Below are 72,089 nucleotides of genomic sequence, written 5' to 3'. Positions count from 1 at the left end.
GAGTTATACAAGGTTAGGTATGTATTCGTCTTTCTAGCATTTGCCGACTTTGGGTAACATATTGCAATATTAATTTGCTTTAAAAAATAGGAAGATAAAATTGTAAATGCACATTGCTATCGGCATTCACTAGGGCTGTCCGATAAGTACTTTGGACTAACCTGTTGAAAAAGGTGGTGATTTATTTTTTTAACATAGTCTCCTTTTAGCTCGATACACTTGACCCAGCGATGCTCCAACTTTTTTAACCCTTCTGAAGAATAAGTTTTCTCTAGGTCTGCAAAGTGACTACTGTGACGGGCATGACCTCTTCATTCGACGTAAATTTCTGCCAGCGAGTGACTTTTTCAAGTTTAGAAACAAAAAGAAGTCGCATGGGGCCAAATCCTTAGAAAAACTACAGAGGAATAAGCGTAATATCATCAATAGGAAGATTATATGGGAAGATACTGTAAGAAAAGATAGAGCAAGCGATAAATGGCAAAATCGGGGAGGATCAGGCAGGCTTCACGGCAGGAAGATCATGCATAGACCACATATACACACTGTAACAACTGTTGGAAAAGAAAAAAGCAAAAAATAGAGATATACATTTGGCATTTGTGGACCTGAGAAAAGCGTATGACTCTGTACGAAGGTCAGAACTATGGGAGGCAATGTACAAATTAGAAATACAGACGAAACTCATAGAAGCTACAAAAGCTCTGTATAAAGAAAATAAAGTGTCCATTAAAATGGGAACAAGAATCATAGGAGACTTCACCACAACAAAAGGGCTCCTGCAGGGTTGTCCACATCTCCAATCCTATTCAAAATATACTTAGAGAAAGCCTTGACTACATGGAAAAGAAAATGCGAAGGCATGGTAGTACCGGTACGAAACGAATACCTATATACGTTAAGCTTTGCAGACGATCAAATAGTGATTGCACAAGACCAAGACGACCTCAGCTACATGATGAAGAAACTACAAGAATATACCAAGGCTGGCCTAGATATTAACCTCGCGAAAACAGAGTACCTATCTACAAGTGAAGAAGACATAGAAGATCTACAGATTGATTACAACGTAACAATCAAAGGAAAGGATAAATTCAAATACTTGGGGTTTATAATCACGAAAAAAAGGCAACAACAGAGGAAGAGAGTACACAAAGATTAGGACAAACAAGAACAGCAATCCGACAACTTAAATCAGTATGGTGGGATAGACACCTACAAAAACACAGATTTATAAAACATTAGTGCGAAGTATTATGACATATGGGGCTGAAAACTGGATCATAAACAAGAAAAACAGCAGTAAGATAGTAGCAACAGAGATGGAATGCCTGCGAAGATGCTGCAGAGTAACAAAAAATGCATAAGAGAAGTAATGACGAAATAAAGCAAAGAACATCAATAGAAACAGACATACTAACATATATAGACATAACCTCGTACCAGTCCCCTCAAGATATAGGCGTGTTATGAGTTCCGGGGACTGCCGGTTGATTCGAATTGGTATTAAAACATCCGTTGTGACTCAGGAGAATTGTTGTGTTTGGTAGTGTTGATCATATTCTGTTTAGATGAAGATCGTCTATATGATCACAATTAATAAAACGGTTTTAAATTCTGATAATCCTCCCGAACATACGTGGGTAGTAAGGTGATGTTATATATTAAGCACCTGTGTTTCTTTGAATAAAATATTGTCTTGTATGACAGTTTCCTATCATGGATAATTGTTGGAAGTGACCAAAGCGACAATATATATTGTATGTTCAGTCAAACGAGTGCTCACACTTGGCTTCTTGACCTATCTTAGACTTTTTTCTATATGTTTAAAGCTAAACTTTTGCCGATTCGATCTATAATATTTTTAGTATACAGTGAAAAAGCTTTAACTTTGGTTGTCATTGTTAATTGATATTGTGATTGACTGCTTTCGGATGTATAGTTCGTTTGATGTCTCTTTTAATATAACCGTTGTTTCCCAATGCCTTTTCGAAATGTTTCAATTAACCTAAATATTCAGATTGACATACCTGCTCGAGTAGCAAGATCCATTGAAGTTTTTATCACTTCTTTCTTTGGTCTAGGACGGTTGTCCGAATTATTGTTTATTTAACAGTTTGTGTGAGTTGGCTTTCGGTATACTTTGTGTCTGTCTGTGGTGTACTGTCAAAGTTTTTATTTGATTTTTGATATATGAAAACATCTAGAAAGAAATTTATCACGTTGTCCTAACTCCCTCTTGTGTTTTTCTCTATTTACAGTGTGAACTAGATCTTAAAGTTTAGAAATTTGATAAAATATAATAGTGCAGATCACAAATGTATCAATCACATTACGGAACTAACACAATCTTGTTATCTGCTTTTCACAAGAGTTTGTAGAAACTGGGTTTAACGGACTTCCCTTTGCTACCCTATAATGAATGGTGTAAACATTGCTTTAAATTGCCAACCCTCACACCATATACTATAGAATAAAATCACTCTAAGGCAATTCTGAAAACTGCATTAGAAACCAAATGGGCTCGGTCATGATAAATCACATATTTAGAAAACAGTATAAAAAACCTAAAAACTTATCCTGGCGCTGATGTTTCCTCTAATCACAACTTACTAGTACCCAAGTTTATGTGTTCTCTGAAAAATGCCTAGAAATGTTAGAATGCAGATTGTAATATCACAGATGACACTCACATCATCACTCTAATAGCACGAATGACCTTCACAGTAAAATATACTGTTGTTCTTCTAATTTAAAGATTGTTCCTTTAGTATGTAATGTATACATTCTTCCCCGTAGATCTACCATATCCAAATCATCTCTTTTTTTCATCCTGATAAGTACTATATTTAAACATTCTGCCTATAATGTTTAAGTGTACCTACTACAATAAATTGAGCAGCTGTAGCTCAACAGCCAACATATTGGCCTTCTAAGCCAGAGCGCATGAGTTCGATTTTCGGCACTAGTAACGGTATTTTCATTTCTAAAAATGATAACGAGCCGCCCCGTACTTCGGAGGGCACCGTAAGCCGTCGGTCCCTCTGGGCTAGTATGCATCGACAGGATTCAAGATGTAATTAGCACCGGATTCTGTCCGCAACGATTTCTTCTGCAAAAATGACATGCGATATTACAATAAATATACTACAAAGAAAAAGTAATTATGAATACCTCGTTAGGCTTGGAATGTGGAATGCTGAATATTTGCAAATTTATACAATATTAAAGAATATAATTTAGACATATATAATATCTTGGTGGGCAATAAACACCGATGAGATCATCACATTGTTCAACATGAGTTGATATTTTGAGTTTAACAGCAGGTGTTATAACGGCCGTCGAATAAAGCTAAGGTTTTATTTTACGGAGTTGTTTGACGTTTATATTGTTTAGTATACTTATATAATAGATTATATAAATCAAAAATAATCCAAATAAAATTAGCAATTTTTAATTCGTTCGCGTTCGTGTTTGCTTTATAAGTCAATACAAATACTTTATTATAAATATCAAAAAATACACCAGCAATATACACTGTATTCATCTTTTTTCTTATAAGTATCGTATAAGTTTCGTTAAAGATATTCCTTTATATTAAAATAATATTCGTCCCCTTTCAATTTAATTGGGTAAAAAAGTCACTCACTAGTGGTTACCTAATTTAACTTGCCTCTTATTTTACATCTTATTTCAATGAAGTACCTACTTATCCAATAACTGTCGGTCTAAGGAGATAATTAAATTAGTGCTTCACTGTAATATTTAGGTCTTTATGAATGTAATTATTTCAAACCATCATGTATTTCCATAATACCCCAGGATTTGGCTACACCCGCTATATGTCATAGATCCAGTTAGATTCAGGTATCTAAAAAGAGTCACTGAGTGTGGGTACACGTAAAATCATCACCAATTAGCATAAATGCACTCGTAAATAGTACAAACTCATCACCGCAATAAAAGCAGGATTTTCAAAATAGACTCGAAGAGATCTGCAAACTAATCACTGACCTACCTGCACCCAGTGGAATGTAAACACCATAAAATACTTGCAAACCGCTAAGGTTTGATAAGTTAAAAGAATAGTCCAAGTCCAGATGTATTAAATGCAAATGCAGTACATATACGGAAATGCGAATATGTGGGAATTCTACTAATTCTATTGATAGACACCTAAAACTATACAAAAAAAAATTTCTCTTCATTTGCCTTTGCTCCTTCAACATGGATAGTGAATTGCTTATTGATTTAACATATCTAATAGGACACTCACCGAGAGACACCCGATATAAAGTTAAATTTCAAGGCAACTTGCTTAAAATAATTTCTGAATTTAATAGATTACCACGTAAACAAGAAGTATAACAGGTAACAGACAATCTTCCGCATTAGAAACCAGCGCCTTCTGGCAAAAATGCTGGTGATGAGTTTTTAACAAACTTCGGCGATGAATTTACTTTGTTATCCTAACTGATTACGGCTATCCAAAGGATATTCGTGATCAGTTCGCTATATCTCAAAGGAGCTAATCATTTGATGGGTGGCTATAAAGTGACTAGTTATTTTGCCCGTCACCATACGACGGGAGATCCAATCAATTGCCGTCTAAAGTCACGTCACTCAATTTTTTCTGACTTTCTTCTATTTAAGACTAGGAAGACAACAAAATATTTTAGTCTGTCTAGAACTATAAGTATCAGCTATAGAACTCTGTCTTGTGGTATGTTTGTTGTGCATAACATTATTCCTTAAAGTCGTTTTCTTGTTTAACCTTATAAACTTTCTTTATAAAAATATAATACGGAGATAACAACACATTATTGAGCAAGCACTTTTCATAACATATTAATTGTAAAAAATGAAAATATATCAAACGCCGAATTACAAATATAATATTAGTTGTTCTATACCAACGATGAAAATTCTTTCCAGGTGTATACCAATCATTTTATCATAAATATTCAATTTGTATTCGGCAACAGCCTTTTAGAATCATCCGACGTGAGAAAATGTTCTCTTGGTATCTAATTAGGACGATACGAAAGGGTAGAGGCAGAAACCTCTGGTAAAAGTATCTAAGAAGGTATTAACTTTACATTTTTGTTTACTTCATTGGCCCCGGGGGTGATTTAAATAAAGGGTTCGATTTGCAATTCATGAACCGCCGGCCGATATTAACTCCAGGTGTTGCTAATTTTTTATCGTCGGGCAAAAACAGGGAGATTCCGGCCAACACAATGGATATCATAAAAGATCTATAATATTTTTATTACCTGAATTTAGTATTAATTTTAAGATCACTTTTATATAATATCAACATATTATAGTAACAAATTATGGTAACTTAGATGAAGCCCAACCAATATCTTTCATAATCTGTCACAGAAAAATATGTAAATGTAATGAGTTAATTCAGGCTAGACTGAAAAAAGGATAAGAACTTAGATCAAAATGTTTGTATTTTGAGAACGATTTCCGAAGTGGAAATTGAAACGTCAATAAACGTATTTTAACCTTTAATTGTGGCTTATTCCCATTTACATAGTAATTAATTTAAAATGCCACAAGAAAATAGCTTCAAAACAAGCTTAATAAATACCCATAAAATGATTGAATTAAAGAAAAGGGTAAGTTATATTATAACTTTTGGCAACCTTTTATATTTACAAAATGAAGTACACTTAATTGAGACAGATAAAGTCAATCCTCTTCAAATTTTCTTGTGATAGATCTCTAATAATATAAGAAACTGTAGCAAGTATGATATCTCTCTTCTACTCATCTAATTTCCTTTACTTTTTGTAAACAAATCTTAGTCAACTAATCCATTAAGTTTTTTCCTCTCTCATTCTAAACAGTTCAAAAAAATAATCTAGTTTTAATATCAGGGCTGGTTTTTATTACAAAGTTTTATAATTAGAAGATATGATATGTTATTTTAATCCGCAAATATAGAAAAGTTAAAAAGACACAGAGAAAATGAAGAATAACCAAAAATTATAACAATTGGCTATTTCTACATGTAGATTAAAATAGAGAAATGAACTATATTGACATAAGGTTTTTTTGTATGTATTGAAGTGTAATAAAGTATTGTTTGTAAGTGATATGAACTGATTATGGACTTACATATATGGTTTTATTTTAAAAAATATAATATAATAAACAATTTTGTTTCGTTAGCAAAAACCATGAGAAAAACCGCTTACCTGTCATTCACGGTTTAATTAACAAAATATAAGCGATGGACGGTTGTTATTGTTCTATTGTGCCACGTATCGATTTTAAAATTTTTTGGAAATTTTGTAGAAAGCTAATTATGAAGCTCCATTGTTAGTTTGTTTACCGAAAACAATGGAAAAGTTGAAAGTCAATTTTGAGAATTCGGTAGTTTGGGTGATTTTAAAAGACTTTAAAGATTTAAAGATCATTCGTTAAAAATATGAGAGTGGCAGCAGAATTTTGATTTTGATAGATTTATGGTAGAGAAATGGAGTATATCCTGAGACCTGAACTAATGTCGGCAGTTTTTTAAACGGTGTAAAAGTACTTTTGTAAGTAGGATTTTAAAAAGCGGTAGCAACTTCTGGACTAGGATTACTAGTTGGACGAAGATTGCAGTATTTGAGTTTTGCAGTAATTCTAAGTACAAATAAATTTATAATTAATCGGGAAAACCATAACTAAGGATTTTTGGGCAGCCCAAACAGCCCAAAAAGAGATGGGAAGAAATGTTATAATGAATACAGGAAGGAGTTTTTGCTAGAAAGTTCTGACAGAAGATCCTCAGGGACATTTTAGAATTGAAATAATGGAAAGTTGACGGCTTTTCGAGAAAAATATTGCAGAAGCATAAAGTTTTTAAACAAAACAGAAAATAAAATTAATTTGTATAGTTTTTCTTTGTTAATTTTCTGTATAATTATTTGCTAAAGCTAATTTAATTTTACTGGGCTGCGCAGTTTAATTTCTCTGAGTAGGAAAACGTTGATATGTCTAATTGATTTAGGTATACGTGTAATAATTTTCCAAGGTATGTTAACATTACATTTAATTGTAGTGAACCAATTTGAATTTTATTTATATATTTGCAGCACTTAAAAATAACGTACAGGTCAAAGATAGGGAATTTTTCTTTAGGCATGTGTATGTTATTTACTATCTTAAATTGAAATTAATCACAATTTAAATTGAAAATACGTTTATTTTGATGTATAGATTTACACTTCAGATTTTCGAGATACTTGAGGATACTACTAAGGAGAAATTAACTTAAGGCTGTGTATTGTGTAGGATCAATATTCTGCTTAACTCTACACTACCAGTAATGTTTCTAACCTTGACCAAGTCATTACTGGAACTTTTGCTGACAGTACTACCGCTCTAGTCGTTGGAAAAGACCATAAAGAAGTTACTAGAAAGTTGTAAGCATTTATAGAACTAGTGGAGCGTCTAAAAATTTGCCATGAGAGACAAATCACATGCTACGATTTTTCTAACGGATATTCTTAAGTTAAAGTTGATTTCATGTAAACGAATAGACTATCTTTAAATAAAGTCGTCCCAGGAACACAACTCAAAAACATTGGCAGTATCATTTTAAAGGTATATACTTTAAAATGTATAATATGTGCCTGAATTGTCAATATAAATGAGACAGATAAAATTAAATTATCAGAAGATTTTTTTTACCAAAGCAACAAAAGAAATTTTGTTTCATTTATCAATGTTTTGTATTTTGAGAACAAAAATAGTAAATTGCATTAATATGCCATAAGAAAATAGCTTCACAACAATACCTAATAAATGAGACGTAAGTTTCCTTAATCCTGTCCTGTTCAAGCCTAAAGAATTTTTACCCAGATACTATCCGCAGGTACCCGAAAAGATCAACAAAAAAAGGACAAAGCCCATTGAACAGTTCAATAAGATTAGTCACTTTTACTATTCTGATTCAATTTTTGAATAAAATTGCGGTTTTGTTGGGAGAGACTTGATTTTCTTCTGCAATAGAGAAATAAGGTAGGACACAATAGATACAGTTAGGTACTCAATATAATTAGGTACAAAAGCGGCACGAGTACGGTTGTGTCCCATTAAATCTTATTATGGTTTTATAATAGATTTGTAATTTTGAGAGGTTTTTGAATGAATGTCTTTGAATGAATAGGTTGTTGTGTAAACATTGTCGTCACGAGAAATAGGCATTGTAGATGTATTTCAAAAGATCGAGAACTTTTTAACAAAGTATCACACAAAATAGTACACTTCTATTTGAAATTTTGGAAGAATATATTGTTTGCTCTTTATGTTCTATAAGCTCTATAAGAGAAAAACATAATAAAAAAAGTCTTGATAGTGAATGATAAAAATAGCTAAAAAATTAGTCAACTTAAACTAAATAAGACATAAAAGAAGAAAAACTAAGTTTTGAATAACGTAGCTTATCATTTTGAAACTAAAAACATTTTGAAAATAATGAAGCAAAAATTGTCCATATTAATTTAAGACTTAAAAGATGCAAAGTATATGTATGCAGTACTTAGTTGCTCTCCAATAAAAATAAATAGATAAAAGATCTTTAAATATGCATGTGAGAAACAAATTATGAGCAATGTTGCTTAAATATTAAAGAGAAAGAGCTAATAATAGTGGAACTTTGTAAAACGCAATATGAGAAACAAATAATGAAGATAACAGCATTATCTATTATGTGTAAATATAAACGGAGAAGTCTCAAGGATAATAGATAAGCGATGTTCCGTAAAATATATGTGGCCTATGTTTTAGTGATGTTTGCAACCACATTGATCCATTTTATTCTATTCACAGCAGCTTGAAATAGATCAGTTGACGTTAGACCTACGACTGGCCAACCAGGATAAATGTCTACGTCCAGGACCTTCTCTTGTCGTCAATCTTGTCTTGTAGAATCAAGTGGCAACAGAAATATTTTTTATGCAAAACTTAACAGAATCCTCATAGATCCATTGGGAACTCCAAACATACATTTGGTACTATTTTCGTCCTCCTCAGTCCTAATTTCTTTTGGGATGTGGTGACACCATCAGGCTTTTACAGTTTTTTCACGATTTCCCTCCATCCTTCCCTGTCCTGGGCTAGTTGTTCGGCTTTATATATTTCGGCGTGTTTATCAGTTTTTCCATCGTACCTGTTCTTCTAGCAATGTGTCCAAAATACTGCAAATATCTCTGTTGTATTTGTTTAAGCAATCTATCCTTTACTTTAAGTTGTTCTAATATCGACACGTTAGTGCGATGATCAATCCAGGATATTTTTAACATGCGGCGGTATACCCACATTTCAAAAGCGTCTAGTTTATTTTTATATGCATATTATATTATGCATATGTGGCTATGGGAAAAATAAGTGCCCTTACCAGCCTTAGCTTTGTGTGTTAGAATTTTGCTATGCTAGAATTTTTTCAAATTGTTACCAGTTTCATCATAGCTGTTCTAGCAATAGTCAACCTTCTACGTATCTCTCTGTCACACCCTCCGTCATTTGTTATTAGGGACCCCAGGTATATGAAACTATTTACTACTTCAAAGCCCCCAATTTCTTTAATGTGTTGAAGATTATTCCGAGCTCTGTCTACTACCATGATCTTTGTCTTACTCCTATTTAGCTTTAGTCCATATGTTTTGCTTTTCTCCTCCAGACATCTCATTATGTCTTCCATTTCTTCTTGATTTGCCGCGATTATTAAAGTGTCACCAGTATATCTCAAGTTACTGATTTTTAGACCTCCTACTGATGTTCCACCCTTCCATCCGTCTAGTACCTTTCGCATAATGTGTTCGCTGTAGATATTAAACAGAGTTGGCGAGATTATGCATCCCTGCCTGACACCTGCCTCTGTTCTGAAATGATCGGAATGGGTGTCGTTTATTTTTACTGTGCACTTATTATTTTCATATAGACTTCTAATTAGTTGAATTAAGTGGTGGGCTGTTCCCATTTCTGCTAGTATGGACCATAGCTGCTGCCATTTGACTTTATCGAAGGCCTTTGTGTAATCCACAAAGCACATAAGCATGGGAGTATTGAATTCACAAGTTCTTTCGATTAGCTGTCTGACATTAAGGATGTGTTCTCTGGTGTCTTTTCCTGGGACAAATCCCGCTTGTTCTTCTGATATCTGAGGCAATAGAAAAGCTTTTAGTCTTTCATGTATTCCATGAAGTAGAACCTTGCTTGCATGGGATATTAGTGTTACCGTTCTGTAGTTGCTGCAATCTAGCGGAGTTCCTTTTTTGAATATAGGGATGAAAGTCGTTGGGCCACTCACCGGTTTCCCAAATCTTTTTGCAGATCATATGCATAACATTTACTCCAACATCTCCAGTCTCCTTTAAAACTTCTGCGGTGATCTGGTCTGCTCCATTAAGTTTTCTATTTTTTAACTTTTTGATTGCTTTTTCTACCTCTGACTTTAGAATGTTTGGTTCTCTCTCTACAGTGAACTCGTCGTGATTTGCATTCTGGAAATCATCTGCATATAGACTTTGACAATATTTTTTCCATACCTCCGCAATCCCTTTCTCGTCATTTATACCTTGGTTTTGATCCATTATATTATATTCGTTTGTGTGATTGGTCTAAATTCCCTGAATAGTACTATTTTAATAAACCTAAAATACGTCTTAGCGTTATCCAATAGATCTCGTATTTGATACGATATAATCATAATAAATATATATTTTTCGGTCCAAGCTGAAAACTGCTTCTTAAACACTATATTCACTCATGTAGATATATGTATATGTTATCATTTTTTTTCTTTTCTTTCTTCGATATAGAGCTTACTCATACTCATAGTACTTGTCTTCAAATTCTTCTTCTAGTACTTTAATTACAGATTAACTAACATCGGATAGACGGAAGAGGTATCTGTAAAAATACTGAAGCAAAAAAAAAATAGCAATATTTCCAAATATAACCCACATAATAAATAGCTCAAGCCGTGTTGAAAAAAGTTTTTCGTTGTATATTACCATTTCTACATCGATTTATACTTATATTTGATGTTAAAAGATGCAAAGTTACTTTCTAGAACAAAATTATTTGAAAAAGAAGGGAAAATACACGTAAAACTCATTGTGGCCATTGTGTTGTCAATGATTACTATACTTTAATACTGCTATATAGTTTGTTTTACCCAACACGATCTAAAGATCGATAATTTAACCAGAAAATTCATTATATATATTTATTATACGATGTGGGTGGTGTCAGCCCTACTAAAGTTCCCAAAATCATGCCAGAATAGCTCCAAATCATTCACATTTGTATCAGAGTAAAATGTGGTGACAGCTAAGCTATTTTTAGTATTTACTTAATATTCCTATTTAGATATTACATGCTGCTATACTACATTATAAATGGCCCATTATCCCCCACAACGTTTAACGCGTTTATTTCTATTTCTAGAGACAATCTTTTATAGATACTTGATACATGGGTTTGAAGGTCACAAAATCTACTAAAAGATGACAAGGCAAACTATTAAAAGTTTCTCTTTACTTCTTGGAAAAGAATAACGACTGATGTAGACAAAAAAATTAGCTAAATTAAAGATAAGGTTTTGATTAGTTATACATTATGATGTAAGAATATAACGATAACAAAACAGATTTGTAATTAATTTAGATTTATTTGGTTAATAAAAATACTAGCCAATTACATAAAAACTAAATATTTATCAAATCTGGCGATTCGTGAAGAACAATTTTCCTACCCACGATTATTACTCAAAACATTATCAACTACTTTGGAAATCAGTGAAGCACTATGGAAAATAGACTAGATTTTAAATAAATGATCTTTACACTAGACTATCAATAATACTCGTAACAATTCTTCTTCTTACGATGCCTATCCGTTCCGGATGTTGGCGATCAACATGGCTATCCTAACTTTGCTTGCTGCTATTCTGAATAGTCCGGTTGTCGATGTATTAAACCACTTTCTCAGGTTTTGAAGCCAAGATACTCTTCTTCTCCCTGGTCCTATCTTTCCAAATACCTTGCCCTGAAAAATGAGTTGCAACAAGCCGTATCTCTGTTTATTCATCATAACATGGCCAATATATTCTAGTTTGCGCTCTTTGATGGTGTTAATAATCTCGCATTCCTTGCCTATTCTACGTGGACCTTAATATTAGTCACACGATCCACCCATGAAATTCTTAAAACGCCTGTAACACCACATCTCGAATGCCTTGAGTTTTCTTAAAGAAGCTTCGGAAAGTGTCCAGGCCTCTACTCCGTATAATAACGTAGAAAATACATAGCATCTAATGAGAGAGATTTTGGTAGCAAGTGGTAAATCGTGACTTCTGAAAAGACACTTCATCATTATGAACGCCGATCTCGCTTTTTCTATGCGTTGTTTTATTTCACTGGAGTGGTCCCATTGGCTGTTAATGTTGGTACCAAGGTATGTCTAGCTGTCCACTCTGTCAATTGGATGTTGGTTAACCAAAAGCTGTGTACACACACCGTATTTCAGAGTATATAGTACTCGTAACACACCTACAGTATTTCAAGGGGAATTGCTAACCATAGATAGGCGAAGTGGTCAGAGGCTCAGAGCAAAATCCAGATTCTGTGAAAATGCGAAGAAAACGGCCGTATTGCCTGCAAATGCAGAGTTATTGCTCGCTAACACGATAAATAGCCTGAACATACGGTTTTAAAACCTGATTAGGTAACAAATATAACTGCGAAAAAGATAACAGGCTTTCTTAGAAGTATAAATATTTTGGACTAAAACATAGACGTGCGGAATACACAAAACATTTTGCCTATCGCAGTGTGGAAAGGTCTACGAGGTTATTAAACAATAGAAATTTTAGAAAAGACCTTAAAATGCGGTTAGCAGAAGTGTGTACCTAAAGTCTAATTAACAAGGTATTAGAAAGTGCAGCATATTTTTATTTTGCTGCTTTTTTTTCATTTTCATGTTCAAAGTGTGTCCAATATGGGTGCCTATAGAAGAATTCTAAGGAAACCAACTAGAAGACTCGTTAGCAAAATTATGTTCTAGATAAAGGCGGATACACGGGAGGTGACAAGAGGGAAATCCCCCCCCCCCAAGAAGGTCCAAAATTAAAGAAAACCTATTATTTATGACTCTTTGAGTAGTTTGGGTTTATCTTTTTTATGTTTCTTGGTTGGTATTTCATTGATATCTAAATCTACCACTGGTTCTAGAACAATCTTAGAAAAGCCCAGCGACATTACGAAAGATGTCGTTGGTGCATAAATTCAAATGGCCCTAGAAAAATTCATAACCACAAACAGAAAGTGCTACAGGGAAAACTCACATAAAGATAAACATTAGCAACATTGACAGGAGGCTTTTTTAGAGTCTAATAGATATTAGATGACGAGTGTTAAAGACAGCCATAAAGATAATGACTGGACACTGTAAAGTGGGGAAACACCTCTAAAATATAGGTAAGGTGGATTAACCATGGTGCTTGGAGCATAAGAAAGATGCTGGCTTTTCCTAGAGAGCCTAGAAGAGAATAGAACTTCCTGCTGGTTTTTAACCAAATAATTGAGTTTGGTACAAAGATCACACGACTAAATGCAAGAGATAACTAATGTTTTACCTGATTTAAGACAAACAAAATCTGAAACTACCTAACTTATACTAACCAAAAACATAAATAAAATAGAGAAAGGCAATTTGCGATTGTAATAAAACTTAGGGACATAAATATTTAGAAGACACTTATTTAAATATCAGTTTAAATTAACGTTGCTAGCTAGTAACTGGTAAGATCAACGGAAACGGCTAATGGAAGACTTAAAGTCATCGTTATTAAAGATCAAGTGCCTTTAAACTTATTGAATATTAAACAAAACCAGTTATCAACCTCGCACATGTCGTACCAGTAGACGTAGAGGAATCTGTGATGGTGTAAAAAATAAACAACCCCTATTATTGCCTACCGTTCTTGTATAATCAATTAATTTTATCGATTTGAAGAAGGTGGTCACAATTTATACTTAATCATATATTTTGCGTTACAGGCCACTATTTGAATAAATTAAAGTTTGTCTAAAAATAGTCGCGCAGCTAGCGACAGCTTTGTACAATTTACGGCGTTTTGATTTGCTGCGATTAGTATGTGATGAAACAAAGACTTATATTCTATAGTCAAGCTCTGATACTTCAAACAAATTGATGTGGATTCGTTTGCGATTGCAGATGATTAATTGTAAAATTAAAAAGAAAATTTTTTTTTAAGTAGTTGGCCCAGATGATATTGGATAGTCCACGTTGGTGAAGTGTGGATAGCTTTAGGAGAGACCGGTACAAGTTTGCTAACAGGTTTGTTTTATAGAATTATAAAAGTGGGACAAATTTCAAACACAAGGGAGATAGATATTATAGTACCTGTATACAACAACAAGGGAGATATAACAATGCAAAAACTACAGGTGATAAAACTATTTAGTCATACCATGAAAATATGTGAGAGAGTAATTGATACACGGATACGTGAAGAAACCGAAATATCCAATAATCAGTTTGATTTGATGCCAGACAGATCAACAACAGATGCAATTTTAATTATAAGCCAGATGATGGAAAAATACAGGAATATGGTATTCATTGATCTTGACAAAGCATGTAATAGAGCCACTCCAGAAATTCTGTGGTGTGCGCTCAATAAAAAGGAGTTCTCTATCAATATAAGTGAAGAATATGAGAGACATATATGCTGAGAGGGAGTAACAACTAGTGTTAGGACAGGTGTGGGAGAGACTAATAAATTTTATGTAAAAGTAGGATTGCATCTGCGCTCGATGGTGGGTTCGTATTTATTTTCATTAGCGTTGGAGCAGATATGATCAGATTGGTCAAAAGAGCAGACCCTGCAATAGTGCTAGTTAGGAGGAAGAACTAAAACAATTTTAAAACAAAAACTAGGCCAATCGAGATAAGCTCTTGAGAAAAAAGGTTTAAAAATGAGTAGGACAAAAATAGATGTTTTTGGATTGTTCGTTTAAAGATGGAATTATATTACAAATACAAGTTTGGATGATCAAATGATTGTGCAAGTTAATAGTTTTAATTACATAGGATCTTGTGTGATAGAAAGATAAATGAATGAAACAGGAACGAAAATACTATAAGACAGCATTAGGACCAGCTATTATGTACGGAAATGAATGTTGGGCAGTCAAAAAGAAAGAGGAACAACAAATGTATCCGGAGGAAATGAAAATACTTGGATGGATGAGTGGAGTGACACAGGAAAGCGTAATGAGTAAATTAGTGGAAGTCTAGAGGTGGCACCAATTATTAATGCCAAAATGAGAAAACATAACTGGGGATGGTTTGAGAATGTTCAACCTTGAGATGTTAATCACCCAATACAAATAGTTTCTGATCTGCAAGTTTAACAGATGAGTTCACCTATGGGTACTAACTAACTTCGGCACGTGCTGCTGAAATTAAAGAAGAAATAGGAGTCAAAGATAAAGTAATGCTTTAAAAGAGATAAGTTCTGGAAAAATCAATCAATCACAAAAATTGCTAAGAATAGTATTGCAACTTTAGTAGTGATTATACTGTACACATCTTCATCTGGTACTTATTTAAGTAAATCTATAAACATAGTACACTTAAAATGTGATGCAAATGCTTCCCACAGAAACCGCATTTAGCTACTGAACTATAAAACTTTTGTGGAATTAACAATATAAAAAGCAGTTTATGTTAGAGCAGCCTATAATTGATTTTTCATTATATATCCTTCAGATTAGACATTAACAACATTTACACGGCGTGTTTTACAAAGGCTGGGTACAAAGTAAGCCGTAAATTTTATAAACTATTTATTGCCTTGCAGAAGGTCGTATCTACCTTTTAAGAAACTGACACCCATGCCAACAGTTTGTAAACTGCTCAGGTGTTGATTACCATGTGAGATATTTAATTAATTATCAGTAACCAGACGGGAGTCGACAACGAGGAGGCGGAAAGAGAAAGAAATACGAAAGCGATTTCCCGATTAAAAAATGAAACGTCAAAAATAAATACCTATGTAAGTTTTATCACAATTCATTGTAATTTATCCCCATGTATATTATACATTATTCAGAGATATATGTCACATATCAAAAGAGAATTCTTAAATCGGAAAATACAAAAACTTGGGTTACTAATGGAATTAGAATTTCCGGCAAAAACTTAGAATCGTTAAATTACATTGAAAAATATATAATATGAAATAATCAATTTTTGATACATTTCTCTAAATATAGGTCCATCTATAGGAAGATTACTAAATTAGCTAAATGTATATCTTTTAAATCTAGAATGATGAAAATGCCAAACAAAAGGAATTTTGGCGTACAGTAAATAATCTTAGAACTAAAGTTCCTCAAACTACTTATAGCCTTAGACCCTAGTGACATGAATAAATATTACTGCTCGGTAGGTCCAGAACTCGCTGGAAAAATTAATTTTTCTTCTGATCCAATGCATTTTTTAAATGAAATAAACATTACAAATTCCTTTTGTTTTCTTCCTACTAACTCAGCTGAAATAAAAAATATTATATAAATTAAAAATCATATGGCTAAATGCTGGGATGATATCCCATCTAAAGTTTTATCCCATCTTCCTGATAATGTTCTGGGAGTTTTAGCGGATGCAATTTTTTTTCAACAGGTCACTTTAGTGATTGTTTAAAATTTGCTAAGGCTATTCCTCTGTATAAATGTGATGACCACGATTTACCTGCTAATTATCGTCCTTTCTCTTTGTTAACGTCGCTTTCAAAGGTTGTAGAAAAATTGGTAAGAATCCGAATAATGACTGTGTTACAAAAACACAATTTGCTTTCTTCTTTCTAATTCCGTTTCCAGTCATTAAAAAGTATGTCATCTTCGAATTTATTTACAAACTATACTTGGAGTTAAATTAAGATGATGTTGTTGCTGCGGTTTTCTGTGATCTATCTAAAGACTTTGACTATGTCAATCTTTGACTTTGTTTTAGAGTCACTTCTCTAAAGTGGTTTAGTTCTTACTTGGAAGATGCCAGCCTGTATCAATCAATAAACGCTACTCTAGTAATATCTTTATTAGTTGTGGCGTATCTCAAGTCTGTCTTGGTTCCACCTTCGATATGTTAAACTATACACGCATTTTTAAAGGATGAAATCTCCATTCCCCAGATCTTCGTCTACCATCTATCTTGCGTTGTAATATTAAGTGAGGCAGACTGTATCTTTGAAAGTTTCTTATGAGTGTAACCGAGATATTCCAGTTTGGATATTTTTTTTATCAAAAATTATTTTTCTTTGTTTAATCTTATCAGCACATCCCGATCTATCACGTGATCATGCGATATTTTGATGAGGTGCATCTGCACACATAACTCAAAATCATCGATCTTCTCGTAAATAGCATTAGTGGGAGTCCTAACATTTGTCTCTATGAAGAAACACTGGGAAAACATATTATATCAACAGTAACGGAATGCATATGTGCTGGCCGTAGAAATTTAAAAAAGCTACGCTGAAGCAACCAACCACAGATAGTCAACACACTACCAAAGAAGACAATTACATCAGCAAGTGAACAAAAATGCCTCTAGAAATAATAGTGCAACAAATGGGTCAATTCTAAGAAATGATGACTCACATGAATCTGATACTAATCAACCATATAAATGGATAAAGCTAATTTATTAAGGGATCTTATACCGATAGAGTTATGGAATTCCGGAGGACTGAAAATACACATCAACATCCTTGATGAATTTATCAATAGCCAATACAAAAAATAAAATTGGATGATACTAAGAATGAAAATTCCAGGATATGACATCTACAGAAATGATCAGAGTATGAACTCAGAAAGCAGCGCTAGTTTTGTCTACAGAACATTCGCTTAGAACTACAGGCCGATAAGACTGCTATCATCAATAAGTAAGATTGCAGAAAGGGTAATTCTAGCTAGGCTAAAGGAAGAGAAATAATAGTAATAATGCCAGAAGCACTATTTGAATTCAGATCGAAACTAAGGTTATATACATCACAGAGAAATTCAAACAGCACGGTTGAGGCATGAGGCACCTAACCCACAAAATGAGCCGATGGGTGCAGTAAGGCTATGGCTTGCCTTTTCTGATGCTTTCTTCTTCATGTGCCTTGTCCGTTCCGAACGTTGGCAATCAACATGGCTATTCTGACTTTGTTTACGGCAGATCTGAATAGTTCAGCAGATGACAATCCGAACCATTGCCGCAAGTTTTGGAGCCACGAGTGTCTTCTCCTCCCTGGACCTCTTCTGCTGTCTATTTTCCCTTGAACGATCAGTTGTAGTACTCTATATTTATTATGTCTCATTACGTGACCCAAGTATTCCAACTTTATTTTCTTTATACTTATTCCTACCTCTCTCTCTCTTTACCTATCCGGCGTAGTACCTCTTCGTTGGTCACGTGCTCAGTCCAGGATATACGTAATATACGTCGGTAAGCCCACATTTCGAAGGCCTCTACTTTTTTCATCAATGTTGCGGTCATTGTCCACGCCTCCATTCCATATAACAAAACCGGGAATACATAACATTTCAGAAGTCGAATTTTGAGGGGTAGGGTGAGGCTTTTAGAGGTGAAAATTTGCTTCATGCTAGTGAACGATGCTCTTGCCTTTTCTACTCTTATACGTATTTCCTTCGCTTGATCCCAATTTGAGTTCACTGTTGTTCCCAAGTAGATGTACGAATCCACGTATGCTTAGCTTAGCCAACAGAAAGGCCAGAGTTCAGATAAGACATATCCTGTTTGAAGTTGGGACAACGGAACGTCCATGGGGGAATGCCGATGCCGCCGCAATAGCAACGAGAAATCTGGATGGAATCTAGCGACAAAATATTTACAAAATATACAAATCACCTGGAAGATACACATACAGACCAGATACAATGGAAAATTACCGTAAACCCAGACAAATCACAGGCTGGCCAGTTCCAAAAAAAATTCGAAAGACCAGATCACCACGTGAGAATGTTTAATACAGAAATAGACTGATTCGACCAAGCCAAATACTTAGGAGTGATAATGAATAAAAGATAACATATACTCCGAAAATTAATAGCATTATCAATAAAAGTAAGGCATTAAGAAGCACGCTGTGTCTCTGATAGTCTGAAGTCCTCTGATAGGAAGAAACAGCAAGTTAAGGCTAAAACAAACCCAAGAATGGCAAATAGTATCATTATACCAGTTTTCACAAAGGCCAAACTTACAAACCAAAAGGAAGAAGCTACAAATAGCCCAAAATCGCATCATAATAGAGGCCCTTAACATGTTAGGAATGAAAGCTACAAGGCCTTGTTAGGAATACCTGTATTCCGACAATACATTAGTATTGTGATAAGTAAAATCTTATCAATTAAAGAAATATTTCAGTTACTTCGAAAACCCAATATTCTAAGTAAAAAACACCTCGTATATTTACGCTTTTTTATTAGTACTTGCTTTCCATTAGTCCTTACTAATCATACATAATCCCGAAAGCAGTTTAAATAAACAATTTAATTTATAGATTCCGCTGCCTACAAATATCAAAGATTCTATCTGATAAGATGTTCAGCCATTTCGCAGATTACTGCAGTGGCTGTGGTCTGCGTCTCAAAGGTATAAAGAAAGAACAGAATCCAATGCCGGCAATGCGTTTGTAGAAAGTACGCTGGCATTTAAATTAAATCTTAATTGTTTCTGGGTAGGTAATTCGAGAGACCAATCAAGTTTGTAAAGCCCTATCTCGTTTTCTGGATCTGTAGAAAAACTATATCATAAATTTCGAGATGGGAAGAATGCCGTTTGATGAGAATATTCTCGTCTCTCGGCATTATCTAAACGAGATACAGCAATGAGAAGTAAGTCGTCGCTTATGTTAATATATGTATATTTTGAAGACGAGGCAAATGGTCAAGGATGAGCTTCAGAATCTTCGTTTTAACTTTTTCTTTTATATACCAGGTGTAAATCACTAGTGCTCCGTAATTTGTCTAAAGAGCATTCATATAATATATAAATTTTTGATGGTTCATTGGAACTAATTTTGAATAATTGAACAAATTTGTTCAAACTTCCTTCTATCTTTTAATATGAAATCAACACCATTTGGGTAAAGAATAATTTTATATTATTATCTAATATGTTTTGTTCTATTATGACTAATAAATAATTGGTTGTTTCACAGAAATGTGTAAGTAACGTATGGTACATAGGCTTTGTGAAACACTTGCTCCAAATTTTTAACCGATATTATAATGTATCATGAGATACCATAAACGGAAATCATAAAGAAATGGAGGATTTATGTCTAGTTGTACTAATAATAACCTTCAAAATCATCCCCTCAAAAACATGAGTTTCGCACGAATAAGTACAACTTAATTGAACGGATACACAAATATGAAATTGTAAACTCTTTTAAAAATCAAGATGGTAACCAGATAATTATTAAAAGCATAATAAGAGACTGTAAAAAGGGTATTATATACAAGGTCTGTTTAACTGAAACCCATCTTTGGTCCAGAAAAAATAATTGACAAATATATCTACAAACAATTACCACTACAATTAATACACATTCATTGTTTTACCAACTGATATATACCCTGCTTAAAAAATTCGTATGGCAGTTGCTCGAAGAATTCTTTAATGGCATTTGGTACTTCTTCGTCCAACTGACAACGATTACCTTATAATGACCCTTTTCAGTAGCCCAAAGATGTGAAAATCGCAAGACGATAAATCGGGACTCTTGGATGGATATAGGTAGATTTTCTTTTATTACTTTTCCAACATCAGTCCGAGCTCTGTCGTAAAGAAGAATGACAGAACGTGAGAGCTTTACGGATATTTTTATCTTATTGCGATTGCTTGATGGAGCTTATTCAAAGTTTCAGTATACAGGTTTGCGTCGGTATGCACCCTGTATTCTGTAAACTCTATGAGCAAAGGTCCTTCATGATAAAAAAATGTTAACAGGACCTTACCTGCAGAAGGTTGAACTTTAGTCCTTTATTGGTAGAGAACTTGCGTGTTTCGATTTCATCAGTGACAGTTAGTACTGGATGGTTTAAAATAATGACACCAAGATTTGTTGCCAGCAATTATTGACGAAAAAAAGTCATTAACGTTTTGCGTAAAAACGACATTTTCATTTCTAAAAATGATACGAGCCGTCGCCGTGTGTATCGACAATAGTTACCCGAAACAGGGATAAAGATGTAACTGGCGGCGCAACAATCCGAAAAAATTTTCCCGATAAAAATGCCAAACGTATTATTATTATACCATTATGCCTGTCTTCCGTGAGATATTGCAAAGATAAACCTATTGGAAACTTTTTTAGTCCTTTTACAAAAGGCGAGGAACCCATTGAGCACAAACTTTGCTGTAGTTTATTTACGATATTATGGACAGATTCTACACTCACACCAACACTTTCTGAAATTGCTTTAATTGAAATTCAATGATTTTCTCTAATCAAGCCTTCTACACATGCCACATTCCTGTCTATTGATGCAATACTCAATGCATGGTCGCGGCATCATTCGTCTCCTCTCTTCCACTCTTAAATTTTCGACACCATTCCTTGACATTTGGATATACCAAACATGCGTTTCCATACACTGCTTGAATTCGCGTATGAATTTGAAATATTTGAAAAACCTTCAGCAAGCAACTGCAAAGCAAAAATACCTAAAATCGCAGTCCAATACAAATAAAGGAACTGATCAGTGTGACGTTAATAAACATAACTAACATTGCAGAGCATCCGTTGAGTGAATACAATTGTTTTGATTTTGGGATTTTAGTTTTAGATATTTTTGGCAAAACTTTTGTTACATACAGTTATTAGGAGACATATGTTAGAATAACCTTACCATTCAGATGGTGGAGCTTTGGGTTCACTTGTTGAGTAAATCTAGAAATAAAAAATATTTAATTATTAGTTATGTCACTCTGATGATACCTAACGAGGTTAAAATGCGTATAAACGGCTGGCGAATGCCCTGCATTGAAATTAAATCTAATACCGTCTTTCTGTTTTAGTTCTTTGCTCGGTTTCGAGTACCAGAACCTAAATTCACTAAGAATTTTTGCCGTGATGAACGGCATTTGAAATGCAAATTACTTATTTCCTTGTCGACTAATTTATATATCCATCTGTTTTGCAAGTTGTAGAAAGCACAGTGGTAAAAATTTGAATTTACTTTAGCTAAGTAAGGTAAAATTATTGTTCTATGACGAGAGAGATTTAATTTCGATTCAGAGCATCTGCATATGTCGCTCTGATGATACCTAATGAGGATGAAATACGTATAAGCGACTGGCGGATGCCCTGCATTGAAAGTAAATCTAATACGGTCTTTCTGTTCTGTATTATTTATCTATTGTATTTATTAGATCTTTTGGTTATAAATATTTTGATAACAAATTGTTATCAACAAAATGTTTTTGACAGTTTTTTTGTAAAACAGAACATTTATGTGTGTGTATGTGTGTGTGTGTGTGTGTGTGTGTGTTTACGTGCGCGCGCATTTGTAATTGGGATATTGACTGTCAAAGCTATGGCTTTATTCGCATAACTATATAGGAAATTTTTAAACATACATACTTATTCAATGATTAAACATTTTAAAGCTTTAAATAGAGATATATTAATGTTAACCGTATGTGTGGATAGGGTACACCATACCGACTAAGTGCATTTAAGGTTTGCACATTTGCTTTCACAGTTAAAATACATAATTAACACCAACGTGTCTTTTGATGTTACAACACTGACAAAATATATGGAACTCTAGTTCTTTTGACATATAGCTAGACCTTTTTATAAATTTCAGTCACACGTTTTTGTCGTGTCAACTAGAAGTCGTAGAGGAAAAAGCATGACATACAATAGTCATGTGTGTCACAGGAGAAGTCGCGCGATTTAGCAATTTCTACATCGATATACATGAGACCAACAAACATGACCGTTGCGACACTTTCCGCACGATTTTCGTTACCGTTTGTAAACTTTGTAAAGACAGCCGGCATGAGCGTCGAGGTCGTGCTGATTCGGTATCAATATCTTGTGAAACATCAAAGAACAAATGCATACACGCTTTTACAAAGAATATGCGCCCTTATTTACCATAACAATAATTAAACTAAGAAATATTGGCTATAAGGAATAAGTTAATATTTATTCAAGAGATTTGCCGCGTCCCATACCTAAGTTCAGACCGTTAATTAAAGGAGACGAAAAATAAAACATATTTTTCTATTACTTAATGAAAACTTAACAATAAATTTAATTTTCGATGGATGCTTAGAAAATAAATATTGATATTGAACTAGAAAGAACAGTTCCATGGGGAGCATACTAAGAACATAACCAGAAAATTTTTCGTAAAATAGAAACGAAACCAGAATTCAGAGTTAACTTTGTTAAAACAAGATGTAGACCGTGGGGGATTTCCTCACGTTCGAGCTTGTTTTCGACTTTTTTCCAGTTCTACGAAATGAGCTTGAGAAAACACTTGGCGGAAATGGGAAATGAATGAAAAAGTCCATCCGTAGATCATTGTTGACCACAAAAAGAGCTTTAACGAATAGAATATTTGCTATTAACAAATCTGAAACTTAGGTTTCATATAAGTTGAAATCAATTAAGGTAGTTCTGAGCTTATCTACATTGCAACATGATGACAGTATACATAAATCAACAGAGAATAATGTCAAATAAATAGGAAATTATTGCTTTATATAATCGAGTACAGTACGCCAAGATGATGATGCAAATACTAAAAGAAACAGGAAATAACAACCAAGACCTGAAATAATTAGAAATCTTTACTGGAATCAGCCAGGAAATCTTAGAGTTGAAGGTGAACACACTAACTATGTGAAAATCATGCGTCGAGTGAGGCAAGGCTGTATTTTGTCTCCTCTAATCTTCAATCTGTACTCTGAAAGAATATTTATCGAAGCTTTGCACGAAACTGAAAAAAGTATTCTACTAAATGGTTACCGGCTAAACAACATCAGATATGCAGATGACACCATAGTATTTGCGGACAACACACCTGCAAGTTCTTATGAACAAAATCACTTATTACAGTCAACAATATGGACCTAATATAAGCGTTAAGAACACAAAGCTTATGATTATTAGTAAGAAAAGGATAATAGAAGGTTAACTCTACTTCAACCAATCCCCTGCAGAAAGAATGAGGCACTACAACTACCTTGGCACCATAATAAATGAAGAATGGACTAACAACCAGGAGATTAGAGCACGCATCGGAAAAGCTAGATCCACCTTCAATCGGATGGGGGCATTCTTCAAGAGTCACAACCTCTCTCTTGATACAAAAGTAAGAATGCTGCGATGCTACGTCTTCTCTGTCCTTTTTTATGGTGTTGAATCGTGGACCTTGAATGAAGATATGTGCAGAAAACTGGAAGCATTTGAGATGTGGCTATATCGGATAATGCTTAAGATCCCGTGGGCTGACCGAATCACAAATGAGGAGGTCCTCAGAAGAATTAATAAAAACCGAGAGGTACTGACCACCATCAAATCTTAAAAGTTACAGTTCTTCGGACATATTATGCGAAATGAATCCAGATATGCTCTTCTTCAAGCCATCCTGCAATGAAAAATATTTGGAAAACGTGCCCAGGAAGAAGAAGAACATCATGGTTAAAGAACCTCAGAATCTAGTTCAATACAACATCTGTGCAGCTTTTCCGCGCTACTGCAGATAAGATAAAGATTGCCATGATGATCGCCAACATTCGTAACGGATAGGCACATCAAGAAGAAGATATAACCTCACTAAAAGAACAGTTATGTGGATAGAACCTGTAGCGTTATAACTGCTACATTGCCTGCTTTCTTTCTTATGTTAATATATTTCGTTAATTCTATTCTCCAATTTCCATATCTTCTGTCATAATTCATATTCTTCTATATCCTCCATTTTATCTCTTATTTTTCTATATATTTTCTCAGATATAGATTGTATCAGAATTATGTCGTTACTTAATTGATTTATTATTCTCTTTTCATTTTTACTGGTATTTGGTATAAAAACCAGTTGGCGTCCAAATCTATCTTCTTTACACATATATATATATATATTTCAGTATCTACCTTTCCTATTTTCTTAATAATCATCATTTTTATCTTTTACTCAAGTTTCTAAAGAATGAATTTTATTTTCATCTCTATTTCTGTTACTTTGGAACGAGAGGTGCCATCTTTATTCTCTGTTTAGTTTAATGCTAGTGACAAAGACTCCTTTTTGTTGACATTTCCCCCTTCCCGTTCGATACAAAAGTCGATATAATGGCTTTTATTTCTAAAAATGTCGATTTTCTTCATGACTTTAGTATAATAACCAATTGTTGTGTCGTCTCCTGAATTAGGAGTCAACCTCCGGGATACATTTCTCAGGTGCGGGTCAATTATATTAACATCCAGAAGACCAACCGGCCTGAGAATGGCACTATCATTCCAATAGGAGAGTTGACTCCAGGGGAAGAAAATCCACAACTAACAACATGGCTTGCTAACAACCATAGCAGAAAAGACCAGGATAAAACCTAGGATTTGGTGACAAGCATTTTTCCTTACTATAATGTAACACTGTAGCAAGAAGTCAAATAATTTTTATTTAAATTCAATATATTTAAACATGTATTTTTCTCTCATTTTTTTTTAATATTTTAATAAACATGTGTTAATTTAACTGTGTATTGTTTCTTCTTTTTACTTGTTTGCGTGTGTTGCTCCAGAGTAGGCCATATTCACGTCCTGAGTGAGCTAGCCAGGGAGTGTTTCGTATAACGTCTAATGTAACAATTTTGCAATTGATACATTAGGGGTTATGACGTTAAAAATTGGTCCCAACGGGAAGCGATTTGTCACTCCAACGTTGTTAGTGATGTTAGTCGGATTGTAGCAGCAAACTAAGGTTTGCGGTTACAAGTTGACAACAGCAGCTCAACTTTGGGATGTTACAAATTGAGCCTCGAAGGATTACAAATTGGCACCCAATGAATGTTCGTTGGAACGTAACAAACCAAATCTCTATATTCAGTAGTGAAAATATGTGGCGCGTGGAATTACCTGTTATATAAATTATAAACCTAAGACTGAATACTCGATTAAAAAGCAGATATCAAAAGATAAAATAAAAGAACATTTAGTAATGTGTTGTTCAATATCTATTATCCCAGTTAAAATGAGAAAAAGTGCAAAAAGCATCGCTGGTGTTAATGAACAAGTCTTCTTAATTAGTTTCTTCTCATGCACGAAAAGTAAAAAACGGTAGAAGTGCAGAAATAGATTATAGGTGTAGTCCAGTCGTCAGAGATTTTACTTCTAAAGAGCATATGAACAAGCTGAATTTTACTGAGAATGTAAATCGATTTACCAAGAATCTGAATGCCGTAGAAAAAAATGTTTCAAATAAAAAATGTAGCTGGGATAATTTTAAACAATAATGTATATTACCTCTTTTTGTGTAGAATGAATCTTGCTCTCAGAAACAAAGTTTGAAGCAACCCGCGATTTTAAATGTCAGTTACGCGCCCGAAATCAATTTCAAATAAAATTTGTAGTAAGTCGACGGTAAAAATTCGATATCTTTTGATAAGAGACAAAAATTGCACTTGCATTGACCGGTTTTAGTTAAATTTAGATTGTTAGAGCCTAATCTTGTACATAACATATATAACATATTTCGATTTTGATTTTTATCACCAATTATGAGGTATCTGAAATATGCCTAAAAACGCAGAATTTCAACTTGTATTGTACAAACGATCACACGTCACAGGAAATACTGTCGACTTTGTAGCTGAAGCTGTAGTAGTTTCGAAAATTAAACTTATGCAATTAAAAAGAACAGTTTTAAACGATTTACATCAACCAATTGTGATTTAATACCATATAAATACAATATTTAACATAAAGTACTTCTGTCTGATTAAAACAAGACAAAAAAGAGCCAACACATGTAAAATTTGAGAAAGTCTGCTATAGTATTTCTTTTCGCGAATTTTATTTTCATGTCTTAACTAGGTTAAGTCTTACTATGCTTTTGGGGAGCTTTTTCACCAGTTTTTTTTATTATAGTGCTTGATAGTTACAATAATTTACATGGCCGAATTTGTTCTTTTCTACTATTAAAATAATTAAGTTTGGCACTTGATTAACTATTAAAATTTATGATTTGCAGGAAAAAATATTCATAAACCGATTTCCGCGCTTGTTTCTTATTAAATATTTATAGGCTTCAAGTCTGCTTTACGAATTCTCTGATTTGTCAACTGCTTAATACCGCAAAGCCATATGTGGATTTATTCTGTCTTCCAACTCAACTGGCTTTTAATTATTGCTATGTTTAATAAAAACCAGTCTCTGAAAGAACTGTCAGTATATCAAGCATGTTGGCCAAGGTGCTTGACTTGGGAGAGAGAAAAAAATTAAATCTCTGTGGAACTAAGTTGTGACAAAATGTAATAAATTGGAATTTAAAGGAATTGATATCCTATAGATTGAATAACAAAAACTAGTTTTTTAATGCAGTATCGAATGTATTTGGCAATAATACTATGTGTATAAATAATTAGACAGCGTATATGAAGTACAAGACAAGATAGCGTTAAAACAAAATTAGAATATAATTTAAACGAGCGGTTCTAAGAAATATATTTCTATAAATGCTATATGTTATATTTCTGTTTCATAGCCCAAGTAAATAAATAAAGAAGACAACTTAGTCGGATACTGAAAAAAACAAGAAATTTCATAGGTAATATAAATACTTTTATTTATTTTTGGTATAATTATTGCCAATATATAGTCTTTTAAAACTATTAGATACACGTCTAGCCAATTTTGTGGACGACTAGATATGCGCAGAAACTTTCAAAATAATGCAAATCTCCACAGAAGTCACAAGAGGAACCGATGTACGCGCAGCACTTTTCAATGGCTTGCGCCAAAAGGCTTTGGTACAATGTGCATTTGTGCAGGAAGTATTGGAGGAACTGATACATACGCGGAAGCTTACACCTGTGAATATGATACTATTCCACCGGGATATCCATATGGATACCCTACCCAGGATATCCCACTTTTTTTAAGGAAACCATTAAGAAATGTCATTTCGATACCGTGTTAGTTATTATTGAGATTCAGATGCCGTATATTAAATGTGTGGGACGGTACATTTAAAAATTCATGATTTTGCAAAATGGACTAAAAACCAACACGTTGAAGCTCTATTACATTAGAAACAATTGATTTCTGGGTCTTGGAGAATCGAGAGCATTTGATCAGCATGACAAAGGTACATATCTACAAAGTTTTAGTCAATTTAACTAAAACCACTTTTATATAAGTAAGTAAGAAATACATCAGGAATACGACAACCAATGAGGCTAAAAATGTATTCTTATGTCACGGTTTAGGGAGGTCATTTTGAACATTTTTTTTAGCTCTGTGGCTATTTAAAATTGTATTAGTCGCACTTGCTGTTAGTGTTTGGTTTAATACTATTGTATTGTATTAAAGATAGTTCTGAGAATGTATTAAACAAATGAAAAATGTGCGTTAAGACGATTTATTTGTTTGCATAAAAACGACACCTAGGAATTCAAAAATTATTTCTAATTTAAAATATCTCAGTCGCATACCATTTTTCTTTAAAAAATTTTAGACCATCATTGCCCGTATGTGCGACAAAGATGAATTTAAAATTCTCAGTTTTATGGCAAAAATGCCTACTTCTTAAAACCCACCAAATTTCATTTGCATGTCTCAACCGGTTACAAAGCAATAAATTTTATTACCCTGTATCTCACAAAACGAAGTATTTGCCGACATACGATTACACAACAAACTGTCATTATTTTTTCGTACAGAATCACTCCCTGAAGTTTGTTGCTCTTATTTACTAACAAACTGTATATGATACAAATATGTACTATCCCAAAGGACTAAAAAAAATAGACACTTTGAACTTCTGTAACTCAAAAACAAATGATTTCTGAGTCTTTATAACTTCAAACTGGAACTATAACTGAGACTTCATAATTTGAGATTTGGTAGCCAAAGGGTTGATGTTTATTCAACCTATCTACAGCTAAAGGAAAAAATCAAGTCTTGCAAGGATAAAACTATTGAAGCTTCATTAATGACAGAAGAGCGTGTCCCAAAAATGAAATCAGCAGCATTGTCTAATCATTTAAAAGGTAATACTGAGGACAAACTAATTCTTTCATTCGACTGCCAAAAAATCTTCCAGTACCAAATTTACCGGATCAATCAACCTACTATAGTAGACAGCTATACTTATATAACTTTCCTGTTGTGAGAGGGCACTCTAAATCCCCTCTTACTAAGGAAAATGTAATCGCCTATGGTTGGATGGAAAATGAATTTAACAAGGGCTCCAATATAATAGCATCATGCACTTTTATTACTTTAAATGAAATAAGTATGGAGTCTTATAAGTGACGGATGTGGGGGGGGGGGCAGAACAAAAAGTCAGCATTGAGGAGCAGTATGGTAGCGTATTGATTTCAAATGCTTCCCCTAATATCACAGAAATTCAACTTATCTTTTCAATGAGTGAAGTGGTCACAGCATGCACCAGACAGGGTATTTGGCAATATTAAGAAGGAGATCAGACGGCTTAAAGTCCAGAGGAATACATTGACATAATTAGCAACTTTGCAACTGTCAAACGCTTGGGGCAAGATGTTACTATCAAAGATTGGAGGAAAACTGTACATAAAAATGTAAAAACAACTGCTACCTAGCACTTTGGAATTCAAGCAAGCCAACGGATTTATTTTACTAAATCACAAATTGGAAACAGAACTGATATTTTAATTCAAGGAGATACGTATAACAAACTGAGGTGACGAACAGATACATGCTAGAATATCCGTCTCCAAAGATATCTGTCCCGTGGCATTTCTGTTAACTCATGCATAGGTTTGCATCATTTTGTTACAAAGCAAGTGAAGCAATAATATTCCGACTTCTTCTGTAGCTGTGAGCATTTCTGTTGTTATCATATCTGGACCTGGTGCTTTGTTATACTTAAGTTTACTGATCGCCAGTCTTATTTCATTCTCGAGTATTTTAAGTTGCTAACTATTCCTAAAGGAAACAATGTGACAAAGCCACAAAAAAAGGATGATGTAGACTCTCTCTTAAAAAACAATATGGAGACAACTGGAGACATAATGAGGAGTTGAGTTTATTTAGACATGTTTTCGATGAGACACAAGTAGTGAAAACAGAAGAATGTGATAAGGATGAATGTCATGTAGCTCAGGAAGCACCTACCTTTTAAATTTGAAACAATTTTGTTCTCTAAAAATAACAGTAAAATTTAAGTTTTAGTATTTTGTAAAATTAAAGTATTTTTACGTCAATATTATCTTTTTATTTGAATACCTCTTGTTAAAAAGTCTACATTAAGGTAATTCAACTCTATTTTTTGTCTGATAGACTCAAGAACTACATACCAAAACTAACATTCTTCAATTTAATGTATTGCATAACTAACATTCTCCAACTAGAATAAACAAAACTCACATTCTCAATATTTAATCTGGGCATTAGTGTAAAATAAACACGAACTTTATTTCTGCAACGCTTCTTCGAAGTTTTAGCTATTGGGTATAAAACAAAATTCATTAATATTATTATACATAATACAAAAACATTAAAAAAATTAAATATATATAGCAAACTGTTACTTCTTGAAAACTGTCCGGAAATCAAACATTACGAATATAAAAAGCTGTGAACCGATTACGTTACCACACAATAATATCGTCAAATTGTGGTATACATAACATGTTGACACCTGATTTATCGATATTGGGGTGTATTTTGTTGATGTGTGTCGATTGCATGATGAACGACACATTTTGTATAAATTACCCACGAGCGCAACATTTGTTCCGTCTTCGAAACCAACTGTTTGTACCCTTACAGTTCTATTGTTTAATGTATCAATAATATCTTTAATACTCTGCTTTTCTTCTGAAAACGCTGGCATTTGATTACAAATACGTTAGCGGCCAGAGTTTAATATGATACAAGTGCTAACAATATTATTGTTTTCGAAAATAAGATTTTAAAGGTTTTTGGTAAGTATTGGATAACTGTTGTATTTTTTGTTCGAAACTAATATCTTTTACGAATAAATTACTTACAGAGAATATTCGTTATGAATAATAAATTTTACTTTACGATTTTTAGAAAAAAAAGATGACACTTGTGGGTAAGATGACGAATAACTCGTCATCTTACCCGAATTAACTAAAATTAACAGTAAGTCATACCTATTTTCAATTTCAGATTTAAATATGGGCAAAATATACAAAAGAAAGACAGAGAGACAATCTTGGTCGAAAGAAAATATGAAAAGAGCAATGGCTGAAGTAACTGCTCAACAGTTGTGTCAATGCAGCCTCAAAAGCATATCATATTCCAGAACCTACTTTCAGAAGATATGTTAAAAAATATCCTGATGAGGTAACTTGTGTATGCTAGTTATTTTCATTTTTAAAAGTCAACTTTTATATTTCAGAATTTTCCTGAAAATGCTGGCCGCTTTAAAGCAATATTTAATGAAGAACAACTAAATCAACTTCAAGAATATGTAATAGATATAGATAAACGGGCATTTGGATTAACCACGGATCAGTTTAGAAAAATTGCTTTCGACTTTGCCGTTTATTGTGGTGTTGCTGATAGATTTAACAATACAAAAAAAATGGTTGGTAAAGACTTTCCACAATCCTTTATGAAGAAATTTAATTTATCATACGTAAACCAGAAGCAACTTCCGCTGCTAGATTAATGGCTTTTAATAAAGTTAATGTGGAAACTTTCCTTAAGGTATACAAAGAATTGCATCAAAAATATTCATATTCTGCTAATCAAATTACAATATTGATGAAACCGGTTTTTCTTCAGTACCTACCAAGGATCCTAAAATATTAACCCTAAGAGGCAACCGTCGAGTTGTGAAAATTTCTTTGGTAGAAAGAGGAGTTAACGTGACTGCTGTTTGTGGCATGAATGCCGTTGGAAATTTTATACCACCGTTCTTAATATTTCCAAGAGTAAAAATGTAACCAGCTCTTAAAAATGGAGAGCTCGAAGGTACCATGGCAGTAGCTTATCCTTCTGGATGAATGACTTCTGAAAATGTTGTTAAATATTTGGAACATTTCATTCAACACGCTTGTCCAAGCGAAAACAAACCTGTGTTAGTGTTAATGGATAATCACACCAGTCACGTTTCTTTTCAAGTCGTTACACTATGCCGAAAAAATCACATTACTCTACTTGGTTTCCCATCGCATATCAGTCATCGTATGCAACCATTGGATGTGTCAATATATGGACCTTTGAAAACAGCATACTCACGAGCTTGCGAGGATTTTTTGATCAGTAATCTGGGTCGTCTTATAACATTGTATGACATTGCAACCCTATTTGGGAAACCGTACTTAAAAGCAGCAACTATTTCAAATACTCTTAGTAGTTTTAGAGCCTCTGGCACATATCCTGTTGATAGCCAGGTGTTTGATATACTTGATTTTGCGGCATCTTTAAAACAAATAAAGACAAACCAATTTGAACGGAAGTTCTAACTACCTTTGCTTTGGAAAATGTATAGGTCGAAGATGAAATGCCAGATATTCAACGAATGTCACCGATATCTGTTTTAAAAGAAACAGTACCTTAAGAATCTGTTCAAATATCTGACGAAATTTCAGATATTTCTATTCCAAATATGCCAGGCCCATCTAAATCAGGAATAGCTGGTCAGACACCCCCTCATGTAACACATCATATATTGAATAATGGTCTACCTAAATTACCTGTTGCTAAAGTGAGAGAAAAACGACCCAGAAAGAAATTACCGTCTCTCGTTATTTCCAGTACACCAATAGTAAAGAGTTTAGAAGAAAATGAAGCTGCAAAATTAGCAAAAGAGAGGAAAAGGGATATAAAAGAACAGCAGAATATTGAAAAACAAAATAGAAGCAAAGACTTTAATTTTCAGAAAAAAAATTGGAAATTAACTCTCGATAAAGTCAAAGGAAAAATGATAAGAGAAAAATAAAATTTGATGACTCGTCTAACTCGTCAGTAGATATAACGCTCTTAGCGTTAATTCCAACATCGAGCACTCTATAGTTGGAGTGTTAGTGTCTGTACCATAAGTCAATATTGAGAGCAGACATTGTTTAAAAATTTTCCTTTTTACAAAAATCGGTATATTGATTATACAACATGGAAACACCAATTGATTATAGAAAAAACCTTTTACTATTTAGTAAATTGCAAAAGTTGTTTTCAGCTCAATATAACAATATTATTATAGATAATCATAACATGGAACACGCTAACCGACACTTTACCAACATTAGATGAGTAAAAATCTGTATAGATGTAGTCCGTTCCTGAGCAATGTTGTAACTGTTCGTTTTATTTTTAAAGGAGGTACCTAGATATTAACTACAATTCCAACTGTTAAACCGTTTTATTATTACAGGGTAGATGATTAATAGCTAAATTAATTTTGTGTTTCACACTTCAGATTACAAATGTAATATAGAGTACAAATTGATGACTACCACTAATTGAAAATTATATCTGTATGTCGGGGCGTGGCAAACTAGAGCACTTTGTTACTAGTTTTCAATGAAAAATTATGGAACAAACTGGCATAAAATAATAACTTAGTGTCAGTAGCAGTAAGTAATATATTTACCAATAACGGAAAATTGTTATTATTATAATAAATTAATAACTAAAAAAGTTACAAGAAAACATACTATTATATATATTATTGTGATATTTAAAGTCTTGGTGCGCCAAGCAATAATTAGCTAATTAATTTTTTTGATTAATTAAAATTATTTAAATGATATGATTATGACTCTATCACAATTTTTAATTCTTTTATCTCAGGGTTAAATTCGTGCTTCAATATCTATGCTATTACATGTGAAAGGTAAGGTCCAGAGAATACCGGAATAATAAAAAACACATATGATCTAACACTATATATTGAAATAAAAATAATGAAATAATTCACACTCAAAAGTTTTCAATAAACAAATCTCATATAAGGATTCTCAAAATTTTGTTCTCCGTACGTGAACAATCAAAATTTATGGTACAAACAATATTAATTGAAATCTCAAAATTCCGAACTATTCTAACTCTCCTAATCAAAATATTTATATCCTTTCTAAATTAAGTGTAAAAATTGTGTTATCAATAAAAGAAAAAACTGCAGAAAACAAAATATCTCTCTCTGATGATGAGTGGTCCAAATCCTTGTTCCTTGTAGACTATATTATCTCCTCTCAACCGCTCCCTATGTAATCAGCACTCTTACACAGATTGTTGCAAGTATATCGTCCTTAATGATCTCCTTCAAAAGCACAAATCATTCAAATTATGATAGCCTTTCTCCTCTCGATAAACTGAATCTCTCGTTGGCCCGAGTGAAAAATGACTCTTGGAATATCTTCTCTTTACGATAAACTGAATCTCTCGTTGGCCTGAACAGTGACTCTTGGAATATAAGTAGAGAAATATGACTTACAATATTTTGCTGCTTCAGCCACTGCCAGATACACTAACTCCACAAAAACTCACTAACATTCAACACTACTGCTTGCTACATTTCAGGAACCGCCAGAGAACAATCACTGTTCCTCTCACAGACTTGGAAACCAACTGCTTCTCTCCTCTCTCTACTGAATCTAGCCAAACTCTCATACTTATCCCACCTTTTTCACTCTCCGCCAATCAAAACTCGTCACAATTCCCCCATTTTTTCATTTCGATAACAAACAAATTTTTACCTATAATTATAAAATTTCCTAAAACTTATTTACAAATAATATTTTCTATAATTCTTAAAAACTAACAAAAACCTCTTTCTAAAATCTCTTCTATTTGTCTCTAATCACTGCATTAATGTATTTTGGAAAACCCCGTTCAATTGTCTTTTTGTTTTCACTTAAAATTATGCGGGTCACTCAAGTATAACAAAGAAATAATTTATGCAAAGCTTTACATTTTGTTTAGTACAGGTAATTCAAGACTTTAATAACTTTCCTTCTCCGAAATGTTTGTTGGATATTATCCTACTTATCTGAATTATTTTAATGTTTTTTGAACTTTGAAATATTTTAAACAAACCAATATTTTTCTCGATTTTACATATCATAACAATATATATATATATATATATATATATATATATATATATATATATATATATATATATATATATATATATATATATATATATATATATATATATAATATATATATATATATATACAAGTTTTTTCTCCATCGCTGCAGTGAGTGTCCAGGATTCAACTCCGTAATATAAATTCGCGAAGATATAACATCGTAGAAGCTTTACTTTTATCTCCACATTAAGGTTGTGGCTTTTAAAGAGTTTGGCCATGTTGTTGAATGCACTCCTAGTCTTTTCTATTCTACATTTTGCTTCTTATGAGTGATCCCATTGTTCGTTTACTATTGTTCCAAGATAGGTAAACTGTTTTACTCGGTCCACTGGTGTATTCTTGATAAGCAGTTGGACGTCTCTAATTTTATTTTTTCTGATGACCATAAATTTAGTGTAGTTCAAATCTTTCACTTACTTCATTTATTAGTTGCTGTAAACTGTGTAACTTGTCTGCAAAATAACGGTGTCATCTGCATAGCGGATGTTGTTTAGGCGTTCTCCATTTAATGTTCGCAATTTTCCAAGGCTTCACTAAATAGTTCCTCTGAATATAGGTTGAATAATATAGGTGAAAGTATACATTCTTGTCTAACGCCTCGCAGAATCTGGATCGCTTCCGTGGGTTCATCTCCAAGATTTGTTCGTATTGTAGCTGATTGGTTTCAGTATAAATTTTGTATTATACGCCGGTCTTTATCATCTATTTGGGCTTTTGTTAGAACATCCATCATTTTTCGGTGTTGAACTATGTCAAACGCTTTTTCGGGTAGTCCACAAAGCAGGTGTAGATATCGCAAGTCATATCTCTGCATCTTTGGAATAATACCTGTAGACTAAAGAGTGCATCTCTCGTACCTACGCCTTTCATGAATCCAAACTGTGTGTCTTGTCTCTTCGCATAGCTTGTATATTCTGCTGCAATGTATAATTTTAAGAAAAAGATGTAGTGTATGACTCATTAGACTATTAGCCTATATTCTCCGCACTTTTTCGCTCCCCGTTTCTTTGGTAACGTAATCAATTCTGAAACTAGCCAATCTGTTGGAATGTGTCAAAGATATTATTGAAGATTTTACATAGTATTCTTAAAGATTCATCATCAAGAAGTTTAAGAAATTCAGATATACTCCGTCTGGTCCTGAAGCTCTCCTTTCTTTTAGTGATATTATGGCTGCCACTAGTATAGGTGGTAATGTTTCCGTAGGTATTGGGGACTGGTTCTCCCTATCATCAAAAAATAAATTTCGAATGTAATTTTTCAAAGTATTATCAATACTCTCTTTGTCCAGGATTACCTCTCCGTTGTCATTAACAAGTTTACTTACTCTTCTGTTTTTTTACATGTGCCTCTAATTTCTCTTACTTTTTTATGCATGTTGAAGTCGTTACTGTGTAGAATTTCGATTTCTTGGCATTTTTTCTCCAGTTCTTTCAGTGGTGAAATTAATGATATTTATTACAAATCTGCAAGAACGTTTGTTATCCGGCTTATAGCCTACCTTGTAGTTGTAGTCACACAAAGGGTGAGATTTATGAATCTGACGCTATTGTTTAGGATAGATTTTTATGTTCTAGCAAAAACTGGAGCATATTAGGAGACCTCATTACCTTTAATGTTCAAAGGTGTTTTTGATTGTCGATCTTGCTACCTAGAAGCTGTACCACAATCAGGTATCAAATTGGCCACAAAAAGCATACAAACAAAAATTGATATTTTTTAACTTCCAGTCGTCTGTATCTAAGGAAATAATAATTTATATCATCTGATGTTAAGACGCCTTACACTGTAATTAGAATTTACAATAAAAAATATTCCAAAAAAGCTGGGAAGTGTTTTGCATAGTGTTGATGACTTAAAAAATTAAAATAATAACTAATATTCCAAAAAAATCTGTCAAGTCAATTACGACTTAAAAAGTGTAAGTAAGACAAAAGAATAGCAATCGAAAACAAAATAGGGATCTACAGACCTACCAACAAATATAAACAGCTGCTAACCTCCAGCATTAGGTGAGAAAATGTTAACTAAAAGATACCGAAATAGGCTCAAAATAGACATAATTTTAATCAATTTGAGTTAAATATTATTAGCCTCTAAAACCAGTTTTAATTTATTCAAATTTCTTGAAAGGCTGTTGAAAACTCGAAACTACTTTGTGTTCTCTAATTGCAATGTACAATTCTTCTCAAATAAGTTGACCAATAAAATTTAATTTGTGTCACAACCCAACCATTTTAATAAATAAACCACTACGTAGCCTGTGTTTCTTTCTTCAGAACCATTTACAGTGACGTCAAATGTTTTTCTAGTCCATTAACATCAGTTAGTGTGTTCCTCGGCAATAATAAACTTTTAAAAACCTAATAAAAATAGATCACGTTAACTGGGCTGGTACGTTTGTAAAAAAAACTGTTTTTTTAATGTATTAAACAACTTGTCAGACCTCTTAAAAATATAGGGGTCATTTATTGTAGAATTAACTGTTGACCGTCGAGATATAACGTTGAAAAAAATGTTGGGCGATGCAGCAACTTGCAACTTTTATTCTTTTAATTCTGGAGCTCTTGTTTGTATACAGTGTGTCACAAATTCGAAAAAAACTTATTTACTTAGAGTATTTGAACTGTTTTAAAATTTGTCTTGCGTTATTCATAAACTATTAAGTATTAACAATCCATAACAACAATTCCCACAATACTATTAGGCGAGCGGTTTACCCCTCAAAAGACGCTTAGAAACAGAATATACCGACTAAAATTCTTTTTGCATTTCTAATGCACCAAACCTTTTTTATTCGATTCTATATATTTTTCCAAGATGAAATGTATTTTTTTTTTTAATTTTTACAAGTGGGCCGGCAATTGTTATTAACAAATAACTTATACAAAAATGCAATTTCACCGAATTGCTTCGAAATCAATTTTTTTAGGTGTATCTCATCAAAATAAACACTTTTTCTCTTTTAATAATTTTTCAAAAAATGCTTCCTTTTCGAGTTATTTGCATTTTTTTGTTGAAAAAATGCCTTAATTAGTGATTTTTGGGATTTTTTTTCTAAAAAACTACTAAATGAATTGCAATTCTACAAATAGCTTTATAATCTTTAAACCGTCGAGTACAAGTTAGAATATTTTGACAAGGATATTTTTTTTCTATCTTGCTAAAAACGTGGACCCAAATAGTGTGTACAGCGGTTGCGGCGATACAGGCGTGCGGCGCGTGGAAATATTTGGTTAAATTTAAAAAATTAATTCAATACAAATATTACGTACAATTTATTAAAAAAAAAGATATTTCTAATTATTTTTATATAGACATATTATAATTAAAACAATTAAAATTAATTTTTTACAATGCTATAATAATGTAATTTTTTTAGGCATATTCGAAATATTTGGGTCCACGTTTTTAGCGAGATAGAAACCATTTATCCATGTCAAAATATTCTAACTTGTACTCGACGGTTTAGAGATTATAAAGCTATTTGTAAAATTGCAATTCATTTAGTAGTTTTTTAGAAAAAAAATCCCAAAAATCACTAATTAAGGCATTTTTTCAACAAAAAAATGCAAATAACTCGAAAACGAAGCATTTTTCTAAAAATTATTAAGAGAGAAAAAGTGTTTATTTTGATGAGATACACCTGATTCCGAAGCAATTCGGTGAAATTGCTTTTTTGTATAAGTTATTTGTTAATAACAATTGCCGGCCCACTTGTAAAAATTAAAAAAAAATACATTTCATCTTGGAAAAATATATAGAATCGAATAAAAAAGGTTTGGTGCATTAGAAATGCAAAAAGAATTTTAGTAGGTTGATGCTCTTCTTATAGGGGTAAACCGCTCGCCTATATAGCAAATGCGAATTGAGAATATCAGGGAAAAGCAAATAAACGAATAGAAAATTTCACGCAAAAGTAACTAAACGAATGGTAAAAAACAGAAAAAGTGGAAAGAAAGCACTACAAAAATCTAAAATAGCAAATCGCGTAAAAAATAATTATTATTATGTGGGATTATGGGATCTGATTTATCTCAGTTCATAGATTTGATAACACACCATTAGAATATGTTAAAGCTGCTATAGCAGGAATTGTTACATATAACCTTCCATATTCAAATGAATTTATTTCATGCTGGTTAATCAGAAAATTATTTTTTTTCTTGGAGATCAGTAAACCAGTATACAATATAAAGGTGAGTACTACCTGTGTGACCGCTAGTTGCTGATGATCTCATAGTGATCTCCCAGGCAGGCGATTTTGAATGTCCCTTCACTTGAGATTGCGGCGACAAAAAAAGAAAGCTGTTATGTTAAATCTGTGGACCACTCTTTACAGACTATCTTTATCTTGGGCTATCAATATTGCGTCGTCTGCGTAAATGATTATTTTTAATTAAATTGAAGAGCATGGGGCTCAATAAATCCCCTTGTCTTATTCTGCTGCCTATTTCTATAGGTTCTGTAAGTTTTCCATCTATTCTGAATTCTATTTTGTTGCTTTGGTAGATGTTTTCGATAGTTATTATAATATTTAGGGGAACTTCTCTATTATACAGAAGATGGATTACATCTTTGAGTCTTACTCTGTCAAACGCTTTCTTCAAGTTAATCAGATACAGAAATGTTTTGAGACAAAAATTCTTGCATGTTCATAATCAGATTAAACAATCAGCGATCAAATTGACCACAAAAAGCACTTTGTAAACAAAAATTGACATTTTTTACCTTTTTGTCTTCTGTTTCTAAGGAAATAATAATTTGTAGTGAAAATCCTGTTGAGATCTATCAGCGTAGAAAGAATTTCTACGCTATCGTAGAAAATCTAGAGAGTACCTCCTCAATCCTCATCAATGGATGATATTCAAAGTAGTTGTGTGATCGTTTTTTTTTTTTTGCTTCGGTCGAGAAGTAAACGAAGTATAGGATAGTATAAACGAAAGCACAGTTATTGGATTCTTCCGTTAACAATTCAAAGATTTTTTCTTGACCAGTTTTACATGTTATTTGAAGATTTATGTGAGCATCCTGAATTTTTTTTTCAATACTAGCGCATATCGAAAAGTAGTTTTGATGAATCAACTGATCTGAATCGATAGTACTCAAAACACACACCAGGCTGAGCTAGCTTTAGAATCGCGACTAAACAATAGCAAGTGCATGTCTGTGCTTGTCAAAATAAGACAGTTACTTAGTCGCAAATGGATTGACTTTAATTTGACACAATGTGTTCAATCTTTGCGACTAAACAATCGCACGACTACGAATAGCAAGTGGAGGGCTAGCCTTAGGCTGTTATTCTATAGAAGATATTGTCAAATCGCGTTCTTTGCATGATTTTTCAAAAATATTTCTTAATAACAACTGAACCATTATTTCTTGAATTATGTTTAAACATAATATGATTTTCAAAAAATCACTATTTTCCTTGCGGATGTATAACAGCAGTACCCTGTATACTAATTATCTTGCATATTTCGATGGCAAAAAAACCAGTTCCAATAAAGTCGCCAGTGAACAACCATCCTTTAAAATTATAAATGTAAAACTGGTACCTATAATATAAAATTATTAAAAATTATTATTCGGGGAAGTATTATGTATGTATACTTAACAAAAATGGTTTTTTTTTCAATAAATCTAGTTAAAAATATAATTTTTACATTTATCTACATAAATGTGTTAGGTTTTAGATGGAAATGTACATGTATAGTCATAAATAAGGAAGAATGATGGGGCATGTCTACACAGCAAAAAAATTTGAGAAAACGGATAAGATAGATAGAAGTGCTATACATTATAAAAGATATCTACAACTTATGACACTATGCTTTGTTTAATAACTTTTGCATGTTTCTTTTATATATGTACAGGGTTGGGTGAAGTATGGAACCAACTAAATATCTTTGAAACAAAAAAGACGCTATTCAGGAAACTTTGCATGCATTTCCAATGACACAACGCATCTGAAGTCATATTATTTGTTACTTCTGTACTTCAGGTTTCACCAGAAATACTCTCAACTTACTTAATTTAAATAAGATACTCTACATTTTTTTTAAAGAAAGAAATCTAACGGATTAAGGTCCGGAGAACGAGCAGGCCACTCTTTGAATCCTCTATGTCCAGTCAATCGATTTCGAAAGTTGAATTTTATACAAGTGGAAGCACAAGTTACGCATGCCCAAGTACGCAAAATTCGCCAAATTGTGGTCTATTAAAGGCACTTGTGAGCAACGTGAAATCGGCTACCTGGCGCTCTCCTGAACGCTCTCGCGGACAGAGGCGATGTTTTCGGTAGATCTTTAATTTCGTCGATAATGGTTGATTGTTTCGTGAAGCAGTGGACTCAAATGTATCCATCACACTGCGGATAGTTCCCTAAATAGCATGATTATAGCGACCGTAAAATGTGCAAAGCGCGCGGATCGTTACCCTAACAGAACACTCATTTTGGTAAAGCAATTATATCATTTTTACGTAATATTGTAAGCCATATACATACATGATAATTTGGCAAAATATACTGAATAAATGACAGCTCATTTGACAGATATAACTTAACAATATGGCCGCTACCAACTGTCAAAGTTCGGAAGTCTTTATCGGAAGACCCTGTATAAATAAAAATAAAAATTTATGTTGCCTAACTACTTTGCTGTGATTGATTAAAACACAATCAGTTCTATATTAGATTTTTTTAAATTATTACTCTTCTTTGAACATTTTCAAGGAGAGATAAGTGAGAAATTACTCACCTCGTTAGAAATTAGAATTGCTACTTTTATTTTCTATATAATCTAATAAAAATATATTAGGGCTCTAATTTTCAGTGTACATAATTTCATTCATAAATACACAGAGTAGATTAGAGATTAAAAAAGTAAGTGAAAGTTCCTAAAACCCCTGCAATCACTTGTGGATATAAGAAGGAAATACTTATAACTCCCGATAAGCTAAAAAACTGTTCTGCAAATAGATATGTTGTTGCCCTTGAAATTAAAAATAACCATAAGCGTGGTGCAAAGTTTCTGCAAGACATTTTACCTTTTTTTATAAGCATTTATCTTTAACGTGGGGTTAAAAAATTTGAAATTAAGACACGAACGTAAAGTAAGATTGTTGAGGTATTCTTCAAAAGGATCTAAAACTTTTTCTTGATGACAATAACAATTGCAAAACAGAATAGATATTGTGGTTGCCAGATATATTAATATGTATATATAAGATGCTTAAGAGACAACAAACAAAAATTTATCCAAATTGTTTTGTAAAGTTTTGATGTCTAATGTCCAACAAAATTTTACTATCTTCTTCAATTAACAACTAAGATTCTTCAATTCCTGAGGTAGTTTAAAGATGTTTTGCCATCTATTTTATACAAAAAAATTCAATCATAATGACATTTTTCATGTTTTCATTCTTGGTATTTATTTTTGGAACAAACTTGGTGATTTTGTTCGAAGGTTTTACCAAATCAAATTTTGAGTACCATTTGATTGCTTAATCTCTTGTGTACAGAAAGCCCTAGCATCTTAAGCTAGATTGCCTCATTATTTAATCAACATATCTGATACATATTTAAATAATAGGACATTTCAAGGTGAAGCTGAATCAAAATATGTCCAGGATGCAAGCAGTTCAAAAAGGGATGCCACAGGGCAGTATTTTATCGCCCATTTTATACAATATTTTTGTTTCAGATTTACCAACAGATGAAAAATTATACAGCCATATACGCGGACATACGGGACAGAAGAACTGACGAGGCACTAGAAAATCACTTAGAAAGATTCTCGGAATTCACCGATAAATGGAAGATAAAAACTAACGCAAGGAAGACGCAATTTATCATCTTTGCAGAACAAAAAAATCCACCAGTAGTTAAACTTACGATGAGAAGAAACGTTATCCAATCAGAAGAATCCTTCAAGTACCAAGGAGTCCACCTTGAGAGGAGTTTTCACAAAGAATACTCAAGAGATCGAGAAAAAAAGAATTTAACAAAAAGAATAATTCAACCTCATATTTTCAGGTCCAGCTTTCCAACTAATGCCAAAGATCCAATTATACCAGGCCTACGTTAGATCTATGATGTCATATACAGTCCCAGTTTAGAGTTGCACAGCAGAAACTAATTGGAAGAACTTTGAACGAACAAAAACGGTTTGTTATAGATTAATCGACGGATGGACATGGCAGGATAAAATATGAAATGCAACCATACGAGAAAGGCTCCAGTACATATCACTGAGGGAAGTGACCGAGAATAGGACAACAAACCACAAAAATACTCCTAAAAACCAGGGCCTCCTAAAAACATAAACTGATGAACCAGTATCTAGCCAGGTGGTTGCCAAAGACCGTCAATCAGGGAAGTAAATACGGTGCTGAAAATAGTACCTACAGAAAAAGATGTCCAGGAGTTAAAAAAAAACCGAGATAATCAGATACCCGATTAGAATGCAGCCCCATAAAGTAAGCGGTGCTGAGGCGGGTCGTTGGAAAAAGAAGAAAGAAGACTGATATAATTTGTAACTATCTGTTTGAAATGTAAATATTATTAGGCAATAAACGTTTTTGTATTTTATGTTATATGAAATACATACGTAAATGTTTAAAAAACAGGTTATGTGCACATGACTTCTGGTATAATTTGATTTTTACAAATATTGGCTTTGGCTCTAAGTCATATATCTATGGATAAATGCTGATCGATCACCAACTCAGCCTATTGATAATTCTAATTATACGAGTAGCTTATTTGGATATGAAAAAAAAAAATAAAACTTGCAACCATGATAAATAACGAAGCAATCTTTGCCAAACTTTCTGATTCAGCCCTAAATGTTATATTAAACTGTCGCAAAATGGCTACAATACATTTTATTTTGTTGTGCAAGTGTGTTAACGTTGGTATCAAAACAAAAATGGATATATTTTTGCATTTTTTCGTATATAGGTAGGTATTAAAATTTTGCGTTTTCGATTAAATAATAATTTTTTGTTTTTTTTTTCTGTTTGACTACCTACTATATATTACCCTTAAAATAGGCTATTATGTAACTACTATTGAAACAATCATTAAAATTACTCCAAAGCATTTGCTCAATAGATTTCTTTGATACATAAGGAGGGGGAGAGCAACCGCAAATGGACCAATAAACTTGTTGACACCATCCATATTAATCTATTAGATTGTCTGAGCTTTATAATAATAAACAAAGTGCTGTTCTTATATTTTGCACACTTTAATTCATACAGCTCCCAATCTATTATTTTCTGGATTATATTCCACTTATTGATTATTCAAGTAAACAAAAATGAGTAACTTTGAAAAATAAATCATAAATACATATTTCTTGCGTTTTTTTTTGTAGTAATACTATTTTCAAAGATGTAGTGACTAGATAGATATCCATTCCATGTCAATGTGACTGTACAGAACACTCAATAATTCATAGATTGCTTGACTATCTGTCGCAGTTTTTCTTACTAGTAAATTACATTTAGAAAATATCTTCAGCCAGAAATTATTGTAAATTACGGAGAAGTATGTGTATATTCCCTACACACATATTTATATTACAGGATTCTAATAAAAAAACTTGTTCGATCAATAATGATACAACAAAAACCTTCCCAGAAACGATAAGAATTTACCAGATGCGTTTAACAGTAATAAAAACCCAGAATAATTGAAAAAATAAGTAGTGGGCAAAGAAAATGATAAAAAATATCACAAGAACATGGGAAGTAGAAAGCCTAAATGAGTGGATATTAAGTGAAAAAAGGATGCATGGCACGAATACCAGTTTGGATGACATGGGGAAATATGAAGTAATAACATTAAATTAGTCACACAGATGACTTAAAAAATTAGCACACACACTTCCATGCTTCCATGCAATAAAAATTGAAACGTACCACTATAAAATGCAAAATCTATGCGCCTTTAAATTGGAATTTTCATCTTTTTACTAACAGTTTCTTTCAAAACTATTGATGCACCCTTCCAATGCACTCTATTCATTGTCCCTACGTCTGAAATGCTTCAAATTCTGTTTTTAATGCACTTAACATTCGTGATTGTTTCAGAACCATATTTGAAGTTGAATTCGCGAGTCTATCGAGGCAGCCGATACACGAGCAGTTGAGTATAGAAAAACAATAATATTGAAGATATTCCTTCAGAAAATTAGTGTTTTATGATGCTAAACTTAAAATATATCCAAATAGATTTAATTTTGAGAAATCGTGAAAAAATAAATAAAAATATTAACATCTTTAAAACTTTGGACATTACAAAATATACCTAGGCCTAGGCACATAGGCGTGGCCACAGCGGGTACCGCGGAACCCGGGCATATATTAGTCAAATTCTCTGTGTTTAATGTAATATTCGTGATTGTTTCAGAACCATATTTGAAGTTGAATTCGCGAGTCTATTGAGTAGTTGAGTACAGAGAAACAATAATATTGAAGATATTCCTTCAGAAAATTAGTATTTTATGATAATAAACTTAAAATAGATCCGAATAGATTTACCTCCATGGAAAAATCATGAAAGAATACATAAAAATATTAAAAAGTCATTAAAACTTTGGACATACAAAATATACCTAGGCCTAGGCACATATACTTGCTAATAATACCAAACGTTGGCAGTGTGTAGAGAAGTTGCAAAGTATTTCTTAAAACTCTAAATATTTGTAACAGTGTAGTTGAATGCAGTGGTTGAACACAACCATGAAAGTTTATCAAAAACATTGTTAAATCGGCAAAAATTAAATAATGATGTTAAGCGGAAGGCAATGAACGTCTTTGTGAAAAACCATTGAAGTTTTTACACAGCGAAATTAAACGAACTGACACTGAAACTCTTTTTGTAGATTTGATTAGAAAAAATATTTTATAATGGCAGGAAACAAGTTATTCCCAAAATTCCGAAGTGCGTGCAGGACGTACATTACTCATTTAACTCCGTGGAAGTGACAACCAATCAAAAAGAACAGTTTTTATTAAAAAATAATGCCGTACAAAGATTCCGGTAAAAAATTTGTTGCTATTTCTTGTGTATTCAACTAAAAATTTTTAAGTGAATTAGAAGCAATTTATGTTGAACTTTTAAATACTGCACAAAATTTTTACAGTTTACGGACTCGAAAATTGACACTGTGGGCCGTTAGCATTCTTTTTGCTTTTAAATAAGTTAGTAAATTCATATGACTGCTTTAAATTGTTTAAAGATGTAGTGCCAAAAAGTGAACCTAAATTTTAGCGCCAAGATCTGTATGCCGATTTCGAAAAAGTGATCCATGCAGCTTAAGTGAATTGTTTCCATCTGCGAAATTATAAGAATGTACATTTGATCTTGGATGATCATGTGGAGAAATATTCAAAAAGTTGGACTGGCTACTGAGTATTCAAAGGACAATGACATCGGGCCATACCTTAGATATATGTTTGGTCTATCTTTTCTAGATTCGTTAGACTTAGGTGAGTGTTTTACTTTAGACTTTAGTGAGATATTACCAGTAAAATACCAAGCGCTTCAACAATTTGCTGACTAGTTAGTGGTCAACTATATTTCTAAAGAGGCAGACTTCTCTCCTGAGATGTGGGCGGGAAAACAGTTCATCACTTGAGCGTACAACCAATGCCTGTGAAAGTTTCCATTCTAAATTTAATTCGTTATTTTACAATCCTCACCATAATAATTAGAAATTTTAAAAGATATTCATATTGATATTTACATAATAATAATGATACTTATATAAAAATACGAAGTTCTGTGAAACCAAAAAAAGTGTACCGAAAAGTACTTCAAGAGCGCCAAAAATTTGTTGGAATTTTGTAAAGTTAGACGATATCCTTGATATTTTTACACTTGTATTCTTTGTCTCATATATTTTCGAATTAGCACAAATTATTTCAGTAATTTTTAAAAACAGCATCAATATCAAAATAGCTAACAAAATTCCTAAACCAGATCAAAATTTCTAAATCAATCACAACATTTTTCAAAATAGGTACAAAACTGAAGGGAATATTATCTAATTTCACTATCTGATATTCAAATATGTAACAACCGATATTTTATATAATTTCTATATAAAATACAAAAGTCACAGTACCAATTTTGCTGATATCAATTTTCTTATAAGAAGTTAATAGATAAATACTTAATCCGCTTAACCATGGGAGCGAACTAGTATGCGGTCTTCGGAGCGAACTAGTACCTATATAATTAAAAGGGTTTTTTGACCTCGGGAGCGAACTAGTGTGCTTCGTGGAACCCACACTAACTTTTGAGGAGCGCAAAAATTAGATCATTCTAAAAAGTAAAACTTTTGTAATTAATATTTTAAAAATTACAAATAAGGTACAATAGATATACCTAATACGGGCCACCGTTGGTATTTTAAAATTGAACGCGGGGATACAAAATTTTGCTCGAAGAAAATATTGAGAGCGATAGATTAAGAAGTTTTAATAAACGCGTAACAGATAAAAAAAGCTCTATGCAGTTAGCAGAGGACCAGATATTATCTTTTGATTACTGAAATTAACTTACTTTAAATAAGATATCTCTATTAGATGGACGTATATCAGTTAAAAAAGTATAGAAAACATCCTTCAAATACGATAGAAAACCATAATACTGTGCCCGATGACCCTTGCTTAGAATTACCAAAAGAAAGATCAGAAATATCTTCTAGAATAGTAAGATGTCCTTACCAACTAAAACTAGTCGATCGCTTTTACCCACTTGGTATTTCAACCCTAAATGGTTGAAATATAGTCCAACAAAAGAAGCAGCTTTCTGTTTTTCGTGCAAATGTTTTTGCATTAACGATAGTACTAAGCCTGGATTGATAGAAATTATGTTTATTTCTAGTGGGTTTTCATTATGGAATAAAGCTACATAACAATTTAAAGTGTATCAAAATACAAGTCGCCATGAATTTAGGACAGAAATTTAGTTTACTAAAGGAATAGTTATAACATGAATAAGTCCGTAGATCTTCAAATCCAAAAGAAAAAAGAGGCTGAACTGAAACCCAGAGAGAAGCAACGGCAAAAAAATTAAATTATGTGAAGAAACTAATTGATATAGTTATAGTTCTAGTAAAAGGTGGAAAACCTCTTTGTGGTCACGATACAGCGGAAGAAAGCAATTAAAAACTGCACTTATCGTTCAACTACATTCAAAATGATATCTTAAATTCTCTCAAAAATGCAATTCTCAGGGATATACAGAAGGAAGTAAAAGGGTTCTGTTATTTCAGACCAGACTTCTGATGTCACTCTCCATGAGCTGATTGCCATTGTTTTTAGATGTTTTCCTAAGGGTAGTACGTTTCCAGTTGAAAATGAACTATTTTTAAAACAATAAATTCTACTTTGCATGGTATGGATGTTTCGTGGGAGGATGTTAAAGCTGTATGCTTTGTAAAATTTCCCACAATTCCTGTAACAAGTTGTACTTACGAGAGAACTTTAGCGGAGAATAAAAAATCGAGATTTCCATCGACAATGCTGCAAGACCGTTTGGAACATCTAATGGTTCCTTTTGTTGATATAAATATATTGATATGTTGATATCTTGTTGAAAAAGAATATGCTCTAACTATAGATAAAGATAGTACAGTTGACGAATTTTGAACAATCGTACCATTCCAGCGACGAATGTTATTTTTAATGGGAGGTTATAATAAATTTTTAATGTCAATCTGCATTTTTAATATATTTTTTATGTACCTATGTGACTGTGACCAACCATATTTTTCTTATGGTTACCCAATACTATAAAAACAGACGTAACTCGTTTCAAAAATTTATTGTTCTAACAAATATATTTTGAATTTAAAAAAATATTTAATAAAATTGCAATCTGTTTTATATACATAAAAATATTATTGGAAATTAAAAAAAATATATATGGGGCTTGGGGAGACGAAGCGCGATTTTTAGCATTGCAAAAATTTATTTCTAGGCAGTCACACAAGTCCACCTAATTTTTAATTATATGTATACCTACTTATAAGTATTTTTTACATTTATACATATTAAAAATAAAAATCAAATAAGGAATGTAATGTAAAACGATTCTTTGAATCTCAAACCTTTACTTATTTCTAACTTATTCTTTTAATGAAAATTTTTCTAGAAACCTATAAACCTTTTGGTCTAGAATGTTTTGGTTCTGGTCTTATTGTGGCAAAACTTTAGTACAAAATTATTGTTTTTTCATAGTAGATATACCTACTACTCGAAATCAATTTATTCATTTTTTAGGAAACATTAAGAACATTTTTGGTTTCTGGTTTGAAGAATTCTTAACTTAAAGCCAAATAAATTGTATTATTAAACTATTTAATATGGTATTTATTTAGGACAATTAAAATAAAATTTGGAAGATAAAATTAAAAAAAAGTATACAGTAACGTAAGTAATGTGTAAAAATATATTTTTATATATTACCTTCTTGATAAAAAAAGTTATTTGAATAACTAAATTTGTTTTTGTTACTTATCTAAAGATTAGTAGTATTATTTATTGCCTTGATAATGGACTTTTTATAAAGGAAAATAAACGCATGCAATGTTTTGATAAATTTGCAGTAAAAAATCAACTCAACTGTTTTGAAAATTACATCACCGGCAAAATAGAATCGGTAACAGACGGAGAATGGTATTCATATTTTTTAATTACTATGCTAAATTAAAAAAAGAACAACACCAATCAAAAGTAAATACTCACCAGTATATTTCACCAAACTGCTTTATCAGCAACATTATTAAAACAGTCAATGTAAGCACAACTCAAGTTCACTACACTACACAGTTTATCGTTTATGCCACAAAAATAATCGCAGGAATATTGTGCAAGAGATAAGCATGTTGAAAAGTCCATTTTTCTCAAGTCTCGTGGTGCCAGTCGTTGCAGGAATTTGCTTGTTGGTTATCATCCAATATCTATGCTGCAAATGCACCGTGCGTCGAAGAGCTGACTCGAACTCGAGGATTCTTCTGTCCCTCCACTAGCAGCAGCGTTTGCGTGTTGTGGGTAGCGTTGGTTGAGTTGGAGGGGCGAAAAAACGTAGTCGTCGTCTTGCGTTGCGTTCACATGAGTTGCATTTGACTGTAAAGAAAAGTGTGTTAGGAAAAATTATAATAAAAATGTTATAAAACACACGCTACGTAAAATAACACTTCTATCAGTTTTCATATCGGAGAGGTTACACAGTATTTAGTTTGTTAAAATACTTTTCTAGTTTTATGTTGGGATTGCTTTTATCGGGTTTATCTTTATTCATTAGCAGTATTTCTAGCAGGAAAATGTCCACATAGCTTACAGCTTTTAACTGTATGCTCGTAATTTATTCCTTATTTTATTTCAAAATTTTATCATGTATAATAGAAAAATAAACTAAAATTCTTATAAAAATGTCAAGAAAAATGGTCTAAAATACTTTTAGAACGATAAAATCGAAGAGAAGCGCGTAAAGTAATTTCTTACTTTCAACTTTAATTAGTCGTTGTTGGTTTGTTGTTTTTTTTTATACAAGATGTTTCATTAACTTGTTTTCTTCAATTTTCCAATTTTACACAAAAAAGATTCTTTCAAATGAAATCTTTAGATCAGAAGAATCTTTAGATCATGAAATCAGAAGATCTTTATTCGAGATGAATAATATATATATATACTAATAATATACTAATAAGTGTATTAGTAGTAGATACTTTTTTTACAACGTAAATTATTTTAAAAAGGTAATTTTAAAAATAAAGCAGTACTTAACATGTTAATTTAATTGATTAAATAGTCTAATTCTTTGCTTAACTCTTTTCTTATTTTAAATAATAAGTTTCTGGTAACGTTTGAAATCTGGTAACTTTAATCTCTACAATATTTTGTTATTCTACATGGTCGTTTTTTATTTTATCTTTATGAACAAGTGATTTTAGATAGCTTTAACCGTGGCCATGTGCTGAGCATAAGTATAAAATAATTCTATCAATCCATCTGTGAGCGTAAATTTCTAGTTAGATAATTCCTAATATCTATTGTATAATGCGGTGGGATATCATCACGCATAAACCAAGAAACATGTCTTAAATTTAAAAAGGATATCTTCTAAAAGAATTGGTAAATCTTCTCTCAAAAATTTCAGATATATTGCTACATCAAACCATATTTAGATGGTCTAATATGCCATACCAAGCAGTTGTAGAAAACTCATATGAAAATTATGTTCTTGAGAGTCATGAGGATTTTCTGTCGCATAGGTATGACTATTGTTAAATACACGTCTTCTGGTAAATGTGGCTTCATCGAAAAATAAAATTTTATTGCAGAACATTGGATCGACTAAATGTCGGTTTCTAAAGATTGTGTTTTTAATAAACTCTCAAGTCCTAAGAGAAAACATGTTACACTGGAGTAAAACCATACGGATAAAGCCTTTCTGTTCGTACAATTCGAGAAACCGAAGTTTTATTCCCCACATTGGCACCAATTATTACTCTGTCTTCTGGCCTTCCAGACTCTTCGATAAAATGGGCCTGTTTCATGTAATCTTATAGTAAATACTGCTATGGCGTGTTGTCTTCTACTCCGACAACAAATTTTTTTCTTGTTTTCTTCTCATTCATGCATTCGAAGAATCATTAAGTCGTGGCAATTTAAAAATAATTTCGTAAGTGAATTACCTTTATTTTTTATTTAAGAGTTTACTCAATAGCACTGGACGTACTTTGTAGTAAATAAATTCATAGTTACTCTGACGTGGACATTTAATTCAATGTATACAATTTTTGTCCAAAAATTTGCATAAAGCGTGGACAAAAAATTGTATCTTACTCAATTTCTGCTAAATATCTTCATTTTTTAATATATAGAACGGAAATCATACGGAAATGCCCAACTTGGCAAAATTGAAAACGTGCCTAAATATTTTAACAATATTGTGGGGAAGTCGGCAGCAATTGCTTCATTACATAAAAATGTAAATTTAGATTATGAAGAATATTATTTAAAAAAATCATCAACATTGGCAGGACATGTAACCTGGGCAATAAAATCAGATATAATACAAAGAATTACGAACACGCTACCGGTGGGTACCAAAAAACGGGATAAACTAAATCTCAGAAATATAGACGGGGTAATACAAAATGCCGAGAAGATCGGTACTCCTAATAAAAAAATTCAAACACAGAACAGAACAGAGTTGCGCAAGAAACTGAAGAAGGTGAAGGGTTGAGTGAGATCGTCTAAGGATGTATCACCTCTGATGATAATAATCATCGGGAATATTATTAGTCAAGCAAAATCTTTTTTCTTTTGTTCTCTCGTAACTTCACATAAAAAAATCAACATGCACAAATACGTACATAAGTCATAAAGAAATTTGTCGAGTAGGTGCAGAAATAATTAACAAACTGTGTTGTAAGAATAAATTTTATAAATTACGATTGGCCGTTGTTCCATTAACATTTCTATTTCCGTATCCCGAGGCGAATACAATAACAAACATTTCTAAATAAATATATAATAAATGACTCGAACAATAATCCTTTCACTACTTACAAACTTTACTGAAAAAACTGTATAACCATATTTTGCTCAGCTCTTAATTACAGTTGTGTTCTTGTAAAATTTTTTATCGTTGATAATGGTACAGACAGTTTTGATTAATGAAGCTGTAGTTGACGGATAACCATTAAATGCAGAACGATTAATCATTATCGATGGCCGTATTACAACCGACTCGGTTATTATAGGTGACTAGATACATGGACAATCTGGAAAGACACAAATTTCGGCTTGACAATTATTAATTTCTTTAAAAAATTTTTGATTGTGAATAACTGTTATTTTACATGTATAAACAGTTATCAGTATAAAAAGACTGGTACAAATTATAACCCTTCATGTAGAGATTGTAGAAGAAGGATGTAGGACAAAATCGAATATGCTTCCAACTTTTTTGTTTTGACATTTATCTATTTTTCGTAAAAAACTCATCTCTGTTGGTTGCCCTGCAGTTCTGTAAAGCTCAATTGAAGATCCGTCTAAAGGTCGGACATCCACATACAGTGCCTGCTCAATTTATTAGACTCACCATAAAACTTTCAGTTTTTTTTATTTCAATCGCACTGAAAGTATCTTCACTTGGGTACTAAGGTGTTGAATGGGTTGCATAATTATTGGGTACATAGTTACGTAGAAAATGGTATACATTTTTCTTAAAATTGTCAAAAATTTACAGATGACAGTAGAATGTGCTCAAAGTGTGGAGTAAGTAATTCGTATATTGTTTTTGGTGATGTCTAGTGACGTAATTATTCGAAAAGGCGTGCTGACGCCATTTTGTATAATTATTTTAAATGAGATCATATAGCAAGTGATGTCTAATTTTAAAAGCTTTGTTATTGCTTAGTGTGTTCCTACATTTTTGTATGATTCTGCCGCAAGCTTTCAAAATAGCGACCGTTCCAAATTAAATGGCAACTTGTCAGCAAGTGTAAAAAAAGTATGGACTACCGCCAATAGTCTGTTGGTCTTTTTGAGGAGAACATTCAAACAGATGAATTTATTTTTCTAATTTTCTCATACAAAGTTCTCTTTTCTTTAGGATCTGTCAAAATATTTCATCGATGTTTCTCTTAAATAACCATATATGGCAAGTAATTTATCATTTGAAATCTCTTCTATCACTCAGCATGTATCTAGGTTTTTGTGCGATTCTTTCGCGCTGTTTTAAAATGGCGATGCATAAATTATGAAAATTACCTTAAAGCTATTCTCAATAAAAGAATTGGGAGATATGATTCCCTTACGAAAACATCATAAAAACCATGTATAGGGACAACCTTTTTTCCTTTTGTCCAAAAATTTATTCATCATTATCACCGTAATTCTCTTTGACTTCATCCCCATTCGGGGTCGTCGTCTCCAATTACATTTCTCTATAGTTTCTCTCCTAATTTCTATCATTATCTTCACATATGTTCTCTTATTTTGGCACCAATTGGTGCCAACCCTAGACTTTCCTTACATTCTTCTTCTTCTTAGTCGTTAACCTGATGCAGGTATCGTGATATCATGAAGCTATTAGCTAAATTTCCCAATGTTCCTCCACGTTTTTCTATCTTCTGCCATTCTAGCACATTCTGACAATGGAGCGCCAATGGTAGCAACAATATGGTCCGTGTATCGTGTGGGAGATCTACCTCTATTTCTTTTGCATTCTACTTTTCCCTGAATGGTAAGTTTTTCAAGACCATTTCTTCGAAGCACATGTCCAAAATAGCTTATTATTTGTTCTGATATTTGTGTTCTTAGTCTTTTCTTTATGTTTAGCTGGTCCAGTTTGGATTCATTTGTTCTTCGGGCCACCCATGGTATTCTCAGCATTCGTCTCCCGCAGTACATCTCAAATACATGTATGTTCTTTTTGTCTTTCTCAGTAAGGGTCCAGCATTCCGATGCATAAGTAAAAACTGGAAAAACTAGACTTCTTACTAGTCTCATTTTTGTATCGGTAGTTATTTCCTTACATACTAATTCTTAATTTTATTCTTTTTTTAGCATTCCACTCATTCATCTAAGCAGTCTCATTTCCGCCACAGCTGGTCTTATGGCAGTTTGATAGAATTGTCAAACGGTGTGGACTTACAACGTACACTGCTTATGTAAACAATTGCATATCTCGGTCTATAACTAATAAAAGTGAAGGTGTTTTTTAATTATTTTTCTTATATTACTAATTATATTATTTATTGCAGCTAGAAGTCGTTGAATGTCATTTACTCATATTTTACTTAAAGCAGGAAATTCACATTCCGATATTTAGTCCGACTTATGGTCCAACCTCCGAAGTTGGATCCGATATCGGACCGTGAGTGGGTTGATGTATTGTTGGAATAGTTGTACGAGTCGGAAAATTTAGAGGGACGATTCGTAGGTCCAACTTTCGACTGGCGTCGGAATAGGAGCGTGAATGAAGGGGTCGGAAATCGGATCAAAACTTTCCTCAGTCAGCGCTTGACCTTGGATACCTACTGCACGCGTTCTGTAGTGAACAGCGAAGGAATTTCTGAATTTATTAATATTAACAGAGATAGTCCCTGTTTGAGGGTAGTAGTAGTGCTCTATACGCGAACCATAATGCGCGGAAAATAGCCTAACAACACTTGCTGAATGCGTTGTTGAAGTACGAAAACACTGCCAACGTAGCATTCTGCGGTACTTTCTGTTACAATCTTCTTTAATGACATTGAGCAAATTCGTGTCACAATAATAGTTCACACGATCAACTAATAATTTCTTTTTTTTTTTTCCTTCTTTTCAAATGACAAGGCTAACAAGAACAATGCTGGTAGTTCCTCTGCCTAACTATATTTTGTGTAGACTTTATTCGATATATTTTTTGATTGAGCTATGTACACCACGATGAGAACAGACTAGGACTAAAGTTGGAGCAATTTTTTGATAGCAAGTCGGGGCGTGAGTGGAGCCGACTATCCAACTAGTAGTACTACTAAGTGGGACTTCAAATTGGAAAGTAAATGCCCCGCTTTACACCTTTGCTATTTTGTGCCATCAGATTGTCTACGACAGTTGCAGTATATACAACAACTTACGACAATTGTTCGCAAACTTTACTATTTATGAACAAACACTTCGGTGACATCAATATTTTTAATAGCATGTTACTATTTACTGGCATATAGATTCTACAAGACACCTGTAGATGTAGCAAGTTAGTACAGATTTGCTTTTTCGGTTGATATAATAGCCAAAACAGTACGAGGAGCTATTAGTTTTATTAATGTCTTTCTTTTTTTTGACTAGCATTCTTTGGAAATCTATAAATATATTCTCATCTTGTAAACACTAAACGATTTTAAGTGGAAGATTTGAATCAGTCAAGCCATTATTAAGTTGAATGTTAAACATGACCTCTTATGAATGCTTAATGCCTCTCTGAGATTATCGATCCTTTTCTAATTATACAAATTTCAACCTTTTAATCATTTTTATCCGATTTTCTAAATAGGTTCAAATTATTAAAATACCTCGGTTTGCTCTCACGAAATCATTGACTTTGTCAGTGTAGCATTACTTACCATTAATTATTTTTACTTAAAACATATCTGCACTAATCTTGTATTTCTGTTGAAAACACCACTAGCAAAAAACTTATAATTGAGCAATTCACAGAAAGGATTAATGTTAGATTGTTGTGCTTATACTTCGACTGGCAACGTCGCATTATAAAAATGCACACATTGGGTTATGGCTAACAAGTCTAAAATCAGTTTCTGTATCTGGCATTTCTAGTATGAAAATTTTTGCAAGATACGGTACACAAGAAAGAAGAATTATGGTAAAAGTTTAACCGGAAAATTTTCCAACACAACAAGCTGAATGAATAGATCAAAAAGAAAATATTAATCACATTTAAAGGTGTATATAAATATACCTATTTAACCACAACGCCTTAAAAGTAAATTATAAAGTTATTTATTGTAACTAAATCAGGCGATTTATTTAAATACACCTTCGATCTTTATCCCAAAGTCGATAAATCATTCTGGATTAAAATATTTTCTGAAAGCGAATATATTTTACATAATTTAACATTTCCTTAGAACCATTTAAAAAATACCTCGTACATTTTCAAATCGATGGTTTAATGTTCACATCAGATTGTTCTACTCAGAGAAAGAAGCCTTCAACTTTACACATACGTTTATGGGAGTGGCAATTTATTTTGTAAAAATAATTCAGTGAAACAGAGACGTAGTGAAAGGGAGGAAAGTGTGTACGGGAAGTTCCGGCATAGATCACGTAATATAATTTTAGAAAACGTGATATTTCTAAAAAACAAAAGCTGCCTGACAGTATAAGATCATTTTACAGATAAATTCTAATTCATTATGACCTACATTCATATTCATATATGACCTATACAAACCAACCGTACTCTATCGCATAGAACAATAAAACATTAAACAAATATTTTACTTTGGCGTACAGGACTACAAATAAAATTAAAGAAGCTTATGCCCTATTCTCATTGTCAGTTCTCAAAATCCTACCTGGAAAATAGACACTTCCTGGTAAAACAAGGAACCGATACACCAAAATATATCCTATATTTTCAGGTGTTCCGCAAGAAAGCGCCCTTGGCCCAATACTATATCTCTTGTACACAGCAGACATTACAACCACAAGAACAACTATAGTAGCAACGTATGCAGATGATACTGCTATTCTGGCATCCTACACATATCCGTCAGCAGCTTCAAGAAGCCTCCAATCAAACTTAAATAGAATTCAGCAATGGTTAAGAATATAGCGCATTAAACCTAATGGAACTTAATCACTTCACGCAATATTTACGCTACGCAGAGAACTATGTACTCCAATATATATTGAAAGTTGTCAATTTCCTCAATCAGAGAATGCCAAATATCTCGGCATTCATTTAGACCGCCGTCTTACTAGGAAAAAACGTATATTCAGCAAACGCAAGCAGCTTGGACTTAAATTAAGTAATATGTATTGGCTCATTGGCCTCAAATCAAAATTGGTCTTAGATAACAAGGTTTTATTCATCCCTAAACCCATTTGGACCTACCGGATTGGTCAAAGAAGCCATAAAAGTTTTAGTGTGAAATACACTGAACGATTGCTTGTGCATCCTAATCTGCTGGCCAGACAATTAAATGTGGACGACGCTTCCGAAGTGTGTAGCCTGAAACGATTATTGCCGTCCGAACCTGCATTCAGGTCTCAATAAAACTTAGTGAAGTGCTTTCAGATTAATAAAATCTTTATATTATAAGTGTTAACAGCTTACTCACTGGAGTATCTCTCTACGTGTCATTAGATTTAACAAAATAAATGTTTATTGGCCATGTTGACAATTTGCTGGTATCAGTTGGATAAAAAAAAATATTAAGCTTAGCTTGGTTTTCAAAAATACAAATAAAATGGAAAAGTTCATTGAATTTGAAGTTTAAATTTAAGAAACGGAATTATGCGCACACAACGTAAAGCTATCGTAGCTAATTTTGGTGCAACAACTCTTCATTCGTACAGACATCGAAAAAATTAGATGATACCGATGTTTTAATAATGATTTAGTTGTTATATATTGTTATGTGACTGTAATTACGGTACTGTAATATCTCGAAAATTCTACCTCGCCTCCTATCAAAGCTTTACTAGCCATATTTTTCAGGAATTTTGGTTGAAAGTGCTCATTTGGCTTTCAGTGTAATAGACACGCAAAATCTAAAATTTAAGATCTAATTATTTAAGGCGGTGATCCAGCGTTTTAAAGTTTAGTTTTCATGCGATTAGCGAAGTGTTTATCTTGTAAAGTGATATACTAGAATTATTAATGAGACATTTGGTATTTATATAGTGAGCTGGTGTTTTTTTGTATTTGAGAGTTTAAATACAATTAGTTTAAATACGTTTGCTTCAATTAATCCCTGAACCCACAGAAAAAGGTAACAATATGTTCTAGAAACCTTTGACGCATAAACACTAGCCTCTAGTCTTGTCAAAACAGTACACAAAATTTGTTTCTCTTCGAATATGATTTCGGTTTAAAACTTAAAAGCTTTCGTTTGAATGAATATTAAGTGTTTTTGTACACTTTGTACATTTTTTTTATTTTTTCCTATAAAAATGTAATGTAGAAGTAATTGGGGATATATCTTTTGTTGTTATCTTACGTTGCAACATACATATGTGTACGAACTTATCACTTTATAGCCTCCCATAAAATTATTAGACCCTCGGAGGTATAGCAAACTGATCACCGGCATCCTTTGGAGACCCGTAAACTCATCACCGCATATAGGTAAACTCATCACCGCATATAGGTAAACTCATCACAAGCATTTTGACCTAAGGCGCCGATTTTTAATGCGGAAGATTGCCTGTTACACTTCTTGTTTACGAGGTAATCTATTAAATTCAGAAATTATTTTAAGCAAATTACTTTATAATTTAAGTGATATATTTATATCAGGTGTCTCCCGGTGAGTGGCCTATTAGACGTATCTGCCAATCTATATCGATTTGAAATCTGAAAATTCTGCTGCATATATTTTTGATAGTAAACTTTTTAACGAATATATTTGTGAGTATGTGCTATTTCCGGTTATATCGGAAATAGTCCACCACTTAGTTATTATAGTTGCATTCGGACTTGGATTATACTTTCAAATTATCAAACCTTAGCGGTTTGCAATCATCTTATGGTCTTAACGTGCCACGTGTACAGGTATGCCAGTGATCAATTTGCAAATATATCCGGGTTTATTTTAAAATACCTGGTTTTATTGCGGTGATGAGATTTTACTATTTCTATGTATATAAATTTCTGAACTATTAAGATCTATTGCATAATTTCCACATCGCAATATAGGCTTAGATTTGTATTTCGTATATATTTCTTCGTTCCCTAATTGTTTAATGTTATAAGCCTTTTTACACTTAAAAAAAGCCTATAGATTTGACATACGTATTCAGTGATTTTTTTTCATTGCAGTTAAGACATGGCAGCGAAAGAATGAGAAAAAACAAGAAACAGGAGGACAGATGTTCACATGGAATAACTGCAACCATATAAAAGATCGGTTGACAGTGCTGACACTAATGGGATCTGCACAAAATACTTCTCTGATAGGAAAGCTCGTGAAAGAAATTTGTTATAAAAGTTTTAATAATTTTGTAAAATTTTAATTATTCCACTTATACGTAACTGTTTAATCCCTACAATTTCCCAGCGTGCGCCTCTGTTCTTAAAAAAACATGCTCCATCTTCACTCAGTATTAGCGTTCGTGACGTTAAGTCTGTTACGAAATTCTGTTTATAACTGTTCAAAAGAAAGTTTTATTGACATCTTTAGAAGCCAGTCACATAAGTTACGCATATGTATATCATTAAGTTTATTTTTTTAATAGTTGTTAACAATATGCGTAGGTTTTAAATACAACAAAAAATTTGAGGCTATAAACATTTTAGTTTGCATGTCATTTATTTTTATTACTATTAATTCTAATTATTAAATAAAATATTTTATGTTCCTGGGAGGAGAAAATCTAGAATAAAGGACACACATGTCATGTTCAGAGTTTCAGGAATTAAAATTACATAAATGAAACTGATGAAGAAATTTAAATATTTGGGATGCAAAATAAAAATTACATGAAACATTCAATTTTTGGAGAAACGGTTAAAGAAAGAATAAGAGGCAAAACTATAGCTCTATCTTTCAAGAATAACCTATCAGAATTTAGAAATGTTATTGTATATGAAACCAATCACCCTAAAATATTTTACTTCAATATCCATGTAAAGTCTGGTGAATATAAGAAAAATATGTACTCTTTATCAACGTGTGTAAGTAAAATTTATATCTTAAGACTTACAAACGTAAGTCAGTGGTGTAGGCAGTGTAAATAGTTAGCAATCAGTCATTGACAAATCTTGTAGTCAGCGAAAATATATGCGTAGGAACAAGATCCATAGACTAGGTAATGGCCTATAAATTTCTAGGTCGCGAGATTCGCATAGGAAGAGATAACCAAACCGTTAAACTTCTCCGTCGAATAATACTGACTTGGGCAAGTTAAACCAGATTTTTAAATCGTCCGATGTACCAATTTGTCTTAAAAGAAACACCTTTAATCATTGTGTTTTGCCAGTGTTGATTTACGGAGTGAAAACATTGACCATGACCAAGAAGAATATGGCAAAAGATCCGTGTAGCTCAAAGAACGATGGAGCGTGCTATGTTAATCGTTTCACTGCGAGACAAGATCCTAAACCGCCAGCTAGAACGAAGATCAGGAGTGGCTTATACTGTAGAGAGAATAGCAACACTGTAGTAGAACTGGGCAGGTCACGTGGGTCAAATGACAGATAACTGATGGACCAAGCGGATACTGGAATAGATACCAAGAGACGATTCCTACCGAAGCAGAGATCGTCCACCAATATATTGGAATGACGATCTAAAACGTTGCCATAGGATTTGGATGCGGGAGGCACAAGATCGAAACAGATGGAAAATAATGAGGGAGATCCATTTCCAGCAGTGGATAAGTGGATAAGATTGAATGATGAATATATAACATATAACATCAGTGAGGTCATGATCAAGAGCAGTTTAAGATATGGACAAGAAATTAGAATACTAACACAAAAAAAAGGTCGAAAGTAGTGGTGACGGATGTAATAAGATGATCCCTAAGGATATCCAGAAGGCATATAATAGGAAATAAAGGTGTTGAATAATAAAAGTCGTATGGAAATAGAAAAAACAATTATAAAAGATGTAGAACCGCTTCCTCGGTCTTCTCGCTTTTTCTTTGTCTCTCGTCGCTTTCTCTTTCTCTCTCTCTCTCTCTCTCTCTATATATATATATATATATATATATATATATATATATATATATATATATATATATATATATATATATTCATATTTTTTATCCTTAGTCCTCCCTAGTTTTCTTTATTAAATGTTTTTGATGAAATAAATAATAAAAAAATTCTTTATTTACATAAGGTTCTGAACCACACAAGAAATCAAATAACTGCATCTATAAAATACCCTGCAACAACTTCTATGTGGGAGAAACCACAAGACCACTAAGTGTCAGGATAAACGAGCATGAGACATACATCAAAAACAGGGTCTTTGGCAAATCACAGATATGCAAACATGACTGGCACAATGAACACAGAGTACAATGGAAAGATGCATCAATAATGATAAAAGACACAAACATGAAAAAGAGAAAAATAAAAGAAACAGCGCTCATTTTACTCAATGCAGAAAAAATTGTAGCAAACTCATTACCAGAATTTAACAGACTTTGGTTTCTAATACTAAAAGAAAAAGTCAAGAACAAGAATATACCATCAATAGCGGATTAAGAAAATCTGAGACAATGGTCTTCAATCATACACAATACATATTCAACACACACACAATACACGAACGCTCACACTCATAAATGCTTCAACACCATGGTCAAGTAAGTCAACTTCAATTTTTGAAAAGACATAACCTCACAACCACTGTGGCGGTTATAAACTCTTTTTAACATAATTCTTAAACAATCTTTTCTGAACACAATTTCCGGAGTGAAAGTAAAACTTTTTAGTTAACAATGTAATTTTCACTAGAATCAATTGTGGCTTAATCTCATATAAAGGTTGGTTAGCAGTTTTTGTTTAAGTGAAATACCTGATTTTACGTTGGGATCCAACCAAGCTTTATATCTTAATTATATCTCATGATTTGGCATGATCTCTCTCATATCTCATGAGCATGGCATTCTAACTTTATTGGTTGCTGCTCTAAAAAGTTCTGTAGTCGTTAAGTTGTACCAGGCTTCCATTGCCGCGCACCTTACACTGCAAAATGTTTTGGAGCAGGCTGTACCAATATTCATTACGCATTACGTGGACTACACAGTTTGCGTCGTTTTAACTACGCTTAGTTCGTGGTCCTTTCTCATTATTTTCAACACCTCATTATTAATAATTCTGCCATCCAAGAGATTATCAGTTTGCATCTGAAGCACCAAATTTTAAATGATTCAAGGCGCTGCATGGGTGCCTCAGACAAGGTCCACGATTCTACGTGCAATAGAACGGATAAAAGATAACATCTTAGACAACAGAGCTTAATTTTTGAGTTGTAGATCGTGACTACTGAAAATCTTTCTCATTTTGATGAATGCTGGTCTTGCCTTATCAATCCTTACTTTTATCTTCGTCGACTGTTCCCACCGATCGTTCAAATTTGTGCCCAGATAGCAGGAATTGGTGATCCGTTTTATTGTTTATTGTTTGATTAACAGTTATCCAGGTGTAATTTTTAATTAAATCATTGTTTTTTATTGTTTCAGTTCAAGAACTTTCCAATACGTTTTTTGTTGTTTCTGCGTGTTTTGGGTTCTTTTCTGTATTATCCATCCAAATTTTTTAGAAAAGCTATTAAGGCATAGCACACATTTTTATGTGTTATTGAGATTTATATTCAGAGTAAAGTTTTAGATTTCAAAAAAGGTAAAAAGATGGAAAACATGGGAGATATGTAAATTTTTACAACTATCGAATAGTTACAAACTTTCAGTTTGACACTAAACAAAGTTGAATATGTTAAAATGACTATGTGACACGTTTTTCTAATATTTTTCCGTCTTTATCCTAATCAAAATGTATAATAAATATATCGTAATTTACATAAATTCAAAATATTTTTAAAATATTATAAAATGTAATGACATCAATGAACTACACCATACTATAACTATTTAGACAAAGATAGAATGTTTGGATTACAATTTCGCAAGGGCGTATTTGTCTGAACAGGTTCATGCGCAACTACATATTTTGTCATAGAAACATTTTAACGAGCACTGCTATTCATTAATTACATATCTCTCCTTCAGAAAAAAGCTAAATATTTCTTTAATTAATTTTATTGCCAAGCTCGCCAAGCAGCAGGAAACAATTGCTAAAAACATGAAGTAACTGGCTTTTTTATTAACTTGCTTATTCAGTATTTTGAAATTGTACTTAAGTACGACATATTGCAAAAACTTAACTGTATTTTTTAGCTGATTTGAAATCATAAACATGTCACAAATTTTCCTTAATTAACAAGTCTCTAAATATCCTGCAGGGTTCTGTTGCAGATATAGAAATAATTTGTTTTGTGAATATACGAGGTTTGTTCAATTGAAACCCAATTTTAATGGGAATTAGACACAATTGAGGTTAAAATAAGTTTATTGACGTTTCATTTTCCACTTCGGAAATCGTTCTCAAAATAGCTTTAGAACAATATTTTAAACATTTTTTTTTTAAATTGTTTCATATAAATTAACTTATAACATTACTATATTATAGTATACCATGTCAAGAGTATTATCTAAAATTTTGGTTCAAAAATGTTAAAAATTAGGAAAATGACAGCTAATTTCCAAAAAGTTACTTTGCAGTATTCATCGTAACTTATAACTGGATCATCTGTTGACAAAAAACCAAGAAGATTTCGTTAGTTTATGAGTTTCCCTAAGTCACAACATCAAGATATGGTTCGTTTGATCGTTTTTTCAAATTTTGGAAGTAAAAAAACAAATTTTTTGAATATTAAAATTTGACTAATTTGATGTAAAATTTAAACAAAAATTAAATTTGATGTACAATTAAATAAAAACAAAATGCACAATATCTCAACATTGCGACCTCTTAATTTATCTATAAAAGAAGTATGCAAAATTTAGGAATGATCGATTAAATAGTTTTTGAGATACAGTGAACACAGACTGGAAAAAAATTATTCGAAAAAAAAATCTTATTTTTTGTATATTAACACAATATTGTCTATTCCAGGCCCATATAGCGACGTGCTTCCTGTTAAAATATCTAGAGCATCTTTTTGCAAGTGTTTTCGATGAACTCTGCCTTTTTTGTTGCATCTGCAGCCATGTTATCGGATATAATATTTCGACTGTTATCTTTATGAGAACTTGACACTGCACTTATTCCAATTTCTATGTGAACTCCTTACTCGTTCATCTCACTCACCTCACTCAACCCAATACTCACCATACTCACTCACCTCACCCACTCACTCACCTCACTAACTCAGCTCACTCACTTCAGTCACTCAGCTCACTCACACACCTCACTCACTACTAAATGCCTATAACTCCATCAATTTTTCTCCGATCTCCGATGATATTGACAAAGATCACTTGGGTATAGACAACTCCCTTGTTTACAATGATTTGCCTATGAGTACGTACTTTTTTTGCCACTTAAATGAGGTAAGTTTTGGTTGTTCCCAAAATTAGATGCAAAATACTTTTGTATAAAAATGTCACAAGTACTTTTGGTTCGTTAAGTGAGCTTCAAAATTAATCAAAACATAAAAACCATTAGTTTTATTTTAACCCACCTTGCCTGTGGATTGTTATAAAAACTATTTCCGTATTTGTATACCTCATTTTATTTGAAAAACTCGAACAAAAAATACACCTTGCTTTTTAAACGAATGTACCAGACAGGTCTGGTGTAAAAATATACATAAATGTAGGTAACAAAAACCTACGATATAATGATAGGGTTAAAAAGTCAGACCTTTTTATTAAAGCTTCCAGTAATAAGGATATGACGTGTTCTACCTTTTGTGTTTGAAGAATATTTTACATTTTTGTACAACACATGCATTGCATTTTATAACAAAATTTCGACGTCTGCAAAATGCACTTACTAACTATGTACCTATTAGGGGGCGGTTTATTTCACAATGAAATTTGTGTAACATAAACAGTAGATCCACAATATTTAATATATTTTTGTTATATAGTTATATTTTGGTGTCGTTTTTGCCTCTTATAAACTGAAAAACAAGTTAGCAATAAAATGTTTTATATTATTGTTTTGTATTTCTATCATTTGCTCTTACGTCAAAGTTTAACGGGCATATTCTTCCGCTCCCCCCAGCGTAGAGTTACATAAACTCTCCGTGTCCTTTCCAATCTGAGTGTAAAAATATAGATGATTTAAACTCTGCGAAAATATCGTTTACATCACGAGTGAAGGAACGGGCATTAGCAGTAACACTTAACCATAAAATACAAAACACATATTCTTCCATATTAAAATGCGAGTTAATAATAATGAAAGTAAAGAGACCTCCTAAAGATTGTGCAAAAACACACCTATCATTTCCCAACTAAAATATGCTCGAGTAACCCTATAGCCGATGTGTGTTCGGAATTGCAGTCCATAGATAGCGAGAGGCACACCTATGATTGTACAAACAACCGCTAGGGGCAATTCCAAATAAGTGCCGGGTAGACAGTATTGGAAAATGACCACTACATATCAAAAAAATAATATGCGAGATATGACAAAAATTAAGGAGAAAATGCTGTATTCACAAATTTTTAATTGTACGTGAGAAATAAAATGTGTTTAATTCTCAAGAAGAAAGCGTTTATAAAATAGATTCCAAATAGTGATATAGTGAGGGTGCATTGAGTAAATATGATTATATTAACATGGTTTTAAAAATATTATGTTAAAACTATGTAGATGATGCCTTATAATCTAACAATTTTGTATAATGATGTTTAAAAAGCGCATTTCAAATTTATGAAATTTGAAAACTATTTACTTATTTCGTTTAAAAGTATTATAATTTTTGGTATTTTTGATAATTTAATTCATTTGTTTATTTTGAAAACTATAAATCAACAATAAGTTTACTGTATAGGTATATATTTGTTTTTATTAATATTTTTTCCTGTAAAATAAGCTGGCCAAGCAACTAAGAAAGCTAATAGCTGTTAATAACCTCTTCATCAACGGTTATACACCCTTTTTAACACAATTCTTAAATAACAAAACGAATTCCGAAGTGGAAATAGAAACGTCAAATTTTGAGTTAAAAATGTAATTGTTATTACAAAGAATTGTGGTTTAATCCCATATAAACACAATTTTTAAGCCAATATCTATTTTCCAGCTCTCTGCATTCGACAATAAAGTCATCGCTAATCTTGTATAAGAATCAATCAAATTAATAATCTTTATTAATTTGGTTGATTGTTACAGTCTTTTTGTTTTAGGCCAATCTTCTAAAGTTTAAACCGCTTTTTTACACATTCTTAGGTTTTATTGGAAAATCCTGAAAAAGGACATTAACAATAAACATATCTACTATGTAATTAGACGTGACTTAAGCAAAGAACCTACGGTGTCCTGTAAGATCTTATACTCAATGTATTCAGCTGTAAGAATTAGATTTAACAAAATGGAATTATTTATCACGGATTTATAGAAATATAGGAAGAAGAACTGACCTAAAAATATGTAACTCAGAGATATAACTACAATAGATGATAAACTGAAAGAAGTAATGGAACAAATACAGTAGGTACAGCAAGTATTATCTGCTTCAACAGATTTTTCATGAAAGCATTATAAAATGTACAATTAAGAGAGGGAGTGGGAAAGAGACTCAATGTGGGACAAGAAAAAAATATATCTGGTCCAAGGAATTAATTTTATTGGTAAATAACATCAAATTGCTTTGAAAATATAGAATCAGTTTTCTAAAGTATAAAGTACGCTACGAAAAACCTTTGTTTGTCAAGCAATCTGGTAAGGAATTGGATCCGTTCGAGATTATGATTAATGATTAAAAATAGTAAAACTCAATTTTTAAAAAGAATTAATGTAACGAAACAAAACTTTAAAATTTTAAAAGTAAGTAAACCTAACTTATATTATCAGTAGTATTGTCGATTTAGAAATGCATAGTAGCAGAAAAAGTATCACCTATTATTATATTTTCTAGCCTCGGTTTTTGTGCAACGATTTATAAGAATAATGTGATCACTCCGAAAAACTCATAACTGTGTTATCAATAATTTTTAAACAGAATGTAGGTACAAATAATGGATACGTGTAATAATACATTTTTTAACTAATACTTTTATTGTTCCTCATGATTTTCATTCTCGTATTACTGTCCAATTTAATATTTATATTTTAAAAATAACTTTTATGCCTGTAAAAAAATTATTTTTACCAACAGCGTAACCAATATAGATAAACCATAAAATTTTGCTAAATCTTAAAAGAGAACACAAAAGTGATAATATTGGTGTTATGTTCGGTAGAAAATTTTAAGGTATGATTTTATTTTGTCCTTATATTAATAATTAAACAACTCCAATAGCCAAAATACAGGAATTTTTCTCATTAACATCATTGCTGTTAGATACATTAACATGAGCATGTTAGATAAAAAGCAGTGAATGACCTCTCCCTATATGTGAAGAGTGAACTTGGGGAAGCAACTGCAGATAAAATTAACAAATTTTTAGATGAGTTTAACCACCATATATTTGAAATGGTTAACAGCAATAATGTTAATGAGAAAAAAGGCGGTATTTTGGCTATTGGAGTTGTTCAATTACTATATGTTCAAATACTATAAGGACAAAATAAAATCATACCTTAAAATGTTCTACCAAACATACCACTTTTACAATTGCCAGTATTTTTGCAAAAAATTTAAAATTTACTTTTTATGAATATTTTTTTCTTTTTAACTGTAGCTGTGCAATTTTTTAACCATATTAAAAGATTTTACTTGGGACAAACATCAAGATCATAACAAATTATAGTTACAAAACACAAATTGCAATAAGTATTTAAAAAACATTTTTAATTTTTAAATTTTTTTAAGTATCGAGTATTTTAAAAGAAAACCAAGGTTATGCTGTAGGATAATCATGGTTATTTCATATAAATCTAAATTTAAATGTAGCTTCGTGACATTTGGAACTAGTAACACATTTTATTTAGGACACACATCCAAATTAGTCAAGATATAAAAATTTGATTAGATTTATTCCGACAAGTAATTTTTTTGTTAATTAATTAAATTTTATTTATTCCATTAATCCATATATTTTACTAGACGATTTCGAGATGTATACTCGATGATTAGTGTAAATAAGCATATCTATATTGAGACATCCCTATAACGTAAATATATTTCCAAGATAACATCAAATAGAGACTCCTTTATGGTAAAGGTACTGTTTATAAAACAAACGCAACGCACTGGATATGTTTTGCCTTAGGGATTGGTGTAGCATTCATAAGCTTTTTAAAAAACTAGAAATACCGGTTCCTCCTTTGCTACTCAAAACAAAGTGCGTAGAAAAACCAAAACAAAATGCGTAGAAAAACACAATTATCACCAGAAGCCATTTTATCTCATTGTGTCAAAATCACAATCGAAGACGACTTTCTACAAATACTCCTGATTAAGCGGGAAACAATAACAAGACAAAAAAGTAACCGCTACAACGTGGTAAATATTTACCTGTCGCTTTGAAGCAGTGGTCCTTCAACGGCGCACCTGCACAGCATTGCACTTGGTCAATTGTTTCTAAGACTCGGTTTCGCAGTTAACAAACAAGGTGGTGTTAATTTCGCGGTAGTCGGAGTGAAACTACGTAAGCGCGGCGCGCGTCCCACGGCGTCAGCGCGTTACCGGCGATTTCCGGTGCGGGACCCCGCCCCGCTCGTACTCGAACCGCCACCATATTTTTAAAACTCCGCCTTGTTGCGGGAGATCCCTCTACCCGGAAAAAAATAACAATTATTTACCGACCACGCCTATATTTCCCTTAGCAGAGGGGAAGAACGAAAAAAGTGGGGTGGTTTTTCGAGCGTGCAAGGTGGTTAAAGCAATGCTCGCGCCATCTGTCGCTGAATAGGCCAAATGCTAGGTTAGCCCTTTTACAGGAATATTCAGGCATACGACTCGGTGGTTTAAGCTTCTGCTAAATTACTCACTGACAGCTACCGCCACCCGGAGTTGGAAAGTGAAAGTTCAAAGGTCCTTTGGGAAGCACTTCACTTCTACAGGGTGGCCCTCCTAGAACAAAAATAAATAGGTTTCAATGATTGTAAATGGTTATTTTAAAAATAAAAATAAATACATACAAAATAAATAAACTTTGACAGTTGATTATTATCAAATTATATTATAGTATAATTATATAAAGTTGATTATATATATTTATTATATCACATAATAAATATCAATTCAAGTTAATCCGAAAATAAAGATATTTTGTATACAAAACTCGACAATAAAATAATTACGATTGCAGAATTTATAGGCAGCTTTTAACTAACCTCTCTGTCTCTCTAGTTCCATCCTTCATTGTGGAGTATTGGGCGCTTATGCGTTTCTTCATCAAAAATCTAAGATTGCTGACTGTCCGGGTCAGCGCATCTTCTTTCTTGCTTATTCTCTGGATAAACTGTGTACTAGTTCCTTCCATTCTCTTCTACTTCTTGTTCTGTTTTTAATTCCATCCCTTCTTACTCCAATTTTTTTATTTTTTCTCATTGCAGTTCTTTTCCAGCTGTTGCCTGGTCTTCCTCTCTTTCTTTTCCCGACTGGTTGGCTTTTAAGTGCTTGTCTGGATATGTTACTTTCATCTTTCCTGAAAGTATATCCAATCCACTTCCATTTTTTTTCTTTGATTGTAGTAGATATGTTAGTTGCTTTGCTCTTTCCCATAGTTTTTTATTAACTACTCTGTTGGGCCAGTATATTTTATGGATTTTTCTTAAAGATTTGTTAACAAAAGTTTTTTAGTTGTAGTTTCGTCCTTTCCGCGTTTCTGCTCCGAAAAGTAGTATAATTTTGACGCAACTTTAAATAACCTAAGGAAGACCAATTTATTAAAACTCCTTAGTTGCACGATGTTAACTGGTTTTTCTAAATTAGTATAATAAATTTCTTATAGGTATCTTTTGTATTTTTAATTTTTAATTTATATGAAGGGTCTGCATCATGTAATTAACGTAAGAAATGTTATTAATTTTCATTTGATAGGTATTATATGTATATGCCTTAGTATATAGCTGAGTCAGTATTACCAAATATTGGATGACTCAGATCTTTTTCGTTGGAGAGGAATGGGCCCTTCGTTACGATAACCCAAGTCATCGTCATTCTGGCTTTATAACTCTGCGTGGGTCCTAGCCTCTTCAAGAATTTCTCTCCAGTCGTCCCCATTCATTGCCTTCCTCCGCCAAGCACGTATTCCCATATTTCTCATGTCTTCATCGATGTTATCAAGGAAGCTTGTTCTGGGTCTTCCTCTTCTTTTCTGAACAATGGGTATATCAAGAAGCGTTTTTCTAGCTGGGTCATTTTGTTCCATCCGCATTACATGCCCTCTCCACCTCAGACGTCCTATTTCATTATGTTTTACGATATCTGGTTCCTGGTATATTCTATAAAGTTCAAAGTTGTATCGTCTTCTTCACACTCCATTGTCATTCACTATTTATAGATTCGCCTTAAAACTTTTCTTTCGAAACATATTAACATGTTTTCATTACTGTTTGTTAGAGTCCAGCTCTCTGAACCATATGTTAGGACTGGGCGTATTAGTGTTTTGTAGAGTTTTATTTTTGTATTTCTCGATATAATTGTGGATTTAAGGAGGAGATTGAGCCTAAAATATCATCTGTTGGCCGTGCAAATTCTGCTCTTTTTCTCTGCGTTATTATTATTTTCAGTGTTAAGGAGCGTTAACAGGTATACAAATTCGTTCACTGCTTCGATGACGTCGTTTTCTATAACAAGCGGTCGTAGGATTTGTGGTTGCGTTCTTATTTTCATATACTTCGTTTTTCTGGTGTTTATTGTTAATCCCATTTTTGTACCTAGAGAAGATCTACCTAGAACATCAAATACAGAAAATAGACAGAAGTAGGGAGATGAACCAGGTAGAAAAATTCTAAAGGGAAGTAAAGACAATGAGACAAGGTGGAAGTATTGGGTAAAGAAAAGCTATGGGAAAACACTTCGGGAAGTAAAAAATGTGGTAACATCTCTCAAAAATCAAAAAGCACCATAAAATAATGGTATAAATAGAGAAATGAATAATAAAGGAGAAAAGGTGTTACATAAAAAAATATATGAAATTATTATGAGAATATAGAAACAACAGAAAAGGCCTAAATAATTAAATAGAAGCGTCATGGTATAGATACATGA

The sequence above is a fragment of the Diabrotica undecimpunctata genome, chromosome 3 (assembly GCF_040954645.1).
Source record: "Diabrotica undecimpunctata isolate CICGRU chromosome 3, icDiaUnde3, whole genome shotgun sequence".
Lineage (NCBI taxonomy): Eukaryota > Metazoa > Arthropoda > Insecta > Coleoptera > Chrysomelidae > Diabrotica > Diabrotica undecimpunctata.
This window is presented reverse-complemented; position numbering follows the sequence as displayed.